The sequence below is a fragment of the Somniosus microcephalus genome, chromosome 20 (genome assembly GCF_052327205.1).
Source record: "Somniosus microcephalus isolate GS21.2 chromosome 20, FLI_Smic_1.0, whole genome shotgun sequence".
NCBI classification, from domain to species: Eukaryota; Metazoa; Chordata; class Chondrichthyes; order Squaliformes; family Somniosidae; genus Somniosus; species Somniosus microcephalus.
The window spans coordinates 41,586,108-41,658,196 of record NC_141006.1 but is presented as its reverse complement, the minus strand read 5'-3'; the positions used below and the strand labels follow the sequence as shown (position 1 = coordinate 41,658,196).

Here is a 72,089-nt window from a genome sequence, read left to right as displayed (position 1 = left end):
ACATCAAAGGCTCTGCCCAGATTGTTAGCCTTTCCTAACAGGGAAACGGTCTCATTAATGGACGCAAAGGTACATTGTTTGTGTTGGTTGCCCTTGATTAGCGGTGCGCTGTGGCCGCTGTATTTATGCCGCTGCAGCACAAAGCCACTCGAGTCCCTTTGAAGTACTAACACTGCCGATAGGTATCACACTGATGCTTCTCCCCAGCTTTTGAAAAAAAAAATCCGCCTTTCGTTTCTCGCTAATTAGGGCAGAGCCGAGCAAAGAATAATTTCCTTGCAATCATTTGGGCCGTGATTATCTTAATTAAGAGGATGAATGCAGCACTAAAAAAACATCTTTAGTTGCCGATCACTTTTTCCCCCCCTCGGCTGAGACTTAAAGATACAGGCGTAGACTTTCCGCTAGTTTGCGCTGTTTTTTCTTATCAGTGCAATCCGGCTGAAATCGGCCAAACTAGCGCAATAAATCGTGGAATTTTAAACGTAAATTACGTCAAAACGTAAGTCGAGTTTCCGGGATCTTTAACGCTGATTAAACATTGTGCTGGGAGCTGGCCCCCTCACAAAAACTGGCCAGCACACCCCCCCCCCAGATCGAAATAATGAGCATTGCAAGTTTCCACGGATTGCATCTGTTTATGGCCAGGGGGCGCTTCAAATTGAGATGGGTTTTTCGGCACACGGGCACGAATAGGCAACATTCCCTTTAAGCTGCGTGGCCGCGCAGCCGTCTCGAGGTCCCGCGCAGCCGGTGAATCGGCTTCACAATGCAAAAACACCGCGCATGAGTGGAGGTTTGAATGGGGCGCACAGCCCAAAATAAGATCAGGGGCAACACTGCTAGTCGGCATGCTTTAAAGTTTTTTTTCAATATTAAAAACATATTTAATTTATTAAGAAACTGACCAGTGTACACCCATGAAACTAGTAAATGGTTCAGTATAGTTTTTTAAAGTAATTTTTAGTGATTTAAAATCAGGTTACTCACAGGTGGAGGATGAGACAATCTTATTAAAAATACATACTTTTTTGTGCTAAACCCATTTTCAGCTGGATTAATAAAACAACACCAGGTTACCACTCTTTGATATATCAATTAATATTTTTGAATGCAAAAAAAAGAAATTACGTTCTAGTACGATAACCGATTGCGTTTTTCATTATGCAAATATGTTTGGCCGGGAACTTGAACCCTAACCACTTTGGAAAAATAGCGCAATTTCAAGAGGAATTTTCCGATTGCGCCCAAAGCGGAAACTCTACCCGACAGTGTCTCTGACACCGGTTATAATTGTCCTTAGAATTGAATGATATAAACGTTTACCTGAGCCTGGCCTATGCACAAATCAGATTGTTTTAGACAATAGATGTAGTGCGCCTGAAATTTCTATTGGTCGGAAGGAAGACTGGCTGTGGAGTAAGCTTTATGCCAGAATCAATTCAGAGATGCCATATTGGCCAAACTCCTGAGCTAGCATTCAAACATTTTTCTACAGCTCAGTATACCTAGTGCTCCTGTGTGTGTTCCATGGAATTTTAGAATTATATTAAATTTATAAAAATTGATTTCACATCTAATTCAGGAAGATCTCAGGCCTGATCCCCAATCTATGCTAATTAGCTGATCTCTTCTGTAAAGATGCTAAAATTGGACTCAGTCCCCCATGGGCGAGGGAATCAGCCAGGTCCCAACGCCTGGCTGATATTCAGTGATCCCTGCTGGGAGATGGGTGTGTGTGTAGATGTTGGGTGGGACAGGAATTGGCTTGGCTGTGATGCTCCACAAACAGCCCACTGCCACTCTCTGTCTAGGTTCTCACATGAAGAATGGCCATTGAATGAGGAATCACAGGGTGGTTGCTGTCCATTGAATTGGAACCCAGCAAGGGGTCAATATCTGGAGTGGAGACATTGAGAGCATCCTACCGGCTTCATTCTGCTCTAGAACTAGTTGACTGATTTTCCCACTTTCTTCTGTGTAACTAAATGATTGTTTTCTATCCACTTCTTTCATTTCCTCCCAAATCGCTGTTCGTTTCAAAACATTTATTTAACCAGCGACTCAATGAGCTGACACATTTGTTTTATGTTGAGGCCCCTGGCGAATGGTACCTTGAATTATTTGGAGGAAGGAGGCTCTTGGTTGGATGTTGGGATTATCTGCTTAATGATATGATATCTTTATAGCCTGGCAGGTTAGGCAATTGGGTTCTTGGTTTAATGCCAGATTTGAAGGGATTAATTCCATTCCTGTTCCTCTTCCCTAATTTTAAAGTATATTTTTCTCCCTTTTCTTGGTGCCCTATTCATCTAGATCATTTCAAAACCAAAAGCCTGTTCTCAGACCTCTTCCAAAGGCTACATGTGTAAGTATCTGTTAAGGAATCGCCTCGCCCCGTTGGGTCAGGTCACCTCCACCAGGCATCTGGCTGAGATCAGAAACTCACTGGGTGGGCAACATGTCTGTAAAGCTCAAATCTTATTGCTACCATTTTGCTTTAAATACAAACTGAAGTAGATTGGTCCCTGAGTCAGTTAATGAAGGTACTTGATTGTGAGGGTGAGAATGCAACCTCAATTCTCTCAGTTGGAGCTTAAACTCAAAGTCAAGAACATTGCTATTTAGCAGAGAGCGAGGGCTGGGCCAGTCTCAGTACTTGCCATAATTAGTATCAATGCCACAGCTTCATTATGTGTCAGTTGACCACTTTACCAGCGTGTGATATCCCTCATATCATTGGCACTCGTCAGAGCTGGGGCAGGGATATTGGAAAGTGTGGTGATCACAGAACCCAAACATAAAGTACGTGGATTCATTAGAATGTCATTTAAAATCTGCTGCATTCTAATGAACACAACAAGGTAAACTAAAATTTCCTGCAGGCAGTAATAAATAAGATAGGAAAATAAAGTGAAATTATACTAAATATATCCTAAGATAAATATTTTTCTCCCAGATAAAAATCAAAATATTTATTCATCTAAATCTTAAAGAGGGTTGTTGAGTTATTCGTGCACTATTTTCAACCTAGATTAAACAGATAGTATGGCGTCTGTGACAAAATATTTTTTCAAAAATCTGTCTTTAGCTTCAATAATTCCTCACTTCCTAATCTACCTATAAACGATGGCCACACAATGCAGGGTGGATGACTTTACGTTACAAGAGCATTATGCCCCCCAAAACAATAACTCGCTGGCAATATGATTTCTGAAGGAGGCCTGGGGCATTTCGTTCATAATTTTAATAACCTTCTTGGAATTAGATCGCTTGACATTCATCACATTTCTGTGTCATTTATCTTCTGGTCAGGTCATTACATTACCTCACACGCTCTCAGATCCTGTGACATAATATTTACATATTCTTTTGACAGCCATGCTGAGGATAGTGAATTTAAGGAAGGAGTGAAGTGGGCGATTGAGGATCAATGACTTATTTAATGGTACGGTGAGAAAAATAAGGGAGGAGAGTTGCCGGAACCTTGAAAGATCCAACAGCGTTTTAACCATTCTGATTGGCTTTGATGCTTTCAAAAATGTTGCAGCTTGTACTTTGAAAAGGCTTCAGAGCAGTCCCGCAGGCAGCCAGTTGGGCACTGATGTTATAATATTACAATAATCTAATAGTTATTTATCTCTTCCAAACATTTCGATGTATTTTTTTTTAACTCCCTCCTATTCTTTAGGTCTCCTTGTGCCCGGTCCCATTTCCCATTGGAGAAGACTGGCAGATGCTTGGCCTCATCTGCCCATGTTACTCTGAAACCTGCTGTTAGGAGCTCCTCATGGATGGTTCTGGGTTACATGCTTTTGGTTTGGCGAATCTTCTCCACGGCATGAGTGTGGAATCAGGGGCTCAAACCTGCATTTGATCCCATATTTAATAGTGTGTCTAATTTGATATTTTCTTTTGCTGTATAAATATAAGCCTAAAAATAAATATGTAATATTAAGGTACATTAAATCCTTATGACATTTTAGCAGAGAAATATTTTAACAACGTTATTTTATTTTAAACAGGTTAACAACCCATTAAAACAGTGAACAAAGTAATGTCATGTGAATGCATTAAACATTGGTATGCTAATATTGCACACAATCATTTCCAGGTTCTAATATCCTAGGTGATTTGTCAGTGTAGTGTGTTGGCTCACTAACTCACTGCAGCACCAATTGTTATGATGGTAGTTCTCCCCTATGAATGGTGAGTTACTGATCTCAGTCACATAATGTGTGGCACATCCCTGAAGCAGCCTGGAGCAGGAATATCAGGGAGTGATTCCTATCCAGGAGCTCAAGAATGGCACAGGTATGGCCAGGCCCTGTTTCCCCAGTGAATGACAGAATAAGTCAGAAGACTTTGGAAGGTGGGAAAAGTTGCTTCTACCATAGACTGTTCTACTGATGACATAACATCCATAAGATGAGATACAAGGTTTGTTTTTCTCCTTATATGGGCATAGCAGCATGTGCAGAACATTACCCGAGCATTACAGAAAACTGCATGATAAACAAGCAACTAGGATGCCACCAATGATAAGAAATCTAGAATAACCAATTATCTTGTTACATTTTTGGTGTTCATCAGGGTGAGGGATGCTGGTGCTGAGGAATTTAAACCTTCCCATTTCAGGTATCAAATATCAGCTCTTCTCGATCAGGTATAGATGTATTCAAGGGGAAAGCTAGATAAGCACATGAGGGAGAAAGGAATAGAAGGATATGCTGAGGGGGTTAGATGAAGAGGAGTGGGAGGAGGCTGGTGTGGAGCATAAACACCGGCATGGACCTGTTGGGCCGAATGGCCTGTTTCTGCGCTGTAAATACTTTGTAACTTTGTATAGCGGAGCCAGCTGCAGAGGTCAGCTGCCTCTACTCATCCACTGCCCAAACCTCAGAAGAGCAGGCCCTATTGCACCAGTATCAATTTCTCACAGCAGCCATCTGTGGCCTCTCTGAATGAGATTGGCAACTGGTACCGACCTCGGGCCGTTTTGTGCTGTAGGCCAATGCCCACTAGGAACCAACACCGGCATCTCCACATCATCACTAGGAACTGGATTGAGACTGAACAAATGTATTTCATATACAATCCCTATAGACAGTAGACAGAGGAACCTTCCACCCCATCAGGATTTGAACTCCGGTCCCTGAAGTGAAAGTGCTGTTTCTATTTCACTACCCAGTTCCCCATAAATAACCAATTGAAACAAATCCTAGTTTTCTGTTACTATGAAAATGCGTCAAATCTTCTAGAACATTACGATGTTACCGTGTGCCAGAGCACCTAATCCGAGGTAATTCTACTCCCTCTTTTATTATTATTTACTAATGTATTCTAAGTTCTTTGGCCCAGATATTCCATGGGGGTTTTACTGGCCTCCTACTGTATCTCTGGCAGTTTATCTCTTTATACACCCATGATATAATCACACATTGGGTGCATTATTGAATACTATACGTAGCCAACAGACATACCCAATGAACATACGGACACGTGAAAAGAAAGGACAGAAAAAAAACAGCTGGTCCATTGAGCCTGTCCTAAACTGTCATGGTGTAACTTCTACACCCTGGGCGAGTGTGAAGTCCAGACAATTTGAACTCCCGAGCCTCATTTTAATATGATTGATGGGCTGCCCACCCAATCGCGTTGGGAAACGGGCAGCTCACCCACTTTCAGAGCGCAATTTCCAATGGGCCACCCAAGACCCATTTAAAGTGATGATGCACCTCTTAAAGCGAGGTTTTATTCCCTGTTTTCAGATTTTGTTCCAACACTGTGGACCCTATTCTGGTAGGGCTAATGAGTCGGCAGGCTGCCACCAGGTTTCCTGATGCTTCCCTGGAGGTCTGTGTGGAGGAGGTCAAGGCAAGGAGGGAGCTACTGTTCCTCAGCATCCGCAGGAGCAGCTCCAGAACCACAACTGAGCAGGGCAGAGGTGGCTGACAGGTTCAGTGGCAGCAGCATCAACCCCAGGAACTGGCTTTAGTCTAGGAAGAGATTCAATGATCTCACCAGAGCAGCAAGGGTGAGTATAGCTTTTCATCTCTTTCAATAACACTCCCTTCACCTCTCTCCCACCATTCTCAGCAATTCTGTCGCCTCCATCACATCCTTTGACATATAATCACAAGGGCACTCTGCAGCACCTCTCATTCTCATTCCAAACACACACAACTCTTCCTTTGCTCTCTTCACACCACACATGAACTACATTCTCTTTTCACATCATAGCACTTGGACAACCATCAACTCCTCCCACTCCCTCCTCGCTTTACATTCCACACGCTTGGCGTTACATTTATCACCTCCCCATCGGCATTCCATCCTGCTTCTTCTCCAGCTCTCAGCACATGCACTATATTCACAAGCTCTACACATCTCCATGTACCTTTTTAACAGCCACTCATTAACTCTCATCCTCTCTTTCTGTAGGACAAAACAGCACATAATGCCAGGGAGAGGGCCAGGACCAGGGGGAGGTGCACTCAACATCATATCCCTCACCCAAGTGGAATACAAGCCCTGGGGATTAATGATCTGGGCAAAGCCATGAAGATGAGGTTGGCAGCTTATCTCAGCAGGGTGATTGCATATTACTTGTAATCCTTCATGCATCTTGAAAAATACTCAGCAAGCTTCAAGCTGCATTCTGCAGACTGTCACCGGCTAATGTCTAGCCTCTCAGTGCCATCCTAACGCTTGTCCACTTATTCTCTTTCCTCCAGGTCATTCTCAGCTCCTGGACCTCGCAGAAGACACCTCAGAGGAGGTCAATCCTTCTGAAGATGCACCATCACGCACTTCATCCCTCCTAAGCACCAGCATAGATACACTCCGTGTGGGTTAGATAGTGATGCTCTGCTTGCGAGGGAAGCCTGCCACTGTTGCAAATCCCCCAGCTCTTTCGTGTTGACAGTTGAGGTCAATGGGGAAGGTGATGTACTGGTTAGCCCTGGTAAACAGGGCAATGGTGACTTGCTTACTACAGCCGTGCACTGCAGACTGGGAGATGTGGCTGATGTCCCCTGTAGCAGACTGGAAGGAGCCAGTGGCAAAGACGTTAAGGGCTGTGATGACTTTGAGAGCCACTAGCGAAGCATGACCTTCTGATCCAGCCGGCAGCATGTTCTGTTGCAGGAGGATGCAGAGGTCTGCAACAGCCTGCTTGGAGAAGCACAGCCTCCTAATGCACTGTCCTTCAGATAGATCCAAGAAACTGACTCTTGGTCTGTACTCCCTGTGTGCTGTGAATGGCCTCCTATAAGCGGAGCCCCTCACCTGCTGTCTTCCAATAGGCTGCTGCTCATCTTCCTCCAATTGTTCCTTCATCGAAACAAAACTGGCAATAATAGCACTCGTGATAAGCAGATAAAACTCACGGAGGGTAAGTAAGGCAAAAAATATCAGAAAGAAGTGACCTGGAAGCTGGAAATTCTCCTGGCAATCCAAACTGCACAATGGAACACACAGATCCTATGATCCGCTTGGTGCCACTTTAAATACTGCTTCAGTGGCTCTGACAGACCAATCCCACTAGGTTTTACTGACCTAGGTTGGGCACTGGGCGGGACTTCCGCAATCTCATGTTAAAATGATGTTGGGGTCCTAGCTGCATCATAGGACCCCAATTTACATGTAGTCATAAGGCCCCCATTTGCTTCTGGCGGGTGCCTTGGACGACTCTGAAAACGGCACGGTTAAGATGGTGGCAGGTGGGAGAACTTCGGGAAAGCAACGGTAAATACTCGACCATGGATTTAACCATCGGCCTGTCCCATACCTGTCCGGCGTGGTGGGTTAAAGTTGGACCGATGGAAATCATTGCCAAGTCCCAATCTGAACACACTCTCAATACTGTTAATGGTTGGTCCCAGTTATGAGTTCAGTTGTATGTAACTTTTTCTGTTCCTTAACTATTCGATTTAGACCACAGCTTTGGGTAATAGCTATGAAGTGGCATGCAGGTATTAACATGAATACAAAATGTACCACATTACCAATGAATTTACAAGATGCTGGCACAAGATGGCTATAAAATATTTACGATAAGTAATACATTTTTAACTAAATGTCTCAGAGCTTGCAGTTATTGAAATTGTGTTGAAATTATGCATTGTGTGAAATCAGGTTTTCTATCACAGGCTGTAATGTAGAACAATCACCAAAGGACAAGGCTTGAATTTTCAAAAAATGGGAGAAATATTCACTTTTCATCATAACTTACTTGCCACTAACGAGAATTGTAGGAACATGTGGTTTTGAAATGTTCACATTCTAAAAATGCGATTCTGTTAGAAGAAAAACAGCAACCAAACCCAATCTTCTTCTTCTTAGGCAGTCCCTCGGAACCGAGGATGACTTGCTTCCACATTAAAAATGAGTTCTCAGGTGACTGATGAGTCCAATGAGACCTACAGTCTCTGTCACAGGTGGGGCAGACGGTGGTTGAAGGGGCGGGTGGGTGGGGTGCTTGGGTTGACGTGCGCTCCTTCTGCTATTTGCGCTTGGCTTCCGCTTGCTCCCGGCAAAGAGACTCGAGGTGTTTGGCGCCTTCCTAGATGCTTCTCCTCCATTTTGTGCGGTTTTGGGCCAGAGATTCCCAGGTGTCGGTGGGAATGTTGCACTTTTTCAAGGAGGCTTTGAGGGTGTCCTTGAAGCATTTCCTCTGCCCACCTGGGGCTCTCTTGCCATGTCGGAGCTCCAAGTAGAGTGCTTGTTTTGGGAGTCTTGTATCGGGCATGCGGATGATGTGACCCGTCCATCGGAGCTGATCGAGAGTGGTGAAAGCTTCGATGCTGGGGATGTTGGCCTGAGCGAGAACACTGATGTTGGTGCACCTATCCTGCCAATGGATTTGCAGGATCTTGTGGAGGCAGCGTAGGTGGTACCTCTCCAGTGCTTTGAGGTGCCTGCTGTACATGGTCCATGTCTCTGAGGCATACAGCAGGGCAGGTATCACTGCTGCTCTGTAGACCATGAGCTTAGTGCCGGGTTTGAGGTCCTGGTTACCTGCAGTGACCAACCCCAATGTACCTGCAGTGACAATCATTTGACATTTCTCATTGTTACTAAAGCCACTTATTCTGTGTCAATGTCGACTAATTGTGAGTGCAGGCGTGGGGTGCACAATATTTGTGCTTAATATCGGAACAACAATTGAGAATAGCCTGATTTGCCTACCAACCCCTTCATGTATTGCAGCAACTCGCCAAGGCTTCTTCGGCAGCACCTCCCAAACCTGCGACCTCTTCCACCTAGAAGGACAAGGGCAGCAGGTGCATGGGAACACCACCACCTCCAAGCTCCCCTCCAAGTCACACACCATCCTGACTTGGAAATATATCGCCGTTCCTTTATCGTCACTGGGTCAAAATCCTGGAGCTCCCTCCCTAACAGCAATGTGGGAGTACCTTCACCACACGGACTGCAGCGGTTCAAGAAGGTGGCTCAGCACCACCTTCTCGAGGGCAACTAGGGATGTGCAATAAATGCTGGCCTTGCCAGCGACGCCCACATCCCATAAGCTAATTAAAAAAATGTATTGGTAATCTCTGCAATGGAGCATTGCCGTCTGATTTTTGCCTGGGATGGGGATTGGCGGATGACCCCTAAATTTACCAAGGAGACAATAAGCATGACAATGCATCACCGAACGATGAACTGCTTTTCAACTACTTGGAGGACCTGGCAAAAGGTCAAGAAAAAAAAGGTATAACTTAAAGAAGAGTGCAAGGGCACAGCATGAATTCTACTGTAAAGTGGCAGCATAAGAACCTATATGGACATGAAGGAAAATACTAGCTGTTAAAGACATATTCAAAGACAGTGCACTAACGCAGAGCAATGTTATCAAGGATGTAGCAAGTAAGGTAGGAGTGAAAATATTAGTTATGCAAATTACATTATTTATGCGATGATGGAAAAGAGAATGTACTTTAGGGCGGATTTTCCACAAGTCTAATCACAATGTCTCAATCCGCTTTGCTCTTATGTTTAAAGGAAGAAAATTGACACATAACAAAACGACACAGTGTTCCATATGACTGGATGGAGTTTACTCTTCATAATCACGTTCATTGATTTGAGAGGGAGGGTCTGGACAGCGCTGGGACTGTGTAGAGGTGCGCACAGAAATGGTGGTATGTATCATTCAATAGACTAAGACTTCAAAATGTCAAAACTGTATTAAAAAAGAAATCCAGTTATTTCACAAGGTTCTTTTCTTATTTTGATAGCCTGGCCACTCCCTAAGGGCAGCAACTGGAGACTTACAGAAGGCTACCAATCTACAATTACCTGCTAAATGACCTCAGGGTTTACTTATTTAGTCCATTTCTCCACCTGGAACAGTTGTGCAGTTGTTACAGGGACAGATCAATTTAAACACAGCTTCATCTTAGCAGCAAAATGCCATAACGGTGCTCCAGACACCAGACTACATGTAAGCAGTGGGATGGGAGATTAAATAATATTAATCAGTTGACTTTTAGATTTACACAATGTGTCACATCAATATGTCCATACACAGTGTGCACAGGCATACAATAGCGCATGGAACAACTGCTGCTATGGGGTACAAACTCTAAGGTGGCCGGGATCCATCTCACTTGGCGAACAGTTACAGGCAACAATGAGGGAAGAATTCTGAAGCCTCATAGTGACCACTATTTTATGCTCACACAGATCATTGGGCATCCTGAAAAGATGCCCTCCAGGAGTGACATGCATGAAGCAGCACAGTCGCAGCTGGTTCACCCTCATTATTTAGCCCTGCACGAATGATAGGCATTGCCGCTGAAATAAATTAGTCCACAGCAAAGGAGACCCACAGCACTGAAGAGGACCAATCGTCATTAGATACAAATAGCTGGTCTTCTGTATTCCCTGTAGCTAGCCAGCTGGCTGTGTTGTCATCCATGAGCGCAGTTCCCTCAACTGAGGAAGTACTTAGTGATAATAAGTCATAGCCACAGACAACATGAAGAAGGGGTTAACACAGCAGCAAAAACACATGGAACACATACACCACAGGCACTGAAAAACTGAATAAAATGAATGTACCTTGCTGTCTGCCATCTTTTCACTGTGTAAATGATTTGGGGGCGATTTTAACCCTACTCGTTCAGCAGAAACCTGGCGGGTGGGCAATTAAAATCGCCCTGGCTCTTACCTGTCCGAAAGCCACCATGATCACAACATCTGCAATTTTAACCTGCTCTCCTGAGCAGGAAGAAAGGACAAGTACCCGGAGCCAACAGGGTCCTTCTTTACATATGCATGTTGCGGCCCGATGACATCATCGAGACCCGACTAATTTTAACTCAGGCCTGAGCGGGGAATCCGCCTGGAGTTAAAATCGGGGGCCAAAGGATCAGTTGTCTAAAAGCCAAAAAAGTCGCTGACTTCTGAAATGTCCCTGCTGGGTACCTGGACAGTTTCGGTGGCATGAAGGGTTGAGGGCACTACCACCAATTGTTGATGATTGACTATCCCTGTTGGTCTTCATGGACAAAATGACACACCTCAGTCACAGCCTCCCTGCTAATCTGAGACTTCTTTGCCATACCCGGGTAGCTGACTCTGTTGTGGCATCCCTGGGGGTAGTACCTGCTATGAGTCGTACACATCTGTGCTCCCAGGCCACCTGCGCCCCCTCCTTCATTTTTACGACGATATACCCAACAATGATCTGCTATGCACATGCTGTCAGCCAGAAAACTCCTCAGTACCATGCACTTCTTTCACTGCTGCGGTGATACTCTGAAATCTTTCCTTTTCTTAAATTCGCCATTGCCTGATGTGGAGTGAAATAACCACTTTTTGATTCGGCTGTGCACTCGTGCAATGCAGCTTGAGCTTTTTTCGTGATCCAGCAGTGAATGGATCATCTGGTGGAAATGAAGGGTGGTATCAGCCCTTAATGAAAATGTGCAGAGCATGGGAGTTTATTATAGCATCACTCATTTTGAACCTAACAAAACTACTTTTGGAAAATAGAAACTTCTACATTCTGATTAAGGCATCTTCCAAAACTCCTCCCTGAATAGTTCGCAAATTCACTTATATTCGTTTGGCTATTCCCTCCTTCAGGAGCTGCATCTTCTCCAAGCTCTTCCTCACCCACCTGCTCTGGCTCTCCATCATCCAGCTCCGACATTGGCTGTTCATCGGCACCCTTAACCACTTTAACCATGACTGAACAGACAAAAGTTAATTTTTTTGTCTCTTCTAGTTTCTGTTTATGAATTCAGTTTTTGGAGGGCTAAGTCCTCCAAGCAGTTTTGAAAGCAGACGACTGGTCCATTAGCATTATCTATTACTTTTTAATCATGGCCAGGCACACTTCATACTGACTTGCCATACTGACTTACATTGCTGCCATCTTAGCACAGACCAGTATCATCAAAGGGCCATTGCAGGCTACTGTAAATATATCTTTGAAATGTTCAATGAAACAAATTAACTTACAAGAAGGGAGGGCACTTAATTTTATTATACACAAATATATTTAAAATTGAGAATGAGTTTTTATTATTTTATTTGATCTGTTAGAGTTGTAACGTAGTCTTTTACATATTTTGGATCTATTTTGTGGCTCCCTATTTTTCATCTGTAGCTTGTTGACTGCCGCAATTTAAATTGCCACAACCATAATTCTGAAGATGAACATCAGCTGAATATACTTCTCCATTTGCTTATTTTGGAAACAGAAGAGGGGAGCCTAGGAGGTATAAGAAGGAGCTGCATTTACACCTCATCCAACCACCATGTTGACAGTCAACGGGGTAACTAATTTGACATATTTTAGAAGTTATGCCTTTGCCACTAATGTTTCAGTATGGAGGCAGTCATATAAATGTGCCATCTCCTCAAACCAGATCTTCAGACTAGTTCCAGGACAGGGACAAGTCTACTGGTGGCTGAGTGTTCAGATAAGGGGGTCAAATTTGCAAGCTGTCAAGCTTTCCAACAAGATAAAGCCTAACCACCTCCCCTTGACATTCAATGGCATTACCATCATCGAATCCCCCACCATCAACATTCTGGGGGCCACCATTGACCAGAAACTTAACTGGACCAACCACATAAATACTGTGGCTACATTAGCAGGGCAGAGGCTAGGTATTCTGCAGCAAGTGTCTCACCTCCTGATTCCCCAAAGTATTTTCACCATCTACAAGGCACAAGTAAGGAGTGTGATGGAATACTCTCCACTTGCCTGGATGAGTGCAGCGCCAACAACACTCAAGAAGCTCAACACCATCCAGGACAAAGCAGCCCGCTTGATTGGCGTCCCATCCACCACCTTAAACATTCACTCCCTCCACCACCGGCTCACTGTGCCTGAAGTGTGTGCCATCTACAAGATGCAGCAACTCGCCAAGGCTTCTTCAACAGCACTTCCCAAACTTGCGACCTCTGCTACCTAGAAGGACAAGGGCAGCAGGCACATGGGAACACCACCTCCAAGTTCCCCTTCCAAGTCACACACCATCCTGACTTGAAAATATATCGCCGTTCCTTCATCGTCGCTGGGTCAAAATCCTGGAACTCCCTCCCTAACAGCACTGTGGGAGTACCATCACCAAACAGACTGCAACGGTTCAAGAAGGCGGCTCACCACCACCTTCTCAAGGGCAATTAGGATGGGCAATAAATGATGGCCTTGCCAGTGACGCCCACATCCCCGTGAATGAATAAATTTTAAAAAGCTGGCAATGGTCAGTTTGTGATTTGTAATTCTCTAAAATCTGTTTCCCTTTTGGTAAAACTTGTTTGACATGAAGACAGATTTGGAGGTTACAAAATCTTCATCTCACTATGGTTTGGGTCGTGTTGACTACTAACATCTGAATAATGATGAACCCTTGAGAAGCTGTTAATTTTTCAGGATGGTCACCTTGATGTCACTCTGTGTGACGATTCTGTGTTATTTACTGAACCCTGTGTCCCACTGCTGCCTTAAGCAGTTGGTAAAGCTTCCTTCACCCCTCCCTCACTCCTGTTTTACCCCCACAGCACCATCCTGCCTTAATGTTATGACCACTGAAGCCTTTCATTACTATTCAGACGACATAGCCCAGGCCCAACTGATGTGGTGTGTCTGAAGACCCTAGGAAGAGCATGGTGCTTCAATAATATCATAGGAACATAGCAACATTAGGAACAGGAGTAGGCCATTCCGGATGCTCCGCCGTTCAGTGAGATCATGGCTGATCTGCACCTCAGCTTCATTTTCCCGCCTTTGCTCCATATCCCTTGATACCCTTGCCTAACAGAAATCTATTTATCTCAGTCTTGAAGCTCCAAATGTCTTAGTATCCACAGCATTTTTGGGGAGAGAGTTTCAAATTGCTACTACCCTTTGTGTGAAAATGTGCTTCCTGATTTCGTTCCTGAATAGCCTAGCTCTAATTTTAAGATTGTGGCCCCTTGTTCTCGATTCCCCCTCTGAGCAACCGCCATGAGTCTCTGTAGATCGCAGACTGCAGGGCAGTCCTGAGCAGAGCTGTGCGAAAGGCTGACAGCTCAACTGAGAGATGCTGGAGTCAGGCAAGTTGGGGATCAGCTCTAATTCCTTAGTTAGAAAAGACACTTGCTGCTTACAGGGCATCTCTGTGGACTGCTGATAAAGCAAAGACCGTCCTAACAAAGTGCAGCAGCCTCAGGCCACAGGAACACTGGGTATTTCTATATCTTTCTGCATAATCTATACAAAAAGAAACTTTCTCGTAAAACATTAGGTCAATTTGGTATTGGCTTCTATATCTGAAAACGATATTATGGGAAATTATGGTTATAAGTAATGAAAAAAATAATAAAAAATCCTGTAGTGGGAACGTTTTTATAATAATGTATTAGGGTTTTATGAGTAAGATGAAAAGGACTAATCTTGTTATAATTTGGTAGTCAACAGCAGAAATACTCAAAGGGGTTGAAGTAATAAGACTTAAAGGATTCATTTAATAAAGCTTTGGAATTTAGTGTCATCAACTGAACCTTTAAGTATTGAGGTTCAATATTACTGTGAGTAAAAAACAGTTTGTACTTCAGGTGAAATTGGATTTTTGTCAAAATTGTCAATGCTTTATTTATAACTAGCTTTGAAAAATACTCTGAGGCCCTGTAGCCAAGAGAAGGAAACCTGAAGGCTCCATGCACTTTGTGCCATCCTCTACTCACTGCAAGCAGCCTTATTCCTAAATCTTGATTGTCAGCTCAGCTAATACTAATGTCAAATATTTCCAACAGATTTTCATATAACCATGTGATTAAGCCTCATTATAACAAAGTCTGATTTTCCAAACCTCCCTTTATAGCAAACTATTTTTGATGATCCTGTCTGAACCTCCGGTACAGTAAGTCCAAGAGTACAATGTGAAATCCTTATAAGTAATGTAAAAGAATTCTGCACTTTATCAGCCAAACATGCGGATAATGACAGGGTTTAATGCAGATTTTCTTTGCTTGAAATCACTTCTTTTACCAGAGTATGCCGCACAAGATGAATGCCAGGCCAGTGTGATGCTAGCAAGACTTCTTATGCTGTAGAGAGGTGACACACCCACAACTTTCATGGATCTTTAGATAATAGCCTTGGCTTTGTGAGACAGGCAAAAATGGGGTTGGTTTGTTATCTCTGTAATCCCCTCCAGCCCCACGACCCCCCGAGATATCAGCGCTCTTCCAATTCTGGCCTCTTGAGCATCCCCGATTTTCATCACTCCACCATTGGTGGCCGGGCCTTCAGCTGCCAAGACTCTAAGCTCTGGAATTCCCTCCCTAAACCTCTCCGCCTCTCTACCACTCTTTCCTCCTTTAAGACGCTCCTTAAAACCTACCTCTTTGACCAAGCTTTTGGTCATCTGCCGTAATACCTCCTTATGTGGCTCGGTGTCAAATTTTATTTGATAACGCTCCTGTGAAGCACCTTGGGACATTTTACTATATTAAAGGTGCTATATAAGTACACATTGTTGCTGATGTTGTTTTGCTGACCAGATGCTCGGACACACTTGTGCTGGAAGCTCAGAGGGCTGTCCATACCAAATTTTGGATGTAAAGCCCGGCCTGTGCTTTGAATAAGCTGCATGCACAGGGAAAGCTTGCCCTGAGAGCCTGGCCTGTTGGCTGTGGGGGTGGGGGTGCAAAATCTGACAAGGGAGCAGTTCTGAAAAGGGTAGTGTAGTGTATGTACCTTTAAGGGGAGAACTACTTTTTACAGCTCCTGTATACTGTAGTACCGGCAGTGACCACACCTGTATATAAACCCTGAGTAGGGATCTGTACTGTTAGTTTTAGAGTAACCCTCATCCAGTAAACACCTGTTGATTGTTCCTCTGCAGTCTCTGTCTATTTCTTGAAGGACACCATACATCAAGATTCACGGATTTAACATTGGCGACGAGGCGATTCGAACCTACCTGCAACTCTGCAGAGGAAGGCCAATTCCAGAGGTACGGGCGTCGACCATCTGGCGGAGACTCCAGCGAGGCGGGCTGGCAACAGGTACGGCGCAGACCCTTCCCACACAGCGGCGGCTAGAGCCGACCGACGGCACAGGAAAAGGACGAGCAGCGTCGACGGGAGCAGAGAGAGAGTGTAAAGCGCACAGGGTGCAGCCGGGGTTCAGGACCGAGCGGCGTCAACGGGAGAGGCGCGCAGGAAAACGTGCAGAGCGCGGCCGGTGTTCAAGGGCTGAGCAGCGTCCGCGGGAGAAGAAAGGAAAGCGCGGGAGACGCAATTTGAGCCGCAGCGGAGAAGGGAGAGCGCGGGAGACGCCAATTTTTGAGCCGCAGCGGAGAAGAAGGGAGAGCACGGGAGACACCATTTTTAGCCAGTCTAACCACACCCAGGGATGCCGAAGAGTGGCAGTGTCACAGCGTTCGACAATGAAGTCGAAGATTGGGCGACATATGTAGAACGCATAGAAGTGTACTGCAAGGCGAATGAAGTGCCAGATGCCAGGAAAGCACTGGTATTGTTGAATTCCATGGGTGCAAAAACATATGGCTTACTGCGAAACCTAGTAACCCCAGAGAAGCCAGTGGAAAAGGATTTTGAAAGCATAGTGGCAATCCTACAGGACCACTTAAACCCCACACCGTTGCTGATAGCAGAAAGATTTAAGTTTCACAAAAGGAGCCAGCATAAAGACGAAAGTAATGCTGAGTATTTAACGGAACTGCGCAAGCTATCGAAACACTGCCAGTTTAGAACGGGACTAGCAGATACTTTAAGGGACAACTTTGTGTGTGGGCTTCAAAGTGAAGGAACCCAGAAATGGCTTCTATCAGAAAAGGATCTTACACTGGACAAGGCTTTCAGCATGGCAGTATCACACAAAGCAGCCACACGGGGCGCTGCAGAGATACAACGGAGACCGCAAGAATATGGCACAAATGAAATGTCATATGGAGTAGTGAAGTGTTATCGCTGCGGCAGAACAACACACGACCATAAAGATTGTTGGTTCAAGGACCAAGTGTGCAGACAGTGTGGAAAAGTAGGACACATAGCAAGAGTCTGCAGGTTGGGAAAGGAAACCAGCAGCAAGAAATCTCCACAGGAGAAGTACAAAAAGGTACATAAGGTGACGGAGAGTAGTTCAGATGAACAGAAAAGTGATACAGACTCTGGAAGCAAGGAGCTGGGTTGTCTGAAACTACATAATGTAATCAAAATGGAGGATCACCAAACTATCTGGGTCACGCTCAAGATAGACAGAGCCCAAGTGAAAATGGAATTGGACACAGGATCAGCCCTAACAGTCATAAACCAAAGGGACTACAAGCGGCTTTTCTCACATATACCCTTGAGAGATACAGAGATTGTCTTGAAGACGTACACGGGGCAAAAAGTCTACCCCAAAGGAAAAATAAGGGTGAACGTTATATATAACGGCAAGGAAACACCAAAAATGGACCTATATGTATTGCCAGATGGAGGACCACCACGACTAGGACGTGAATGGATCCGGAAGATACAGCTAGATTGGCATTCCATACAAGCACTGACTGTAGATGCCAAAAAGGATGACGACGTCACACCTGGACGACTGTCAAAAATGCTAACTGACGCACAAGAAGTGTTCCAGGAGGGACTCGGAACACTAAAAGGCATAACAGCGATGATCAAAATAGAGGAAAATGCAAGCCAAAGTTTTTTAAGGCCAGACCGGTACCTTATGCGATCCACCCAGCCGTCGAAGCAGAGCTGGAAGGTTTGGAACGTTCTGGAGTACTGTCCAAAGTGGACTGGAGCGAGTGGGCTACACCCATCGTTCCTGTAATGAAGAGGTCGTTGAGTAATACGCCTGGGGAACCAAAGAAGGTTCGCATCTGTGGGGACTTTAAGGTGACAGTGAACCCAGTCCTTCACACGGTACAATATCCGCTTCCGCGGATTGAAGATATTTTCGCCTCGCTATCTGGAGGAAAGCGCTTCGCTAAGATTGATCTGGCCCAGGCGTATCTGCAAATGGAGGTAGAAGAAGCCTCGAAACAGTACCTCACGATCAACACTCATAAAGGTCTCTATCAATACAACCGGCTGGTGTTCGGGGTAGCATCAGCTCCGGCTATTTGGCAAAGGGCAATGGATCAAGTCCTGCAAGGGATTCCAGGGACCCAGTGTTATTTGGACGACATCCTGGTCATGGGCGAAAATGACAGTGATCACCTCGCCAACCTGGAGCAGGTGCTCACTAGATTGAAGGAATATGGGCTCCGAGCTAATCGTCACAAATGCGAGTTTTTCCAGAAGCAGATCTCGTATTGTGGCCACGTTATTGATGAAGAGGGGTTACATAACTCCCCTGAAAAGATTGCGGCAGTAGTCATGGCTCCAGCACTGGAAAATGTGTCACAACTGAGGTCGTTCCTCGGGCTGGTGAACTACTACCATAAGTTCTTGCCGAATTTGTCTGCAGTACTACACCCACTGAACACCCTACTGCAAATGGGGGTACCATGGAAGTGGAATGACGAATGTAAACGAGCTTTCCAGAAGTGCAAAGAATTGATCACATCAAAAGAGGTGTTGGCTCATTTCAACCCAGCACTACCAATTAGGTTGGCGTGTGATGCATCACCCTATGGCATTGGAGTGGTGCTGTCGCACAAATTCCCGGATGGCTCGGAGAGGCCAGTAGCCTTTGCGTTTCGGTCACTAACCTCAGCCGAGCGTAACTACGCCCAGATTGACAGGGAGGCCCTCAGCCTAATGTGGGGAGTGAAAAAGTTCAACCACTATCTGCACGGGCAGAAGTTTACCTTGCTGACTGACCACCAACCACTTGTCTCCATCTTTAATCATAAGAAGGGCGTTCCGGTGATGACTGCGCAACGGCTACAAAGATGGTCCCTTTTTCTAGGGGCGAACCAATATGAAATAGAGTATAAGGGCACAAAACAGCATGGAAACGCTGATGGGCTATCACGCCTGCCAGTGCCTACGGCGGAGGAAGCACCAGCAGTGGACCCTGTCGAAATATTTTATTCGACTATAATTGAACGCTTGGCAGTAACTAACGTGGATATGGAGAAGGAGACCCGAAATGACCCGACACTGTCTCGGGTATATGACTTGACGGTGAAGGGATGGCCAACACATGGCGACTCACTGTTGCCAGCATTTTCATCCAGAAGAGAACAGCTGTCAGTATGCCAGGGGACCTTGATGTGTGGATCCCGAGTGGTAATTCCACCCAAGTTAAGGGAGAGAGTGCTAAATGAGCTTCACGAAGGCCATCTGGGAGGGGTGAAAATGAAAAGCCTTGCTAGGGCTTATGTGTGGTGGCTGGGGATCGATCAGCAAATCGAGGACCTGACAAAGAGCTGCTCAGGATGCCAGAAGGTCCAAAATGCACCACCACACGCCCCTCTACACCCATGGGAGTGGCCCTCCTCTCCATGGCAACGGGTGCATATTGATTTTGCTGGTCCATTCATGGACTCAATGTTTTTAATAGCCGTGGATGCGCACTCGAAATGGCCTGAGGTGATCAAAATGTCCTCCACCACCACGGAGAAAACGATTGCAGTCTTACGGACCATATTTGCCAGGAACGGCTTGCCAGAGTAGATTTGCTCTGATAACGGACCACAGTTTATGTCCGAAGAGTTTCGGAAATTTATGAAAAGGAATGGGGTAAGGCATTACACATCCACCCCGTATCATTCAGCCACAAATGGATTGGCTGAGAGGTTCGTACAAACCTTTAAAAAGGCAGTAAGGGCCATGTGCGATGACGACATTCCACTGCAGCATAAGGTGGACAATTTCCTGTTAGCCTACAGTAATGCGACACATGCAGTCACCAACCAGACCCCGGCCATGATGTTCTTTAACCGAAGGTTGAGATCTCGTCTGGATTTGCTCAGACCAAATGTACGAAGAGATGTTGAGAATAAGCAATTCCAGCACATCAATGAGAAGCCGACAAGGAGCTTCAATGTAGGGCAACCAGTCTTGGCCCGCGACTACCGAACAGAGAAATGGCAACCAGGAACGATATGCACACAGCAGGGGCCACTAATGTACACAGTGGATGTTGGGGAGAACATTGTGAGATGCCATGTCGACCAGATCCTAGAGTCACAGGAACGAGTCAACCCCATGTCTCGCGCACCTGGTGATGAACCCGATACACAGGTAGCATCTACCCCAGAAACAGTAGCATCGGAAGCTGATGAACCAACCGACGACAGGGGGCCAGAATCGCCTCCGCACCAAGAGCAAGACACTCAGGAAAGGCGCTATCCAGAAAGGATCAGGAAGCCGCCCCAAAGACTGAATTTATAAATGGACTATTTTCAGTTAATGTTGCATGTTAAAAGTGTTAATTGTTAAATGAATGTTATGGTACTGTTAATCTAAAAGGGGAGGAATTGTAGTGTATGTACCTTTAAGGGGAGAACTACTTTTTACAGCTCCTGTATACTGTAGTACCGGCAGTGACCACACCTGTATATAAACCCTGAGTAGGGATCTGTACTGTTAGTTTTAGAGTAACCCTCATCCAGTAAACACCTGTTGATTGTTCCTCTGCAGTCTCTGTCTATTTCTTGAAGGACACCATACATCAAGATTCACGGATTTAACAGGTAGCAGTTCACCATTTTAAGGGAAGTTTTGGTGGTGACTCAAAAGTAGACTGTTCACAATGGCACAGCAGAGACATGTGGGCAACACTGTTCCCTTTGTTGGAGGACCCGCTACAGAGAGTCACTGAGGAGTTTGGGCCCATTTGGGGCTCAAGGCCACCCTCCAGCAAAAAGCACAGGTGCAAGCTGCGTGAAGAAAGGTTGCCGACTGAATTAATCCGGTCATCCAGCTCTATTGTACCTGGCTGCAAATGAGGAAGAAGTCTGCTGGTAAAAGATGCATGTGTGCTCCTGAAATGTAGTCGCTGTTGTTATGTAGGTAATGCACAGCAAGATCCCACAAACATACGTGAAAACAATGACCGGGTAATTTTTTTTTGGTATTGCTTGTTTGATGGTGTATGAGAACTCCACTGCTCTCCTTTGAATAGTGCCATGGAATCTTTTATGGCCACTTGAATAGGCAAGCAGTGCCTCTGTTTAACATTTCATCTGAAATATGGCATCTCTGACAATGCAGCACCCCCTCAGAATTGCACCAAAGTGCCAGCCTAGATTATGAGCTCGTCCTGCAGTGTGGCTTGAACTCATGACCTTCTGACTCACAGCTGGCAGTGCTACCACTGAACGAAGCTGGCACTTAATGCTCCGGTGATTTCCAGCTGCAGATCACTCTGCGCCTCTGGCTCATTATCCAGGAAGCAATCGTCATTGTACAGCATTCCACAGTGCCTGCTTTATTGGAAGGAGAAGAAAGGAAGGGTAGATGGCTCTTAGGAGAATACGGTTGTGCTCTGCACACAAGGCTACTGATTCACCTGAGAAACCACTAACAGCAGAGGAGCACATTGGCCTGGACACCTCAACACAGGTGAACATGCATTCAAAATGATCAATATCCCAACATTGGGCTTACAATGATCATCAATCCATTAAGATAGAGCACGAAACAAATTTTTGCTACATGTTATATCACAGTGCAATGCAAATCTATAATATGTTAAAATCTTTTGTCTGTGTGCACTTCCTGTCTATAAAACCATATTTCCTGCTGTCAGCTTTTCCCGTTAGAAATTCCCTTATCCAAATTTATAATGGGAACTGCCTATGTAAACTTGCCACGCTGCACTTACACCATCCCAGCAGTGGTGGTGCTGTAGTAGCCAGTTTTGCATCTCCCAGATTCTTAGCCTGTACTGCAGAGAAATTCCAATGCTCTAACAAACTCTATGGTGGTAACTTTCAACATCAGCGGGAGCATAAAACTGGCAGCATCGGATCAGTTACCCGTTATACATCCTGCCTGATTTTTCCTTTGGGACAGCCAATCCGATACTGCTAGTTTTGCATCTCTGCTAAAGTTAAAAATTACCCCCTACTTCTCTGCTGCTTATATTCCTGTAAGATTAGTTATTGAACTATAAATTATCAAATTAATTCAAAGCATTATATAAAATAAGGACAAAATGTATGACTTTAAAATCAGGACTGATCCAATTATTCCCCGCCCTCTAACCCCACTTCACCTGAACACCAAGCTTGGTCTTGACTCTCCCTGTGCAATGCTACAAAAGATTAAGTAGCACGCAATTAAACTATTTCTATATTTAAATGAACTGCTGAAACTGCAAATAAAAACTGTCTTTTGATCTGCAGTAGAAGGCCGCTGACCTCAATATTGCAGCACTAAGTGGATATAATTTTACAATAATGACAAAGCTAATAAGTAGCATATATTAGAAAAATAATGTGTTGCTTTTCCACTTCATTTACATTGTCACTTTCAAATAATGTTTAAAAACTTCAAGCATACGTATTTAACTATGTGTGTGCATGTGCATGTATAATATACACCATAGAGTGTGTAGTGTTACAAATAGTACAACCTTTGTCAATTGATCCAATATAACATCAGGTCTTACACTGTGAAATTACTTCAGACCCCTCCACACCAACCCAATGTATTGCCTGTATCAATATTGGTGGAGCTTTGTGTCCATAATTAAGGACAGGAAGTTCCCTGACTGTTCCTTCTGACCTGGATGTACTTGTACAATTGACACTTGCATATAGTCTACTTGAAATGGCATATCAACAAATAGCAATTGTTTTGAAGCTCTGAAGTCTTTTCTAGTTTTGTTAGCAACTAAACTTAATAACAAACACTGCACCACTGAACTTCACTTCATTGCAAATAAAATCCAGAAGTTAAATAATAGATTCAATGAATTACAAGATACCAACGCAGAGATTATTTGATGGATACTGGCTGAGAAATTAGTCTCGGGCGGTGGCGCAACACGGGTGGTAACGGATCGGCCGCCCGTTATACGCAGCGTCTGATATTCAGTTCCATTGACAGTGATAGAACTGAATATCAGACGCTGCATATAATGGGCAGCCAATCTGATACCGCCCGTGTTGCGCTATTGCCCAAGACGGATTTCTAGCCCACTCGCTCATATGGTTCATGATGCCATCTGAATGTTTCTGTTGAATTATTATATTGCAATTCACTGAGGCCTTGAAATGATATTGTTCATTCCAATGTGTTAAGATTTATATGTCAATAATCTACTTAGGTATTTCTGCTATATTGTGTATATCAGCCCTTCTATTACAGCAGGTATTTAATTTAAATGTATACGGAAGCATACATTTAAATATTCATGAGACAAGCAATTGTAGATGTGAATGAACTAACAGTATTTATCTAGTGTGTAGGTAATTATATTGGTGGCATGAAGAATTTAATAAAGTCCGTTTAGCACAGTGCCACTCTTTGAGGTTGACATTTGAGCTGAATACTACTTGATTCTTTATTGGATTAGGAATGAAAATCTATACCAAGAATCGAACAGAAGAGAAATGGTTAAATGAACAATAAGTCCATAAACCTGAAAAATGGCAAAATATGATTAGCAACAAGAAAAGAATGTGGGGACATATCTGTTGAGGAACACTGTAAAGCTGGCATGTAACATCTTTACTAATACAATCTTAAACCCGGTTTATAGTCGCAAGCAAAGAGTCAACTTCCAATTGTTTCTATTACTCAAAGTAACAGATTCTAATTGTCTCCAGACCAAACAACAACTTGCATTTATATAGCACCTTTAACGAAGTAAAACATCCCAAAGCACTTCATAGGAACATTATCAAACAAAATTGGACATCACATAAGGAGATATTAGGACAGATGACCAAAAGCTTGGTTAAAGAGGTAAGTTTTAAGCAGCATCTTAAAGGAGGAGAAAGTGGCGGAGAGGTTTAGGGAGCTGAAGGCACAGCCGCCAAGGGTGGAGTGATTAAAACCGGGGATGCGCAAGTGGCCAGAATTGGAGGGGCGCAGAGATCTCGAAGGCTTATAGGGCTGGACGAGGCAACAGAGATAGGGAGGGGTGAGGCCATGGCGGGATTTGAATTTTAAAATTAAGGTGTTGCCACCAGAAGTTGTTGCCTGAGACGTGGGAAAATTCTTCATGCTACCAATATAATTATCTACACACTAGAAAATGTGTAGCCTGGATGTTACAACCAAGCTCGTAATCTCCTGACCTGCTGAGTATTTCCAGCATTTTCTGTTTTTATTTTGTAATCTCCTCTGTTGAATTCTTGATGCTAACTGTTAGAATCCTACTATAGCTGACTCACCTTCACTCCTACCCATTTAGCCTTGCCTTACTACAGCAACTACTTTTGCTCCATCAATAAATGTGCAGATATTTTAAAATAGTGGTGGCTATCTTGTGTCGTTGCTCACGGTGAGTCAGAAATTACGTTATTGCAAAGAGGAGGGTCAATATTTGAGTGGGAAAGTGGGAACTCATCGCCAGTAAGAGAATTTGAAAAGAAATTCATAAGCGAGCTCCCCAGAGACTGTTACATAATCACTTTTTCATTGGCTTGTGGGAATAAATAAATAATAATTCCCTTACTCACCGCAGATAGATAAATTAGTTTGTTCCTTCACATATCACACTTACATAATGAAAAAATCTCTACCTGTAATGTGGGGGAAGCAATGCTTTATCTTTATTATTATCTCAGCAAGAGATTTTTTAAAAAATTAGCGCTGGCCCAAAAATATAAAACTTAAGAAAAGATTTAAATAGCTTGTATTCTTCCTTTTTACCAATTACCACTGCAACAATACTTGGTGATACCAAAATGTTCTGCTAAAATAAATGTTTCAATTTAGGACTTTTATTCAGAGCCTCCATCCGAACTTGAATAACAGTTCAGTCCTTCCAGAACTTGTTGCTGCTGTTATCATGGACAGTTGTTTTTGAGTTCTGAAAGTGAAGGTAAAACCACAATGAGAGAGAATGAAGCGTTTCGAGGATGGTGGGAAATAGGAAATATTTCTTTCCACTTCTAGTTCAAAGAAACCGACCCACAGTGTAAAAGGAGTGTTTTTTTTTGGAGCTGGTAAATTTGGAGGCTGAGACTCAGTCTTCAACCCAGGGTCTGAGCAGAATGACAGCTTGATGTTACAAGGATTAGGCCAAGAGGTAAACTCCATAAAAGACTGATAAGCTCACACACAAGATATACAGCCTGGGAAAGAAATTTAAAGTTCTGAGGAGACAGTAAGTAGAACTTTTAAACAGCGGTATTTGCTGAATTTATGGTTAGTGCTCCGATCCTGTCACAGGGACTGACCCTTGAATTGGGTCTTCTAAACTGGTAATCACGATGAAGATTAAGCTGCATTAAGTCAAATAAAATTAATTATTAGCTTTGTAGGAGTTATTTCCAAAAGTACAAAGAGAGAAGCCTTTATTTCTTTTTTCCCCCCCAGACAAACAGTAACCATGAAGGTTGTATTATCATCGTCTCTAATAATTTAATCACACTTTAATTAGAAGAGCATGATCTTTTTGCTAACTTTAAATGTCATTAAAAAAAGGCAGACATGCTCATTTATAACAGAGATCCGGTAGTAGAGTTACCAACTCTGATTGGATATATTCCTGGAAGTTTCATCACGTGATCTCTCGCCGTCAACCACCCCACCCGGCCAATCAGCCATTTTACCCATTTCCAATATTTTTGTAACTATTAAATGAAAGTGTTCAAAGAAAGTGAAAAAAAACTCCACACTTTTTAAAAATGTCCTTAAGATTTTACTCTTGGGTCACTCGTAGCAGTGTCCAGGAGATTAATCTTTAATTCCTGGAGACTCCAGGGTAATCCGATCTAGGGGAAGCCGATTTCATTGTTTTTATTGCCCTTAATTCTGGCAGTGTCAGCAGAGCCGAGACCTGCTCCTAGCACGAGGAATCCTTTGGTTCGCTGTCTTTTCTGAAGTCCCAAACCGGAGAGCGGGCAGGATGGGAAGAGGGGCAAGGGGGGTGGGGGGGAAGAGGGGCAAGGGGGGTGGGGGGGAAGAGGGGCAAGGGGGGTGGGGGGGAAGAGGGGCAAGGGGGGTGGGGGGGAAGAGGGGCAACGGGGGTGGGGGGGAATTGTGGTTTGAGTTCCAGTATTTGCTTTTCTGGTGACAGAAAATACATCGAAAACCTTAATGATCTCATCACAAGGCACAACTGGGGAGATTTTCCTCTTTGGTGCTCCTGGCACATGCCGGTATGTTACCCACCCCCAGCCCATGATTTTTATGGCCAATAAAACTAATGGTCTGAAAATCATAGACCACGGGTGCGTAAATTGCTGATATGTGCCCTGGCAGGCGCTGGGAACATTGAAGTGGAAAATCTTCTCTAATAGAGGAAGGGAACAACTGGCTTTTATTTTTAAACCTTAGATTCCCAGTTGTAGATGTGAATGAACTAACAGTATTTACCTAGTGTGTAAGGTAATTACATTGGTGGCATGAAGAATTTAATAAAGTCCACTTAGCACAGCGCCATTCTTTGAGGTTGATACTTGAGCTGGATGTTACTTGATTTGCAGTGTTGCTTTTTCAGTTTGGAGTGCGGAACAGCAACATCTGTGTGCCCGCTCCCCACGTTTAAACTGCTAAAACTGGCTCTCTTAACCTGACAGCTGAATTGTCAACCCACAAATTTAAAGAAGTGCCAATGTAAAAACACCTTCAAAAAGCCAGATGTATAGCAACCCAAGGAATCCTGCAAACTGGTGAAATATTCCACTCTGGCACCAGTCAATCGTAGCAGACACCAGTGCTGCTCTGATGTTCCGCTGTACATTGAACATTACGAAGGAAAAAAACAAAAAGGTACACCTCCTTTATATAAAAAAATTTCAAAAATGCTAATTGGATTCCGACTATGGTACGAAACAAAAAAATAACAATCAAAATATACTGGATCCTTGCAGTCACTTCAGGCTATTTATATGCTAATAGTATTCCCTGAGCTTAACAAATTGCCTAAAGCCTGATACTGCCACTAATGATCAGTACTTTATAACTCTTTGAGATCAAATAGAAGTAATTGTTGAAGAAAACAATTCAGTTCCTTTCAGTTAAAATGCAATTATCTGTTATTAAGTGTCTGCTAAACCGCGGGACACGTTGTGCCATTGATGAATAACACTGACACTCAAATGCTGCATTGATTAGTACATCATTCCTTTGTGCAAAGACATTTTGTAAAATAAATGCCCTATACTTTATCTTAAATATTTACCAATTCTACTTTAAATAGGGGACGTGCCCTGGCCCGAGTGAATTAGAACTACCATCTTTATAAGTGAGGCTGATGGGATGACTAAGGCATGACAAAGTCATGAGTAGGTTATGGTCAGTTTTTCTCTAAACCCAAGAGGATCTGAGTAAACTACTCCATGACACCTCTTTGTCTTTGTGATTCCATATTAGTGGGACTACAAGTTTGTATTTCCATTGGTATTTCTTCAAATATTATTTTAAAAATTATAACATGTCAGTAGGTATAGTTATAGCTCAGCTTTACTATTATTTTTAAAACCAAATTTAGATTTTTAAAATATATTTTTGTTCCTTCAATTCACTTTTTAGTTAATGATAACATAACTGTCAAGTCTATATTGATTCCTCAAATTATCTACATGACTAAAATGATCCCCCCCCCAAAAATAAGCTTCACTACAAGTCAATATATAGAATAAATCTATCAATAAGTATCTCAAAAGGTCGCCACCTTCGCCGAGTCTAAAACTTGACAGGGGCAGAACAGTTGTGGGGCAGGGATTACGGCCCGAGTTCTGAAGGTTTCTTTGCTGCTGATGCCCGTGTCCTAACTCGCACCAAGTCCCATTCGCCCATCACCCCTGTGCTCGCTGACCTACACTGGCTCCCGGTTAAGCAGCGCCTCAATTTCAAAATTCTCATACTTGTTTTCAAATCCCTCCATGGCCTCGCCCCCTCCCTATCTCTGTAATCTCCTTCAGCCCCACAACCCCCCGAGATATCTGCGCTCCTCTAATTCTGCCCTCTTGAGCATCCCTGATTATAATCGCTCAACCTTTGGTGGCCGTGCCTTCTGTTGCCTGGGCCATAAGCTCTGGCATTCCCTCCCTAAACCTCTCCACCTCGCTTCTTCTCTTTCCTCCTTTAAGACGCTCCTTAAAACCTACCACTTTGACCAAGCTTTTGGTCACCTGCCCTAATTTATCCTTATGTGGCTCGGTATCAAATGTTTTGTCTTCTAATACTCCTGTGCAGCACCTTGGGACATTTTACAACGTTAAAGGCGCTTTATAAATACAAGTTGTTGTTGTTGATGAAAATTAATTGACGACCCTGATAACTGATGCACCACAAGCTACAGAAGCAGTGTGAGCTGTGGTTCAGTGGGTAGCACTCTCGCCTCTGAGTCAGAAGATGTGGGTTCAAGTCCCACTCCCGAGACGGTGAGCACAAAAATCTAGGCTGACTCTCCAGCACAGTGCTGAGGGAGGTGCTGTCTTTCAGATGAGATGTTAAACCGAGGCCCTGTCTGTTCTCTCAGGTGGATGTAAAAGATCCCCTGGCACTATTTCGAAGAAGAGCAGGGGCGTTATCCCCAGTGACCTCCCCAATATTTATCACTCAGTCAACTTAACAAAAACAGATTATCTGGTCATTATCACATTGCTGTTTGTGGGACCCCCAGCATCGAAGCTCTGACCACGCTCAATCAGCTCCGATGGACGGGTCACATTGTCCGCATGCCCGATACGAGACTCCCAAAACAAGCGCTCTATTCGGAGCTCTGGCACGGCAAGAGAGCCCCAGGTGGGCAGAGGAAACGCTTCAAGGACACCCTCAAAGCCTCCTTGAAAAAGTGCAACATCCCCACCGACACCTGGGAATCCCTGGCCCAAGACCGCACAAAGTGGAGGAGAAGCATCCGGGAAGGCGCCGAACACCTCGAGTCTCTTCGCCGGGAGCAAGCGGAAGCCAAGTGCAAGCAGCGCAAGGAGCGCACGTCAACCCAAGCAACCCGCCCCTTCAACCACCATCTGCCCCACCTGTGACAGAGACTGTAGGTCCCGCATTGGACTAATCAGCCACCTGCGAGCTCATTTTTAATGTGGAAGCAAGTCATCCTCAGTTACGAGGGACTGCCTAAGAAGGAGAATGTTTGTGGGAGCTTGCTGTGCGCAAATTGGCTCCCGGCGTTTCCTACCTTACAACAGTGACTCCACTTCAAAAGTACTTCATTGGCTGTAAAGCGCTTTGGGACGTCTGGTGATCGTGAAAGGTGCTATATAAGTCTTTCTTTTCAGAGTGCAAACAAAACACATTTCATAATTTTTGGTGTCTGATTTGCATTTAGAAATTTCCTGACAGCCCAGCCAAAAGCCCAAAAGCGACACGTTCCATCAGGTCCTATGAACATCCTCTCACCTCTTTTCAAATGTGACTAGCATTGGCTGCCATCTTGAAAAACCTATTTGTTAAGCAAAAATAAAATGATTAGGATGTGTGTGGCCCCAAATATATTATATTTGCCACAGAGTTAGTTTAGTGACAACGGAAACAACTTGCGTTTAAAATATTTCGCTCAGTGTGCCCTTGGATTCTTTAGCATCCTTTGAGCAAAGTGATTGCCACTAATGAATGCTGCTGCGTGCAGTTATACATTATGAACAGAGCTGATATGATGCACAGTTGGAACCCGAGGTGCTACCAGTGAGATCATGATTCTTCACTCTTCAAATTTTGTCTCATTCTGAATAAAATATGTAAGACGGACAATTTCAGATCAAATTAATAATATTGGGGGGGGGATGAATTTTTGATCAGAACAATCTACATTGAAGGAAAAAGATGTCGGCCAGATATTTCTCTTTATTGATGCACCAAATCAGGTATAAACAAAGTTCCTGGTTAAATTTGATGGTTTTGAAACTGGATGTCACAAAGCAACAAACTGAAGCAGCACAGTTTGATTATAATAGCACAGTAGCTGGCTATTAGCTGATTTATCCACTAATTATGGGACCCCTGACAAATGTCTGTAGTAGGTGACATTCAATTAATCCCTAGTTATTTGCAGCCTGAATAGCATAGTGGCTGCAGCATCATGTCTGAGCCCTTTGGAACAACCTATTTAAGCCCAATCACCTCCCTCTTAACTGAGAAGTAATATGCAGCACTTGATGCAGGCCTGAGCCCCCAGGGTGTCATTTATCAAGCAGAAATAGAAGGTCTGAATGAATGATAACCACCCATCTACAGAAGGAGAGCTTGGATGTTGTTGTGAATATGAAAATGTTGCTGCTTGAGCTAACTGCTTGATATGCTATTCATGAGCATATAACCTAAAGACAACAACATAAACATCGACTCTAAAATCCTCAGACCCATTTGCTAATTGGAGATGTTAGTTTTCAGTAAAACGGTTCTTTCCTGACAGAAGATGGCTTCGATTTTACCTCAGGGTGGGAATCGGGGGTGCGGAGGCTGAATTGGAAGAGGGGAGAGGGGGGAGGACGATCTGGTCAACCTCCCCTCCCCCCAGGTTTTAACTCCCGGGCCTTATTTGAATGCCCCGAACGTGACTCCTGTGGGTGACCCCGGCGGCGGTCTGAACCGCTGGGGATCCACGGAATCGGTCCTCGACCAGGTAAGTGAGAAAGTGGGGGGTGGTAGGGGAATTCGGTAATGTTTGCGATCAGAGGGAAGGGAAGACCGGGGCAGGGGAGGCCCAAGGTATTGTTATTGGGCCAAGAGCACCTCTCCTGCTACTCTGGACCTACACCGAACCTTTAAAAAAAAACCTCACCTGAGCCTCCTGTGACCAGGATGCATTCGCTGGCGGCTCCGAGACTGTGAGGGAGTTGATCGGCCCACAGTTAAAATGGAGTGCACATCCCGGCGGCATTCCCATTTAAACCAGGCTCCCGCTCCAAGGCTCACAGTATTAGGACACTACCAAGGTTGAAAAGGATAGGCAGGAAATGAGATAAATCGGATAGTGATTAGGTAACACCAAATTTGGGTATTAAAAGCCTATAGATTTTATAAGGAAAGGCAAGAACAAAGGAGTTAATGAGTTCTATCATTTACAGGAAAGAACAAGCTGGACAAGGTCTCCAGAGGATGCCAGAAAGTGAGATAGCACGACACAGCTTAGGAACTTTATCTTCAATTTTCTTTTAAGGGTTTTTTCACCAATAGAAAAAAAAGATTTGAATTGTTATTTTTGTGTTATAGGGTAGATTTATTGCATTGTACAGACCAAGAGTTATAGCTAGTGACTATAATGTTTTTGTTTAAAACATAAATAACTAGAGGTTGTAAAAGTTGAGAGATCGTTTAGTAACCTGGAATCAAGCAGCATTCAGCACACAGAGGGTTAAACCTTTTAACAACTGTTTTTTTTAGAGTACAGTTTCCTGAGACAATTATTGGTTATGGCCCATCGTAAAGTGTTTTGACTTTTTCCACCTTTACCTTTTAGTAACTATGGCAACTAAAGATTGGCTTAAGAAAGAATAAATTCTGTCAGAGTGGATAATGAAGAATCAAGTGATCAGCTTGAGAGAAAACAGCTTTTTTCCTTAACCCACCGCAACCCTTGCGTAAACCAGGTTGTGCCCATTTATTTTAAATGCTTTATCGTCTCTATTAAAATAGCAGAGAGAGAATAATGTCATTAGAACGCGTGACGCGTCTATCCGTTCATACTGGCAACATTAATTTAGTTATTTATTATTAACTATAGAAATTCCAGGGCGAATCCGTGTGCATTCTATGTTACTTAATCTGTACTCATAAAGTAAAGGACAGTCAAGAAGAATTTTTAAATAAAAGCTATTACATAGTAACTGATGAGAAATGCATTGAGAACAGCTGGGACAAGAATGGTTTCGGAACATTCTGATGCTTAAAACAGTGTGAGGAGAGAGAGAGAAGAAAGGAGGCAGACAACAGCACCTGATCCATAAAGGCCCATGCTGGAAGGAAAGGTTGATTTAATTAAAGCATTAATATAAGGCTAAGGAGGAGTAAGGCACTCAGAGGAGCTGACACACATTAAAGATACTGGAACTGCTGAGGTAGAGCAGTGGGACTGGGGCAGAAAGTTAGCACAGATAATGGGTACTGAAGAATTCATTAAGGAGCCCAACTGAAAAAAATACTTCAAACGCTGCCCCTGATTGTTTTGTGTGGCACAGTGCAAGTACACGTAGCATAGAATTATGGGCCAGATAAAGAGATGATATTCTGAGCACAGAATCAATCCCTTACCTAAACACGGCCAAATGAAGATGAAAATCTATAAACTTGATCATTTCTCCATTCCTTCATGGATAACGTTCCCTCCACTGAAACTCAATCCCAAGATATAAACCGAGAAGGTAAGAAAGTCAGTGCACCAGCTCGGTAACTAAACAGAATTTAACTCCCAAGAAAATAAAAGCCTGCTAATGATTTTATTAGACAAATGCTTGAGTGACATTCCACTGCCCACTATTTTAGCGGAGATGTTTATCTGTTAATATTGCCGATAGTAACTTTGAAGCTAATAAGTTCACAAAAATCTACAGAGGCTGGAATGAGAAAGAGGGCAAGGTCAGTTCTACAGTAGAAGTGCTTGAGGTCAGGTGTCACCAGCACTGAAATTCGGTGAAGTGCCCCATCAAACTGTGCCATAATAAAGTGTTCTATAATGTCTAGCATCTTTCTGTACCACAAACCCAATATCCTGTTTGAACCTACAACCATGGGACTCAGAGGCGAGAGTGCTACCAACTGAGCCATGGCTGACTAAGGTCCAAGGGATTGGTTGCTAAGGGCCAAGGAAATGAACTGGTTGCCAAAGGCCTGATGTTGTGCTTTAATGCAAGATCACCTTCTTTGTATCATATTGCAACACCCCCATTGTTCATTAAATGTAGCAAGTGGGTGTGTAATCTGGTGCTAGCAGCTCTTGAAAGGCTGCTGGTCACTTTACAGCTGTATTGTTATTAAAGGGTAGAAATGGCAGCAGCAAAACCAGAATAATGAATGAATGAAATCTAGGATGCAGGAGTGGCTGGAGGAAAGGGTGTTTTCTTTTTTTGGAATTGTAGGGCATCTTCTGAAGAGTACTATGAGAGTAACCTGATGGATGTAGGAGAAAAAGTGTATGTTGCCTCACCTTTGACCAGATACTGGGAGCAGTTGGGGGAAGAAATGTTCTGGTCTTGCAATGGTTGCTAAGGTAAATGTACTCACATTTTGTTTAATTTTACAATGTTGCCTTACGCGGCATCTTTACCACACCACACTCTGCGTTTGCCGCAGAGGGAGAATGCACAGCACTCTGGCAATTGTTCACCTACAGCCCAAATACATAGACATGCTCATATTTGAGCACTGCACTCTGTAATTGCTGTCATGTCTGTGCTCAAGAAATGAGGCAAGACCACATTATGAGATAAGGACCTCCTCGACATTCTTTTGTCAGGTGCCAAGAACTGCATTATCAACCCCATAACAGCAGTGGCTTACTGTAATGTCCTCTAGCCTCTACTTTATTTTACTGAAAAGGTGCAGCTTCTACTCAAGTGATCTGAAACCAAAGCCTGAGATCTCTATTGCATGGCTTCAAAGAATAAAGAGAGTTTAAGGTATAAATACCCAGTCAGAGCCCAAGTAATTCCATGTGATCTTGCAGTGAAGCTCCAGCATAGGGACCTTTTAATGAAAACGTACATTCTTGTAAGGCAGGGTTTATTTCCCCTGGTTTTATTAAGGTGCATTTAGTTTATCGCATTTTGTTTAGAATATTCTAGTTTACAGTTTAGTGGTATGTTGCATGAATGATAGTAGAGATTTAATGCTGGAACAGTGTGTTCCCTGGTTCAATGCTGTGCACAATAATTCTCTTTACCTCCTCCTCCTTCAGGAAGAAATTAACTGCTAATAAATAGTTTTCAGATCCAATGATCCAAATTTGCAAATTATGATAAAAGGTTGGTTTGCCCTTTTTAAGTTGGGTTGGGCCATCCGTTTTTGTGTTAATGGAGCCCTCCTTTTAGTGAGATACTTGTCGATGTCCTGATGACAGTGGGCTTGGCTGATGCCACCTTATCATTGTGGAAAAGGAGGTACAATCAGGGATTCAAGTCAATGGGATTTATTCCATTGGCTCAGACTAGTGGGGAAGAGATATACAGATCCCCCTCTTGCAATTGGAAAGACCCAGGAGTGGAGCAAAGGGGCGTGAAAACCCTTTCAACACTTTCTTAGCTGGAGAAACCTGCCAGTTGCTTGTCGTACACATAGAAGCAAGCAAACATGCCAACCAGCAAAACTCAGAAATGCTGATAAACAGCATCATACAAGTTGACAACTTAAAAACCAAAAGTACAACTGAAACACAGACTTGAATAAAGGCCTATGACCAAGACTGCTGATTCAAGGCACCCGAAACAATTATATTCTTTTTTATTTCGTTGACTTTGGTATTTATATCAGTGTTTGGAATATTCCACAATTCAGTTAGTTTGTCAATGAAAACTGAAGCCCAATGGTCTCACGTGTGACATGAGAAAAGAAATAGAAATGGAGTTTAGTAGGTGCACAAAAGTGCAATCTTTTTGGTGGAGGATTTAGAAATATTTGAAGGAGAAAGTGAGTTCTGGTGGTACAAAACGTACTTCCTAGGGGGACCAGTCCCTCAGGGAAATTTGAGTTTCTGACACATTTTTGGGGTATTTTCCAACATTTTGGCTCATTGTGCTTCCTCGCCCTCCTCCTTCTCTCCTCCTCTGCATCTCACCCTCCCTCTTCCCCCCTTCCATCTGCTTCCTTCCCTCCCCCCGACCTGGGTCCATTTATCCTCCCACCCTGTAACCTTGCTTGACCGGAAAACTGCACTTGCTCTTCTTGACTCCCTGGGGGTAATTTTAACTTTTGGCGATATCGGATTGGCCGCCCGCTTTACATTTCTCCCAATTTCCCTTTACAATGAAGTCAATGGAAAGGAAAATCAGACGTGGTGTATGATGGCTGGGTAATTCGATATTGTTCAGTTTACACCATTGGCCAAAGTTAAAATGACCTCCCACCTTGTGTGCAATCCCATAGGAGATAGGCAAGTGTATATAAAATATTTAAGCTTTAAATTAAAGTTAAATTAAAGGGGAGTCCTGGCCAATATTTATCCCTCAGCCAACATCACTAAAACAGATTATCTGGTCATTATCACATTGCTGTTCGTGGGAGCTTGCTGTGCGCAAATTGGCTGCCGTGTTTCCTACATTACAACAGTGACTCTGCTTTAAAAAAAAAGTACTTCATTGGCTGTAAAGTGCTTTGGGACGTCCAGTGGTCGTGAAAGGCGCTATATAAATGCAAGTCTTTTCTTTTTAAAAGTAGCTGTTATGAGTCAGAATTGACTTGATTTTTGCACCAACAGAAGGTAATTCTCCAACACGGCCAAACCATGAAGACTATGAAAAACTAAATACAGCAGCTTTTTGACTAATTGTGCTCCAAAGCAGATCAACACAAAATTCAAGAGCTAACCCTTGCAGTGGTTAGTAACTGCTATATTACAGAAAAACAGTTCATTTGCTTATTGTTTTAGGGACTTAAAAATTGCCAACCAAAACTGCAGATATCAATGCTTGTGACACTTTAAATAGCAAATTAGAATAGGCTACCTTTAGGTGTCTTTCTTCAGATCACACTAATGAAGAGGTGACACTGAAGACTTGTCAGGATGGGCTTTAAATGGGCAACAAACAGGTCAATGGGGTGGACCCTAAAGGGCTCAATAAGACACAAGAACATTTCACATTTTGCGCTGTAAATTGCATTAGTTCAGTTAACCTTCTTTTATGTGCCCCAGTTAAAGGGTGTTCAAAATTTAGTTTTACAAACAAAGCTTTTAGAAAATAGCTGGTTGCTCTTACCCACGGGGAATGCTCTTATTATGCATTACATCAAAACAGAACACAATTTCATTAAGAGGGCACCATTAGTGGTACAAAGTTGTTACAATTATAGTGGTGCTGTTTTGTAGGCAAATATCACAGTTAATTCTTGTTAAGAAAATATGACTGCATCACTTGCACATGACATCAACTGACATTGTTAAAAGGATTCAATAGGGTAGATACAGAAAAACTGTTTCCTCTGGTGGGGGAATCTAGAACAAGGGGGTATAAACTTAAAATTAGTGCCAGGCCATTCAGGAAGGAAATCAGGAAGCACTTTTTCCACACATAGGGTAATGGAAACCTGGAATTCGCTCCCCCAAAATGGTGCTGGGTCAATTGAAATTTTCAAGACTGAGATCGATAGATTTTTGTTAGTTAAGGGTATCAAGCGACATGAAGCAAAGGCGGGTAAATGGAGTTGAGGTACAGATAATCCATGATCCAATCACAGGCTCGAGGGGCTGCATGACCAACTCCTGTTCTTATGTTTCTATCACTTTCCCCTTAAACTGTTCATATTAAATAAATATATCAAATCTTCTTCCCCAATTTATCCTCTAAAGCACCATCTTTAACACGTCTCCTAATGTGTACATAGCTCAAAACTACGATGTATCCCTTATTGTATTTTCTATGATCTGCCATTGTATTTTTATCTTATCCCCTCTAATATTGCTTTCAGTTATCCTCAGCTTCAAGGCAAAGGTAGGGAGACAGTAATCTGTTGTGCATGTGCTTAAAGCACAGCAACAAAAATGGTGTGCACTTTTCTGTAAGAAACATCACCTTCGATGCTATTGTGCATTCAAGCAGTGATGCCATCAAATTGATGCATGCGATGATGCATTGCTTAGAGCAGCCAGACCTACAGGCCATAACCAAAATTACTTGTAATGGTTTTGATTGTGGTTTATGGACAGTTTGTTAGCAGACCTAAGTGGTTATATACTGAATTATTCGATACAGACTTGAGTGATTTTAGAGCCCAAACCCTTCCAGAGTTACAGTGGAAGTCAGGTATAGGGAGAACAATGGCCTTTTCACAGAACAAATAAACTGGCATGAAGGTGAAAGGGAAACAACCAGCGACACATGATGATCCGTTCAGGTGTTCTTCTGCAGTGAATGTGCCACGTGTTCTGTTATTCTTCTGCTGATTTCAGTCTGAATCATTGGAATAATAAAAGTGCACCCTATAGGCATAGAAAGGAATGAATGTGGGAGTTACTCTAACAGCAATGGACAGTCAGGACCTTTGCAGAGAGAGACACTGATGGATTGGGGGTGTATTACACAGGGAGTCATTGATGGTTTGGAGGTGTATTATACATTAGAGTATAAATGACTGATGAATTTTTGATGCAATAAAATCTATGAAGTGAGTCTGATGTCCTGGAGAATCCTAGGAATGAACTGTACCTTAAAACTGACTGCCAACTATTTGTTATTTATACTATGTGACATAAAGTTTGCTAATTTGAATAGAGATAAAAAGAACTTTTGATGTGATGCGAGGAGCACAAAAGATGTTCCGGATAGGGCAGAATGCAAGTTAGAAGATATTGAACGCCTGCCAGCCAATGTCTCGAGCCTGCTCAGGGGCCCTAGGAACCGACACTCGGCCCACAATGAATTGCGTCATATCTCTTCTGCACATGCACTGAGACATGGGGCGTGCCCAGAAGAGATAGTGTGCAATGTATTATGAGTGACTTCTTTATGCCTCATTGCCAAGGAGGAGCCATTTCACCTTCCCTCAGTTATGTGGCTGAGTCTGTACATTCTTGTTTGAACCTGGACTGAAGTACATTAGGAAGGCAAATACCAATTTGTTTATTATAAATAAAGATTGTTCCTTTTTTAACAAAAATCCACATCTGACTAGTCTTATTTGCTTTGCATCGTTCGAAGTTGACCCTGATTGTATTCCCTGTCTCACTGTGTTACTGCTGCAAAGAGGAGAATCCAGCTCCCCAGGTCTGTACTGCAGCAAATAGCAAAATGTTTCACAAATGTTGCTATGAAATTTGAATTACACATGAAGCACAATCTCACCAGATCAATGTGAAGCATTTGCAAGGACTACATAAAGATAAAATTGGATCTAAAGGGTTAATGATATACGTTGGTGAACTGGGATGAAATAAATTAGATTTTGTTTTACAACTGATGAGTGATTCTCAAGTATTGAAAGCTCAGGAACCACGCCTTCTTAATTGTTCAGCTTTGCTATTATTTGAATTAGGCTGAGTCCTAATTCTTGAATTAGGCTGAATCCTCTTTCACAGATCAGCCATGATCTCATTGAATGGCGGAACAGGCTCGAGGGGCTCAATGGCCTATTCCTATTCTTATTTCCAAACAGAAACATGGTTGTAAAATAAAATTGCATTTAAAATTTTGCTTAAATGTAGACATTTTACTGGTTGTGTATATAATATAATAACATAAAGAATATGACATTCACAATTCTGTGTATGTAACACAAAGACACCATGTAAAGTACCTCACGTAAGCAGTTTGTAGCCATTTATATTAACTGAGGTGGTTAGAGTATAGGGGGGAGAAATATTGGGGTGCCAATGTCGCCAGAGTGCGCCCCGAAAAAATTAGCACCCCTCCACCGTAAATTCAGTAGTAGCGCCCCAAGCAGGAGGTGGGGCGCTACTGGAAAGAGCTCCCGCTTGGGGCGCTACTACTGAATTTCACGGCGCTACATGCAACAAAGCCACACGTGGCGGCACGTAGCACCGCATCATTGCAGGCCTCCTCCCCTGATTAAAGGGGAGGGGCCTAGCGCAGCGTGCACCGGGGCCCTGCTGGACCACCGGGGAGCGGGGTGCCGTGAAAACAGCCCGGCACTCAAGAGGAGTGCTGGGCTGAGCGATCGCGGATGCATAAAAAAGGAAAAAGGGGCAGGTGCTGGCAGTCAGCCAAAATTAAAATGGCCGCCCGACACCTACCCTTTAAGTAGCGCCGCCGCCGCTGCAAAAAGGCCCCCTGATCCTGTCGGACATATCGTCCGGCGATAGGTCGGGGGCGCTAGGGAAGTTTGCAGCAGGGGTGCTGCGCACAGCAATGACGTCATCGCCAGCGGCACAGCGCCGTGCCCCGGGGTGCTACTGGTTAACGTCGCCGCTAACCTCCTGCTGAATTTTGTGGAAGGCATTAGCGGTGCCACGCTCGGGCGCTAGGGGATTTGCACTCCATTTGTGCCTCCCGGAGGTGCTAGCAAGAGGCACAAACCAACCCATGTTTTCCCCCTAGGGATCTATACTGACTGGGATAATTAGAGTATCGGGATCTATACTGATTGGGATGATTAGAGTATTGGGATCTATACTGACTGGGATGGTTATAGTATCGGGATCTATACTGACTGGGATGGTTAGAGTATCGGGATCTATACTGACTGGGATGGTTATAGTATCGGGATCTATACTGACTGGGATGGTTAGAGTATCGGGATCTATACTGACTGGGATGGTTAGAGTATCGGGATCTATACTGACTGGGATGGTTATAGTATCAGGATCTATACTGACTGGGATGGTTATAGTATCGGGATCTATACTGACTGGGATGGTTAGAGTATCGGGATCTATGCTGACTGGCATGGTTAGAGTATTGGGATCTATACTGACTGGGATGGTTATTGTATCGGGATCTATACTGACTGGGATGGTTATAGTATTGGGATCTATACTAACTGGGATGGTTATAGTATCGGGATCTATACTAACTGGGATGGTTAGAGTATCGGGATCTATACTGACTGGGATGGTTATAGTATCGGGATCTATACTGACTGGGATGATTATAGTATTGGGATCTATACTGACTGGGATGGTTATAGTATCGGGATCTATACTAACTGGGATGGTTAGAGTATCAGGATCTGTCTTGTTTTGCACACTTTGTACAAAAATAATAAATTGCTGGACAATGGAGTATTACAGTTTAAACTCTTTTATGAAGCATCAGGTCTGTGAACTTACTCATACAGCACAGTGGGGACAAGATGGAGTTAGGACCCCTAGCCTGGGTCTTCTAAACAATAGTAGTCCTTACAGATGCTTGCAGGCCAATGACAACTCAGTATGTGATCACATGTGAATATACTAGGTATTCCTTACAGATGCCTGCGGGCCAATGATAATTCAATATGCAAATGTTACATCCCCTTTCTTTTAAAAGAAAAATGTTATGCATTCCTTTTAAACCTTTCTTCTACATAATGTTCTCGGTAGCATAAACATATAAGTAAACTCAGCATTTAACTAGCACTGAAAACATCTCAAAGTTTCAATAACGATGTACAGTTTTTTTTTAGGGCAGCGATCTGCCTACACCCTTTGACAGTTTACAAGTCAAGGATAACTCTAGGCTTGACCTCTCGTCCTGACCTTGTGTAGTATGGAACTGAGCATGCTCCTGAATCGGTCAACAAATCAGGTTCAGGATTAGGTTCAGGTAAGTATGATGTGTTTTGTGTATTGCTCTGTTCATCACACTCTGTTGAACTGATCCTCATGTCGGAATGACGGTGTTGTTCCTTGGTGTTCAGGAGGTGCCTGCGATTGCGGCAGTACACCTTTCCTTCTGGGGTGCGGACGTGATACGAACGCTCAGTGTCAGCTGGCTGGCTGACGACTGCTGGCTTCCAGTAGTCTTGCTCCTGGATTCTGATGGATTCTCCACTGTGCAGCGGCGGCAGTAGACTAGCTGACCTGTCATAGTATCTCTTTTGGTGTTGCTGTCTCTGTACACGTTTTGCATGCACTTGCTTGCAGCTGACGACCTCTGGCTGCAGCTGCTGGTTGGTGCTTGTAAGGATTGAGCGAAGTCTGCAGCTCATCAACAGCTATGCTGGTGACTTGAAGTTGTCAACCGGAGTGTTGCGGTACTCAAGGAGACTGATGTAGGGGTCTCTTTTGTCCACTTTGGCTTTGTCCATGAGTGTTTTTGCAATCTGGACAGTTTTTTCAGCAAGGCCATTACTTTGAGGGTAATGTGGGCTTGATGTGACATGTGTGAAATCCCATGCCTTGGCAAACGACTCAAACTCTTTTGATTTGTATTGGGGGCCATTGTCTGAGACTAAAGTCTCTACCACGCCATTCCTGGCAAAGGCTGCCTTTAGCTTGTGGATCATAGCTGCAGATGTGGTGCTGTGAAGCTTGTCCAGTTCAAAAAATCTGCTGTAGTAGTCAACAGTCACTATGTAGTCCTCGTTGTTCCATGTGAACAGATCCATTGCCGCGACCTGCCAGGGCCTGTCTGGGATACGGTGAGGTATCATGGGTTCTTTGACATTTGATGGGCGGCATTATAGACAAATGGAACATTAACCGACAATGTCCTCAATGTGTTTGCACATTCCGGGCCAAAACATAATGGGGCAGTAATTCCTCCCCAAACGCGTGAGTACGGAAGGGGTACTCACGCGTCTGGCCGGAGGAAATGCCGGTTTTCAGCATGCACAGCGCATGCGCTGAAAACCAGCATTTCCTCTCCTCTAACCCAAGAGGTGAAGAGGCTAGCGCGTGCGCTGTAGGGGGCAGCGCGTGCGTCTTGGATTTCCTCTGTTTTGGGGGATTTATGCATGTCTAAAGGCCTCCGGTCTTTACGCTTGTAAAAAGCACACGTAATATTTATTTTTACAGGTAAGTGGTGTTTTAGTGTAATTTAGATTTTTTTTCCCCACAGGTTTATTATTTTAAAAAATCTACAATAAGGTAAGTTTAGTTTTAGACCCTTTTTATTAAAAATTTATTTTTTTCAAAAAAAAAATTATTGTTTAAATTTAAAAAAAAACTTATTTATACTTAATTTAATGATTGGGATGTTTTTTACATTTTTATTTAAAGTTTAAATAGTGTTTTGGGCCCCTGTAGTTTTCATGAGTTTGACAGTTCTTACTCTCAAACTCATGAATTAACCTTCCCCTCCCCTGATTGGTTGTACAGTGCTCACCTGATCCCAGCCGGCACATCGCACTAACTACGCCGCTGGATCAGGTAAGCACTGCGCGCTGACATCTGAACCGGGCCAGTGACAGGAAATGCAAGCAGGCCCGGGCTTCAGATGTCAGCGCGCAGGGTGAGTGCAGATCGGGGGCTTGCACGCGCGGCAAGCCCCCGACACCAAGTTCTGGGCCAATGTCACGTGCTCTTTGTTTGCATTTTTCCATGCCCATATGTCCAGCATGAATTTTTGTCAACATCTCTTCTCTGAGACTGGTAGGAATGATGATTTTCTCCCCTTTGAAGACGATTCCGTTGATTTGTGACAGTTCGTCTCTGTGGTTCCAGAATTCAGATATGCTCTGAGGGCATTTCTTCCTTTCCTCAGGCCATTCTTCATGTATGACTTTGCTCAGCAGTGTGAGTTGTGCATCTTTCTCTGTTTCTGCTCTGATCTCCTTCAGTTTTGAGTCACTCACAAGTAAGCTGTTGTACACCATGTGCACCTGCACATCCATGCCATCACTGAAGCTGCTGTCCTGGTAGCTAAGAGACTTTCTGGAGAGCGTGTCTGCGACAGGAATGTCTTTGCCTGGACGGTGAATGATTGTGAAGTCATACTTCTGTAGCTGAAGGATCATTCCCTGTAGCCTTGGTGGGGCTGCGGCTAGTGGTTTCCTCATGATTGACTCGAGGGGCTTGTGGTCGGATTCCACAATGACTTGTCGGCTATAGACGTACTGGTGGAAACGCTTACATCCAAACAGAATTGCATATAGCTCTTTCTCAATTTGAGCATAGTTGATTTCACTGTCTGTGAGAGATCTGGAAGCGTAGCCGATGGGCTTTCCTTCTTGCAGTAATACTGTGCCTAGTCCGTACTTTGACGCGTCCACTTGTAGTCTGAGCTCTTTGTTGGGGTCGAAGTAGGCAAGAACTGGTCCTGGTTCTCTAGTGATTAGGTCTTTCATTTTCTGAAATGCTGTGTCATGTTGTTTGTCCCACAGGAACTCATTGGATTGTTTGAGCAACTGACGCATGGGTGCGTTGATTTCAGAGAGGCTCGGGGCAAACTTGGCTAAGTAGTTAACCATGCCTAGTACTGTCTCTAGCTCTGCGTGGCTCTTCGGCGGCTCCATCTTCTTGATGGCGGAGATTTTCTCTGGAGCCGGGTTAATGCCATCAGTTGAGAGGCGATGCCCGAAATAACTGATCTCGGTGGATCCGATTATGCTTTTCTCGGGGTTGAGCCAGATACCTTTCTCCTGTGGTCTTTGTAGCATCGCACGGAGGTTGCTGTCATGTTCCTCTCTATTCCTGCCATAGATGAGGATGTCATCTACGATTGCGACTACTCCGTCGAGGCCTTCATAGGTTTCGTTGATCTTCCGCTGGAATTCATCCTGAGCTGAGATAAGACCAAATGGTAAACGCAGAAATCGGTAGCGTCCAAATGGTGTGTTGAACGTTGTTAGCTTAGATGACTCTTCCGTGAGCTTGATAGTCCAGTATCCTGATCGTGCGTCCATTACACGGAAGTAATGTGCTCCCACTAGCTTGGGTGTGATGTCATCTAGCGATGGTAGAGGGTAGTGAGGGCGTTTGATAGCCTTGTTCAAATCTCTGGGGTCGAGACAGACTCTGAGCTTGCCTGTACGTGGTTTCTCAACCACTACTAACGAGTTGACCCACTCTGTCGGTTCTGTTTTCTGGACGATGATTTCTGTATTCTTCATGCTCTGCAGCTCCTCCTTCAGGCAACTATGTAGAGCAAGGGGTATCCTTCTCAGTGGGCAAATCACAGGGGTTGCTGCTGGGTCAAGGTGAATAGTGCATTCACCTGGGAATAGTCCGATTCCTTTGAAAACGTCAGCAAACTCCTCCATGACTGTCTGCTTCTCAACTGGTGCTGTCAATGATAGCACTAGCTTGACGAGGTCCATGTCTAAACATGCCTTTAGACCTAGCACTGAAGGTGCTTGAGTGTCAACAATGTAAAAGTCCAACATCATCTCGCTTTTTTTGTACTTGCATTTCATCACGCATGTGCCTTTTACAATGAGCTGCTCACCCCCATAGCTGGTCAGTCTGCGTGAGGTGGGCTGTAGCTCACACTCATCCTTCAAGCTGTGATACTCACTCAGAGCAATTACATTAACCTGAGCTCCAGTGTCTAGTTTAAACTTAAGCTCTGTGCCCTGTTTTCCTATCTCAATACTGGCAAAGGCTTGCTCAGTCTCTGAAATCTGTTTTTTCTGTGACACAGAATCAATAAACAGTTCCTTTGCATTTGGCTCTCTATCTGGCATGTGGCTGTCACTCACTGTGTGTACTGTTTTTCAGAAAACAGTCCTGCAAACTTTAGCAAAGTGGTTCCGTTTACCACATTTAGCACATTGCCTTCCTTTGGCAGGGCAATGCTCTTTTTCCCCATGCATCTTGTTTCCACAATATCCACAGTTTTTGAAGCATTTTATGTCTGTGTCGCTCATTTTTAGAACTCTCTCTGTTCTTTCTGTTCTGAAACACGCTCTCTGGGCAGTGTTCTTTGGTGTGTGTCTATTAACTGCGTGCACTGTCTGTTCACTCGAGCTGCTCATGGCGCCAGTTATGGTTTTCCACTGTGCTTGGGCTATCTCGTGCGATCTAGCTATGTCCATAGCTTTGTCCAGCGTTAGCCCGGACCCAACATTCAAAAGTTTCTCTCTCACTTTAGCTGAATGTATTCCAAACACGATGTGGTCTCTGACCATCTCATCTTTATCTGAATATTCACAGTCTTTTACCAGTAGTTTTAACTCAGTCTCGAACTGTTCAAACAACTCACTAGCTCCTTGTACTTTCTCCTGAAACTTGTACCTAGTGAATATCGTATTTGTCTTGGGCATCACATATGATTCAAAACGGTCAAAATAACTTTTCAGTACCTTTGCTTCATCCGCGGTGAGAGACCATGGCCCAGTAATTCCGGTCCCAACGCGTGAGTACGGACGGGGTACTCACGCGTGGGCCCATTGGAAGTGCCGGATTTCAGCATGCACAGTGCATGCGTGGGAAACCGGCATTTCCTCCAAGGGGTTCAGAGGTCCAATGCGTGCGCGCAGGAGTCTGCGCGCACGCGTTGAACTTCCTTCTTTTTGACAGGTTTGCCCGTGTGTAAGGGCCTCAACGTTTTTAGAAATGTAAAAAGGAGACGTAAGGGCTTGATTCTTTAAGGTAAGTGGTCTATTATTTAAAATTATAACATTTTTTCCACAGCTTTATTGTTTTTAAGGACTTTACAGTAAGGTAAGTTTAATTTTAGACCCGATTTCTTAAAAAATTATTTTTTTCAAAAATTTGATTAATTGTTTAAAATAGTTTTTTAAAGTTATTTATAGTTCATTTAATTAGTGGGATTTAAAAAAAATGTTATTTAAAGTTTAAGTAGTGTTTTGGGCACCCGTAGTTTTCATGAGTTTGACAGTTCTTACTATCAAACTAATGAATGAAGTTTTCCCTCCCCTGATTGGCTGCCCAGTGCTCACCTGATCCCAGCCGGCACATCAAACTAAAACTACGCCACTGGATCAGGCAAGCACAGCGCGCCGACAGCTGAACCGGGCCAGTGACAGGAATTCCAAGCAGGCCCAGGCTTCAGCTGTCGGCGCGTCGGGTAAGTGCACATCGGGGGCTTGCATGCACGGCAAGCCCCCGAACCTAATTTCTGGGCCCATGTGTTAAAAATGTCTCTCCCTTTTTCTCCGATCCACAGGAGTAGGAAGCTGCATCTTTCTTCCTCCCCTTTGCTTTTCAACGGACCCGAGAACATTAACTGCACGTGTTGCTTGAACTTGCGCCATTCTCTATGTAAGTTCAAAGATCCCCAATTCATTCGAGGCAAGGGAGCTCCAATGATGTCCATTTCAAATCCCTGTTCTGACACCATGTCTTGTTTTGCACACTTTGTACAAAAATAATAAATTGCAGGACAACGGAGTATTACAGTTTAAACTCTTTTATGAAGCATCAGGTCTGTGAACTTACTCATACAGCACAGTGGGGACAAGATGGAGTTAGGACCCCTAGCCTGGGTCTTCTAAACAATAGTAGTCCTTACAGATGCCTGCAGGCCAATGACAACTCAGCATGTGATCACATGTGAATATAATAGGTATTCCTTACAGATGCCTGCAGGCCAATGATAATTCAATATGCAAATGTTACAGGATCTATACTGACTGGGATGGTTAGAGTATCAGGATCTATACTGACTGGGATGGTTAGAGTATCGGGATCTATACTGACTGGGATGATTATAGTATCGGGATCTATACCAACTGGGATGGTTAGAGTATCGGGATCTATACTGACTGGGATGGTTAGTGTATTGGGATCTATACTAACTGGGATGGTTAGAGTATCAGGATCTATACTGACTGGGATGGTTAGAGTATCGGGATCTATACTGACTGGGATGGTTAGAGTATTGGGATCTTTACTAACTGGGATGGTTAGCCTATCAGGATCTATACTAACTGGGATGGTTAGAGTATCGGGATCTATACTGACTGGGATGGTTATAGTATCGGGATCTATACTGACTGGGATGGTTATAGTATCGGGATCTATACTGACTGGGATGGTTAGATTATCTGGATCTATACTAACTGGGATGGTTAGAGTATCGGGATCTATACTGACTGGGATGGTTATAGTATCGGGATCTATCCTGACTGGGATGGTTAGAGTATCGGGATCTATACTGACTGGGATGGTTAGAGTATCTGGATCTATACTGACTGGGATGGTTATAGTATCGGGATCTATACTGACTGGGATGGGGATAGTTTAGTAATGACTTTAAATGAAATTGCGGAAGTAGAAAAGAGGACGCAGGCTCAAATTAGTAAAAGCTAATTTTAGGGCTAATTTCATGAAATTCTTTCTCAATGTATGGAATAGACTTCCAGATTGAGTAGTGGAGGCAAAAACTCTGGAAACTTTCAAGAAAACAATTGGATGCTTCAATGGGGGGAACATTCAGGTGTTCTGGATGTATGAATTAAGATGGGCTGAATGGCCTTCCTTCCTTACCCATAAATATCTCGTAATCTGTAATAATTTAAATAATTTGTGTACAGGGAATTATAGCCACTGAAACCGTTTGATGACAGGGATCTGCAGTAGTTGAGATGGTTATCACATAGGAATCTCTAATAACTGAAATAGTTAGAGAATAAAATCTATAATAGTAACTGTGAGATGGTTAGGGAATATATTTAATCCATCACTGAAATGGTTAGAGAATATGAATCTACAGTAATTGAGGTGTTTAGAGAACAGGAATCTATAGTAACTGAGATGGTTAGTGTATGATCTGTGTAACTACAGACCCAGATTTTTATTTTATGTTGATATATATAACTGCATTTTATAAACAATGCTCTATTAGGTGTGTGAACAGAGAGACCTGGGGGTATATGTGCACAAATCATTGAAGGTGGCAGGGCAGGTTGAGAAAGCGATTAAAAAAGTGTATGGGATGCTGGGCTTCATAAATTGAGGCATTGAGTACAAAATCAAGGAAGTTATGATGAACATTTATAAAACACTGGTTCGGCTTCAACTGGAGCATTGTGTCTAATTGTGGGCACTGCACTTTAGGAAGATATGTGAAGGCCTTAGCGAGGGTGTAGAAAAGATTTACAATTGAATGAAGCGGGTCTGATGACATAATTTGATGACGCGTCATCAGCTGGTTTCCTTAAAGGGACCATGCGCAAATTAATTTTGACAGTTGCGCTGTCGGTGTTCTACAGCATTGAGGTGCTGCAAACACTGACAAGCACTGCACAAAGGTGTGCGGCTGCACCCAGGCTCTCCCATGGCTCCCTCCATATGCTTATGGAGGGAGTCACAGCATGCAGGGAGGCCCACTTCCCTTCCCATGGGTGGAAGAGACCTCCACAGGACACCACGCAGCCTGATTGCACATTGTACAAGAGGGCACAAGCAGGGATGTCGTCAGGAGGACCAGGGCTGCAGCGGTGCAAACCTTTCCATGACTTCAGTAGATCATGAAACGTTACTGCAAAGCCAGTCTCAACCTCATCCTGCTGTGCCACCCATCACTTCCCCATCACTCTGCCTTCCCTACCCTACTCCTGCATATCCTTATTCACACCAACTTACCTTGCACCTCCACCCATCCCTCTGTCTACATTATCACTTCCCCATCTCACTAGCTGATCGTGGTGGGATTCTGAGGACCAAGGTGAGATTTTTTTCAAGGACACCGATGCTGATGGAATAGATGGCAGGTGAGGTTGAGATGACAGAAGCAATGTCAATGGTGAGAGAGGTTGTTCTAATGAGATGACATTGGATAGTGAGTTTGCTCCAAACACTTGCAAGCTGCATGAAGCTCAATCTGTCTTCCAAATGCAGTAAGCAACAGCTTCTAACCTTGCAAAGTGAACACCTATGAAATGGGAGCTTTTATAGACCATTTGCCGCTATGAAGTTTAGGAATCATCCCATGCTGACACAACACCCGACCTCCTTACCTGACGTGATCCCCGAGTAGCAGGGAAGCTGTTGGTGGACTCTAGAAATCTAATGGTAAGCTTAAAATACTATTTAATTGCCTCTTAACAACCCAGCAAATGATCTAAATTGCCTCCCATGCCGCTTGGTATCGGGTCTGTTCTGCGATGAGAGACCCGACATCTGGGAGACTAGTGTGGAGGCGGGTTGAGAGTGGGTTCCCTACCCGCTGTCAAAAAAAACATTTTTCCCAGCCGACCCGCCACTGAACGCATCCCCTGACCCCCCCAAAAAAATTCCGGCCTATGATTCTATGAGGTATTTCATGGAATATTTAAAGAATAAATCTGCATAAATTTTGCATCAGAAATTCTTAAAGAAAAGATTACTGCTCATGTATTTAATATAAGGCTTGTGAGCAGTGTTTTTACATTAGTTTGGTATGTTTTATGTTTTTTCAGCTGCAATCTCTCTGCAATAGTGTATATTACAATTTAGTGAAGATGTTCAAAATAAAAGCTTTTTATACAATGGAATTCAATCACTTTAGTTCATAGGATAATGACGTACAATCAGCACTGTGCACCTACTAAACCATTATACACTGGTCAATTAAAATTGTTTTTGAGACATGACTTCTCATGTTATAACCTTCAATAAACGATTAAAGATATGTTAGTAATTATTCTGCCATATTATGGATGCATTCATCTCAATTTGCTCTGTTCACTATTTTAATGGAGCATTAACCCATTTATTCTGAATGACTTGATGACTCCATAAACAGACTGAATTTGATACAAACACACTAAATGTTTGTACGATAATATCATACAGAATAATTTGTAGGCTATTATTTCTCAAAAGGTACAAAAAAAATCTACAATTAGGGTTTTAAACAAGGAAAGAAAACTTTTCTGATCCACATTACAAAAACCACAAATATAGAATCAAGTCATGCCATCCATTGTAATTGTGAATTCAACCTGGAGTCATAACTGTTAAAATATATTTTCTGCTATTCCCAGCTCATGTATATAGAAACTTCACTGAGCTCATAAAAGATATTCTTTAACAAAACAAACCTTTGTTTTCCTCCAGTATATTTCAGTGAAATTTTATTGTAACTATTGTTTTCTCTAAATAGGCAAAAAATATTCATCTCAACAGTCTAATATGGTGTAATTATATATAGAGGAATCTCTATGCAGGTTATTTGCAATGCTGTTTATTTGTGATGTCTGTGGCACTGCCAGTAATATACCACATACACCTCCAAAAGCAATGAGAACCACTCAATATATTCTTAATATTCCTTAATATTTTCATTTTGATGTAATTTGTGCCCTGCTTTTTAAATATCCGCTCTGTAATAATGTTTAATTTCAGAGGTCACTCAGCAGAGGAGTATATTAAAGCTTATAAAACTCATTTTCAGCCTGCAATATCAAGCTGTGATCAGGTTAGAAGGGCAGCATCTGTGAATATTTCATCTTTTATCATGCTGATAATAAGAAGATGACAGAATTGCATTATTACAATGAGATAATGCTCATTTTGCCTCAGCAGCTTGAAGCCAAGGTCTGTGTTACTCAATAAAGGATTCCAATAAGAAAGCAACTTTACGCAGAAGCCACTGTTTTATATTGGGCTCTGATGAATAAAAGATCTTCCGCTCGCAGACTGCAAGTTGCAGCTCACTGGTGGTGATAAAAAAAAAGCAAAGAATAAATAAAACAAATGTGAGTGTGACCGACCGGCAAAATAGCTGAAAAAATGGAAAGGTCATTTAAATAATCACCAAAGATTACACTTGAATAATTAAGCCACGGTGGAAACTAAAGTGCGAGTTTAATAAGGTTGTAGCATCGCCGGTTTTTGCTTACACATGAAAAATAATATGTTGGTACCCCAGACTAAGTTATCGGAGGATAATAGAAATCTAGCAGTGATTTATAAATCTTCAGTTCAATCAAGAGGTCTTGATAACATCATAGGATATACGGCACAGAAACAGGCCATTCGGCCCAGCCAGTCTATGCTGGCGTTTGTGCTCCACTCGAGCCTCCTCCCGTCTTTCCTCATCTAAATCTATCAGCATAACCCTCTATTCCCTTCTCCCTCATATGCTTGTCTAGCCTCCCCTTAAATGCATCTATACTATTCGCTTCAACCACTCCCTGTGGTAGCGAGTTCCATATTCTCATCACTCTTTGGGTAAAGAAGTTTCTTCTGAATTCCCTATTGGATTTCTTGGTGACTATCTTATATTGATGGCCTCTAGTTATGCTCTTCCCCACAAGTGGAAACATTCTCGCTGTGTCCACTCTATCAACATTTTTCATAATTTTAAAGACCTCTATTAGGTCACCCCTCAGCCTTCTTTTTTCAAGAGAAAAGAGACCCAGCCTGTTCATCCTTTCCTGATATATATACCCTCGCATTTCTGGTATCATTCTTGTAAATCTTCTGTGCTCCCTCTCCAGTGCCTCTATATCTTTTTTATAATATGGCGACCAGAACTGTACGCAGTACTCTAAGTGTGGTCTAACCATAGTTTGATACAGGTTTAGCATAATTTCCCTACTTTTCAATTCTATCCCTCTAGAAATAAACCCGAGTGCTTGGTTTGCTTTTTTTAATGGCCTTGCTAACCTGTGTCGCAACTTTTAGTGATTTGTGTATTTGTACTCTGAGATCCCTTTGTTCCTCTACCCCACCTAGACTCGCACCCTCCAAGTGATAAGTGACCTCCCTTTTCTTCTTAACAAATGTAATACCTCAGGTTAATCGGTGTTGAACTTCATTTGCCAATTATATGCCTATTCTGCAAGTTTATTAATGTCCTCCTGTAATTTGTTGCCGTCTCCTCAGTATTGACTATCCCCCCAATTTGGTGTCATCCGCAAATTTAGAAATTGTGCTTTTGATTCCAAAGTCTAAATCGTTAATGTAAATTGTGAACAGCAGTGGTCCCAGCACTGATCCTTGAGGAACACCACTACCCACCTTCTGCCACTGTGAATAGCTACCTTTACTCCTACTCTCTGCTCACTATCCTGAAGCCAGCCAGCAATCCATTCTGCTACTTGTCCCCTGACTCCGCATTCTCTGACCATGTTCATCGGTCTATTATGGGGTACTTTATCGAAGGCCGTTTGAAAATCCAGATAAGTTATATCTACTGCATTACCATTGTCTACTCTCTGTTACCTCTTCAAGAATTTAATAAGGTTGGTCAAGCAAAACTTTCCCATTTGAAATCCATGCTGACTATTCATTATTATATTTTTGGTTTCTAGATGTTCTTCTATTTTCTCTTTTAGTAGGGATTCCATTATTTTTCCTACCACTGATGTTAAGCTGACTGGTCTATAATTCCCTGGAAATGTTCTATCCCCCTTCTTAAATATTGGGATTACATTAGCTATCCACCAGTCCTCTGGCACTATGCCTTTTTCTAATGAATTACTAATTATGCATAGCAATGCCTCTGCTATCTCTTCCCTAGATTCTTTTAAAATGTGGGGATGCAATCCATCCAAGGGTTTTATCCTCTGAGTTTGGTTAGTTTATTTAATATATCCACTTTTTTTTATTTTAAATGCACTCATCTCATTACTAATCTCATCATCCAATGTCATGTCCACCTGTCCTATCTCCCTGGTAAATACTGAAGTGAAATAATGTTTTAATATTTCTGCCATCTCTCTGTCGTTAACTGTGGTATTATCCTGTCTATTCCTTAATGGCCCTAATCCCACCCCAACCTTCCTTTTTTTATTGATGTGCCTGAAAAATATTTTACTATTTTGTTTTATGTTCCTTGATAATTTAATTTCATAGTTCCTCTTTGCCTCCCTAATTGTTTCTTTGACTTCTCTCCTAATCTTTTTGTATTCTCGCTTATCATGCACTCCTCTGCTACCTATGTACTTAATGTATGCCTCTTTCCTTACCCTCAATTGCTCACTTATGGCTTTATTCATCCATGGAATCTCATTATTGTTTAGTTTGTTCTTCCTTTCAGCGGAATATATTTTCCTGCACTCTGTTGAACACTGTTGGGTGAAAATAAATTCACATCTAATCTGTGGTAAAGTAAAAGGTGCAGTTTATTGAAAACAGAGCTCTGGGAGAAGCGTCTCAGACCCCGCGGTCTGTGCGAGCACCTTCTCCCCGATCAACAAAATTCACAAGCTTATATACAGTACAAGACTGGAGCACATCGATAGCCTTGATTACATTACTTATTCCTTGGCCAGTCTGGCTTTGTGGCAACAGCCGCCCCCCTCCCCAATTATATTCCTTCAAAAACAACCTAATTATAACTTTACATCTTAGCTAAGCCCCTTCTTTTAGTTCTGTCTTTTATCTAAGTTTGTCCAGTTATCTGGACAGCAGGGTCCTTTCTTACTTCATTGTGGCTTCGGCTGATCAGTGACTCGTGATTGGACATGGTTAACCTTGTTATTGCAGCTTCTCATATCTCCACATGCTTAATCACTTTTGTAGTTCAGTCCATTGTGTTTTTAAACTAGTCTCGACTGAAACTAGGTTGTCCTGCTGTGTCGCTCGACTGCAACATTCAACTGGTTCAAATCCCAATCCTTCAATCCCTCCTATTGGTCCCGGTACAAATTTAGATTTTGCCCTGGGATACCAACTTCCAATGCCGTTTCTTGCCATCCACCGGGTAGTCACCCTGTATTGAGGGTTGGGCTCAATTGTCCTGAGCTCGTCCTTTGTTGCTCATCATGTGACTCTTTACATGTGAGACTCGTTGTCCTCGTCGTCTTCTCCTGTTGCTTGCAGTTCGTCTGTCGTTGATAGCCAGGGTTTTATCGCATCTCCAGATGCTACTGGAATGCCAGCGAGGGCCAATTTACAACATACTTTCAAAATCGTTGTCATAACACAACATATTGTCATCACTACAACAACAATTATAAATCCATGTATCAAATACGATCCCCATGATCCTCCGAAGAGCCAGTCCAACCAACCTTCCCCTGAGGTTTGGTGTAATTTCTTTACCTCCTTTTGTATATGTGATGCGCTATCAATTACTCATAAAAGACTGAGAGTTAAGAGAGTAACTAAAGGCTTTTATTAGCAAAGAACAGAGCATGCCTCTCGTGGTTGACTGGGTTCCAAGAAGGCAGGGGGCTGCAGGTCAATCACCTTTATACCTGGGCCTGTGTGGGTGGAGCCAGCCGAGACATGTTGAGGCATGCATAGGTACAACAGTGTGTAACAACAACAACAACAACAGTGGTTTACCACATTCACCCCTTGTTTAAAATTGAGTCCGGCGGGGTGAAGTGTACTAAAGGTTCGTGTAAGTAAGTCTATCAGGTGGCTTTGTATGCCGTCCTGATCGTCGTGGTGGCGGCGGTGATGGTGCAGCATCCAACGTTGAGTCTGGCGTCTCATTGAGTGGTTGGGTGGTCAATGACGGGTCCTGGGGCTGCGGCATGCCGTCTAGCGGGGTTGGGTTGTGGGTAGTGGTGGATGGCAATGGTAGTGTTTCAGGGGCACCCAAAGGTGCGAGATCTCGTGTGGGGGGTGTGTCCTCCCGCCCGTCCGGGTACGCTACGTAAGCGTACTGGGGGTAGGCGTGGGTAGTGGTGGATGGCGAGGGGGGTGTTTCGGGAGCACCCGAAGGTGCGAGGTCTCGTATGGAGACTGTGTCCTCCCGCCCGTCCGGGTACACCACGTAAGCATACTGAGGGTTGGCATGGAGGAGGCTCACCCTCTCGACCAGGGGGTCCGTCTTATGGGACCTCACGTGCTTCCGCAGTAGGACGGGTCCTGGAGAAGTCAGCCATGTCGGTAACGAGATCCCCGATGTGGACTTCCTGGGGAAGGAGAACATTCTCTCGTGAGGGGTAGCATTGGTGGCTGTACAGAGCAGTGACCGAATGGAATGGAGCGCCGCAGGGAGGACTTCCTGCCAGCGAGAGGTCGGAAGGCCCTTAGATTTCAAGTTTAAAAGGACTGCCTTCCAGACCGTCGCATTCTCCCTTTCCACCTGGCCATTCCCCCGGGGGTTGTAGCTGGTGGTCCTGCTTGTAGTGATACCTCTCGAGAGCAGGTACTGCCGGAGTTCGTCGCTCATAAAGGATGAGCCCCTGTCGCTATGAATATAGCTAGGGAAACCGAACAAGGCGAAGAGGTCATTCAGACATTTAATGACCGTGGTACTGGTCATGTCTGAGCAAGGGATGGCAAACGGGAAACGGGAGTACTCATCAATTATGTTGAGGAAGTACACATTGCGGTCGGAGGAGGGGAGGGGCCCTTTAAAATCGACGCTCAGCCGTTCAAAGGGGCGCGTGGCTTTGATCAGGCTTGCTCTGTCTGGCCTATAAAAATGCGGTTTGCACTCGGCACAGATTTGGCAGTTCCTGGTCATGGTCCTGACCTCCTCGATGGAGTAGGGCAGGTTACGGGATTTGATGAAGTGAAAAAACCTGGTGACCCCCGGGTGGCAGAGGTCATTGTGGAGGGTCTTCAGTCTATCGACCTGCGCGTTGGCGCATGTACCACGTGATAGGGCATCTGGGGGCTCATTGAGTTTCCCGGGCCGGTACAAGATATCGTAATTGTAGGTGGAGAGTTCGATTCTCCACCTCAAGATCTTGTCGTTCTTGATTTTGCCCCTCTGCTTATTATTAAACATAAAAGCTACTGAACGCTGGTCAGTGAGCAGGGTAAATCGTTTTCCGGCCAGGTAATGCCTCCAATGTCGCACAGCTTCCACAATGGCCTGGGCCTCCTTTTCGACAGAGGAGTGTCGAATCTCGGGGCCCTGGAGGGTCCTTGAGAAAAAAGCCACGGGTCTCCCCGCCTGGTTAAGGGTTGCAGCTAGGGCAAAGTCGGATGCGTCGCTCTCCACTTGGAAAGGGATGGACTCATCCACTGCGTGCATTGTGGCCTTCGCAATATCTCCTTTTATGAGAGTGAAGGCTGCACAGGCCTCTGCTGTCAGGGGGAAGGAGGTGGACTTGATGAGGGGTCTGGCTTTGTCCGCATAGTTGGGCACCCACTGAGCATAGTACGAGAAAAACCCTAGGCATCTCTTCAGTGCTTTTTGGCAGTGGGGGAGGGGGAGCTCCATAAGGGGGCGCATCCTGTCGGGGTCGGGGCCGATGACTCCGTTCTCCACTACACAGCCAAGAATGGCAAGGCGCTTGGTACGAAACATACATTTGTCCTTGTTGTATGTTAGGTTCAGCCGCTGGGCCGTACGGAGGAATTTCTCTAGATTAACATCATGGTTCTGCTGGTCGCGGCCGCAGATGGTGACGTTGTCTAGATAGGGGAAAGTGGCCTGGAGCGCGTTCTGGTCGACCATCCGGTCCATCTCCCGTTGGAAGACTGAAACCCCGTTGATGACGCCGAAGGGAACTCTGAGGAAGTGGTAGAGACGACCGTCAGCTTCAAAAGCTGTGTACTGGTGGTCCTCAGCCCTGATGGGGAGCTGGTGGTATGCCGACTTCAGATCAATCGTCGAGAACACCCGGTATTGTGCTATCTGATTGACCATGTCAGATATGCGGGGGAGTGGGTATGCATCTAGCTGGGTGTAGCGATTGATCGTCTGGCTGTAGTCAATAACTAGGCGCTGTTTTTCGCCAGTCTTCACTACCACCACTTGTGCTCGCCATGGGCTGGTGCTACTTTCAATAATCCCTTCCTTCAGGAGTCTTGCTACCTCGGATTTAATGAAGCTCCTATCCCCGGCACTGTAACGCCTGCTTTTGGTAGCGATGGGCTTACAGTCGCGGGTGAGGTTAGCGAACAAGGAGTGGGGGGGACTTTAAGGGTGGAGAGGCTGCAAATGGTGCGCGGCGGGCGGTTTAAAAGCTGCTGGCTGCAGACTGTGAGTGGGGGGAGGGGTCCGTCGTACGCTAATGTGACACTCTTAAGGTTGCACTGAAAATCCAACCCCAGTAGAACGGCAGCGCAAAGATGGGGCAGGACCAGGAGTTTAAAATTTTTGTGTTCTGTGCCCCTTACTGAAAGGGTCACTACACAGTAGCCACCGACGTCCGCTGACTGGGCTTTGGAAGCCAAAGAGATCCGATGTCGCGTCGGCAGGACCGGGAGAGAGTAACTGCGCACCGTGTCGGGGTGGATAAAGCTTTCCGTGCTCCCGCTGTCAAAAAGGCAGGTAGTGGCGCGGCCGTTTACCTTAATGTCCATCATGGACCTGGACAGTTGATGAGGGAGAGATTGGTCCAGCGTCACGGAGGCCAGCGTATGGTCGAGTGAGTCGATGTGGTCGTCAGATGAGGCGGTGGTTGAGTCCGGGTCCCCCGTGGTTGAAGTTGGAGACGTCCGAGATGGCGGACAAAATGGCGGCGCCCATGGTCCCGATCCCCACGCGGCTGGGGGAGCCCAAGATGGCAGACAAGATGGCTGCCCCCACGGTTCGCACGCGGCGCTGCTGGCGTTAGCGGTTTTACCTTTGCAGGCGCTGACATAGTGTCCTTTCTTCCCGCAGCCGGAGCAGGTAGCGTTTCTCGCCGGGCAGCGTGCTCTGGGGTGTTTTGCCTGGCCACAAAAATAACATTTCTGTGCCTTGGACATCGCAGCAGCAGTTGAAGGTGGCGGTCCCATGACCCAAGGTTGTGGCGTCCACGTTGCGGAGTGGTTAGGGGAGAAGGCGTCCATATTCCTGTGGGCCGCGTCGAGCGAGAGCGCGAGGGACACTGCCTTTCTCAGGTCCATTTCTCCCTTTTCCAACAGTCTCTGCCGGGAGTAGTCGGACCTTAGACCCGCAACGAAAGCATCTCGGATCAGTCCCTCCGTGTGTGCTGCGGCTGATGCTTCTTTGCACTCGCAGTCTCGGCCGAGTAGCCGTAGTGCCCGTAGGAAGGCCTCCACCGATTCCCCGGGCTGCTGTCTGCGGGATCTTAAGAGGTGCCGGGCATAGACCGTATTTACCGGGCGTGCGTATTGCCCTTTTAGTAGACCGATAGCCGCCGCGTAGGTCGTCGCGTCCTGGATTATTGTATAAACTTGGTGGCTCACCTTTGAGGCCAGGATTTCCAACTTGTTTTCGTCCAGGGTCACAGTTGAGGCTTGCAGGTAGGCCTCGAAGCAACGCAGCCAATGCGCGAATTTGGTACCCGAACCCGCTTCTTGGGGGTCTAGGTCCAGGCATGTTGGTCTGAGGGCTCGCAGCAGCTCCTGTTGCTCAGCGTTTGGTGCAGCAGCCTGCTGTTCAGCGTTTGGTGCAGCAGCCTGCTGTTCAGCAAATGTCGACATTTTGTTTTTGCTAATAAAATTGATGCGCTATCAATTACTCATAAAAGACTGAGAGTTAAGAGAGTAACTAAAGGCTTTTACTAGCAAAGAACAGAGCATGCCTCTCGTGGTTGACTGGGTTCCAAGAAGGCAGGGGGCTGCAGGTCAATCACCTTTATACCTGGGCCTGTGTGGGTGGAGCCAGCCGAGACATGTTGAGGCATGCATAGGTACAACAGTGTGTAACAACAACAACAACAACAACAACAACAACAGTGGTTTACCACATTATGCTCGGCCAAATTGGTTATATTCTCTGAGCTATCTGGTATGTAGGTGCAGCACTCAGCGCCTATCATTGCGCATGTGCCACCTTCTTTAGCTAGGAGATAATCAAGGGCCATCCTATTCTGGAGAGCTATTGTTCTCATAGCCACCATTTCTGCACTTATTTCAGACAGGGCTTCAGCTGTGTCATTAGCTACTTTCTCTAATACCGATGCTACGAGTCGAATTTCCTTTATTGCCCTAGCCGTCCCATACCCGGGGAATAAAATAGCGAAGAACCGCTCTGTTTCTGTAATTGCCCTTTTGGAGCGATAATGGTGATGATCTGCTAGGGAGGGCAAGTGATGGATGTATGGCACCACATATCCCAAATAGCAGGACCCAGTCCAATTTCGTGGAAGCCATGGGTATGCCTTATGTCCGCAAATAAAATAGGTCCCGTTATAGGCAGTTAGGTTCATATTCGTTGTGAATGTGGAAAAGCCAGACTCGCCGTTACTCCCTGTGATTCCGTTCCATTTCCCCCCACTAGTGAGGTTAGTTAAACCAGTTGTGTTAAACCACCAAACTTCTAAGGGTGAACCTTGTTCGAGGGTTGTCCAATTATGTTTACAACGACTGTTTCCTGCTTCCAGATTCCCCTCTTCCCCTCTGCTTACATTCCTTATCCAACATATCGCCCCAACGGGTCTTCCTACCCCAGTTGTGTTTGTGAGGATAAAGTACGGTGGCTTTTCGCTTATATTATACACGGGTTTGTACCATCCTTCAAACATGTTTAATGGATATCCTGCACTCCTGAACTGTACTCTTTGTTCCTCCCGTTTTCTGCTCTGGGTGTCCTTACCATTAGTACTACTGCTCGTATTGTTTCTACTAACTAACCATTCTGCCATTTGAATTATGTTCAATGGTATTGGTCTAAGAGGGATTCCCTCGTTGGAGTGGATTGGGATATGGCTACATACCCAACACGCACTTTCTCCCTTGTCCCTTACATACACATAACTCATATACAAAAACGTATTAACATGTAACTCTCGCTTTTCCCGTGCTGGGTGGCATGTCACTCCGGTCAACGCCACACATATTCCACAAACAATACTATAGTCAAATACATTTTAAAGACGTATTGGGCCAGAAATTCGCGGCCAAAGGCGTGAGTGCGCTTGGGGTACTCACGCATCTGGCCGTTGGAAATGCCGGCGTTCAGCATGAACAGCGCATGCGGGGAACGCCGGCATTTCCAGACCTCGAGCGCGTGCGACTGCACAGGCAGCGCTTGCGCAGTGAACTTCGTAGATTTCATTCATGAAATCCGTGAGGGTAAGTCCTCAGAAGTTACACTTGAAAAAAGCAAGTGTAAAGTGGTTCATTGGCTGCGGAGGAAGAAACATTTTATCGTGGAGCTTCTGAAATGCAATATTTTTGTTTGGGAAAGGGAGGGAAGTTATTTTAAGAAATTTTAAGTAAGTTTTAAAGTTAAAATTTTTTTTTTTTTTTAAAAGGGTTTTCAGAATGGTAGGTAGAAGGAGCAATTGTGGCTGTGTGAATGGAATGTGAGAATGAGTTATGTATGTATGTCCACATATATTCCTTTACGTATATGTATGTATGTTTTATATTCCTTTACTAATGTGTATGAATGTATGTTTTTAATTATGATTTTCCAATAAGTTACTTTCTCTGAAAGTCATAATTAAATAATACATTCATACACATAAGTAAAGGAATATATACATAACACGCAAAGGAATATATACAGACATACATACTTTCAGAAGCTCCACAATAAGAAATATCTTCCTCCGCAGCCTCTGGAGCAACTGCACCCATGCTTTTTTCATGTGTAAGTTGTAAGGACTTGACCTCACTGAAAGCAGTAATGAAAGCGGCGAATTATACTGCGCACGCGCTGCCTGTGCAGTCGCACGCGTTCTGCCTCTGAACCCCTTCGTTCAGAGGACAGGAAATGCCGGTTTTCCACAAAAGCACTGTGCATGCTGAAAACCGGCATTTCATCCGGCCAGATGCGTAAGTACCCCGACCGTACTCGCGCAGTTGGAAGGGAATTACTGGGCCAACATTTTACATGTCAATAAAATGAAAATTTTAACAATTGCACGACTTGCCCCCTTGCATCTGCGACTGAGGGTCCAAGGAGGTGCATTGCGCAAGAGGTCATCATCGTACGTATCCTCACACTGTTCCCTTTGGGGAACTGTATGAAGTGGTGGAAGGATTTATGGCCATGATTAACGCTCATTCCGTGACCGTAACCATCTTTGAACCAGCCATTAGGGTGGTTAGTCCTATGGCGGGAGGGTTTTACGGGCTCCCACAACCCATCTGAGGGGGGGGGGCCACCAACACCCACGGACGCAAGTATCCCGCTGGATGTCCACCCAGAATTTAAAGTTGGAGCTCCGACTCCACTTGCCGGGACTGTCTGGAGTGGGGTTCAAAACCCTACTCCTTCTGGCCCAGCGGCGGGGATGCTTACTGCTACGCAAAAGGCCCACTCCGCACAAAAGGTGACACCCATACGTTTCCTGCGCCTTTTCCCTCCCCGTGACTGGAGCCCTATGCTGCCATTTCACGTTGCTAATCGGATTGGGCCTTTGTCATAGCGGTAGGATCCCCGCCGCTGGGCCAGATCAGGGTAGGGTTTCGAACCCCGCTCCAGACAGTCCCGGCAAGTGGAGTCGGAGCTCCGGCTCTAAATTCTGGGTTGACATCCAGTGGGATATTTGCGTCCGTGGGTGTGGGTGGCCCCCCCTCCTTCTATAGCTTGTGGGAGCCCGTAAAACCCTCCCGCCATAGGACTAACCGCCCTAATGGCCGGTTCAAAGATGGTTACGGTCACGGAATGAGCGTTAATCACGGCCATAAATCATTCCACCACTTCATACAGTTCCCCAAAGGGAACAGTGTGAAGACACGTATGACGACGACATTGCTAAATAAATAAATGGAATTAAAAAAATTCTTTTAGGGCTTTTAAAAGTCTTTAAATTGCTTTAATTCTCTTTAAAACTACTTCAGATTACTCAAAATAATGTAAACTTTTAAAAAAGTTTATAAAAGTTACCAAAATCTTCAAAAAACTTCCAAAAACCTATTTAAACTGCTGCTTTGCATGGAGTAATGCTTAGCAGCTTGACAGAAACATTGGGGGCGTGTCCAGTGAAACTGAGACCTCAAGGGGCGTGTCTCACTTACACTGCACGCTCCTGGCTTCGCGCTGGCTGCACTCCTGGGCGGCGTGACGTCATACGCTGCCCGGGATTCTTCTTTTTCATTCACCAAGTCCAGGCGTCCCTGGAGCTGATCGTCAGTAGCGCGGGGTAAGTGTAAATACGGGGCTTGCACGCGCTGCAAGCCCCGTTCTGGAATTTCTGGGCCATTAACAATTTTCCAAAGGGTTTTTGAGATTGATTGCAGGTGTCACCTGTTAGATATACAAATATGTATTTTAGTCCTTGTAGACCTTCAGTTGAGTCCAGTGTTTCCACCGCCCCATCCCCTTTATATCTATATACATGCGCACGTATCCCCACTAATAAGGACTTGATGCGGTTCTGACCATTTTGGGGCAAAGCCTGGTTTTTCTGGTAAAATTTTAACCATTACCTTAGTTCCCGCTGGAGGGATATGTGGAAGTGCAGTCAATTCCAAATCTTTATCTCTTTCCTCCTGTCTATCCCTAGTTTGCTGTCTCATTTCCTTTAACTGGTTACTTAGTTCCAAGACGTACCTACGGACTCTATCTCTCAGAGGGCCTATATCCTCTCCTCCTGTTATTATTCCATGGGGGAGTTGCATCGCTCTCCCCGTCATTAATTCGTAAGGGGACAAACCCGTCGTTCGGTTTGGGCTCGCCCTTAACTTCATTAACACGGTTGGTAATACATTTACCCATTGCTGTTGCTTTTCCCCTAACGCCTTGGCTAAGGCTGTTTTCAAAGTCCGGTTCATTCGTTCCACCATTCCCGAACTCTGGGGATGGTAGGGAATATGGAATTTTTGCTTTATTCCCATCCATTCGCATATCTTTTTCATTACTATCCCTGTAAAATGTGTCCCCTGATCTGAATCGATTTGGATTGGTACTCCCCATCGGGGAATTATTTCTTCTGCCATTATTCTTGCCACTGTGGTGGCTGTGCAGTCCCTAGTAGGGAAGGCCTCGACCCATCGAGTAAACTGGTCTATAATTACCAAGCAATATCTCTTCCCCCTGGAACTTGGCAATGGTCCGGTGAAATCTATTTGTATCTTTTCCCAAGGGCCTCTAGGTCTCGGCTGGTGGGCCATTCGTATTTTTACTGGCCGTCCTGGGTTATGCTGGACGCATGTCAGACACTTTTGACAATACTTTGCTACATCCCTTCCTACACCTGGCCACCACCATTCTTGTCCTACCAGATGGGTCATCGCCCCTCTGCCCGCATGATCTATGCCATGGTGTAACTCCAAGAGTGTTTGTCGAATACAAGCGGGGGCTATTACCTTCCCGTTCTTTCGCCAAACCCCCTGATCATCTGCTCTACCTCCTACCCGATACCATTCCTGCCTTTCTCCCGGCGCGGTATCCTGGTGCAACCTTCCGATGTCTATCTGGTCTACCTGTGTACTTGCTACCGGTAGTTCCTGTTCTAATGCCTGCTGCGCTGCCAAATCCGCGGCCCGATTGCCCTCTTGTTGGCGGGTTTCTACCTTCTGATGGGCTTTAATTTTTACTACTGCTGCCTGCTTTGGTGCTTTTGCAGCTTCCAAGAGGGCCCCTATTCGCTGTTGATGTCTGATAAGATCTCCTCCTGCAGTGACAAATCCCCTTCTTCCCCAAGCTATCATATAATCGTGCACCACTCCAAACGCATATCTACTATCTGTGTAAATATTTACTGTTTTTCCTTCTGCCAGGGTCAGGGCCTCAGTGAGTGCTACTAATTCTGCCACTTGGGCTGATAATGCCCCGTCCAATCTGCCGGACAATACTGTTTCTAATTTTTCATTTACGACTGCCCACCCAGTTCGGGGAGACCCGTCAACATATTTTCTGGAGCCGTCCACGTACAGGGTAAGCTGTGGGTCTTCCAGAGGATTTTCCTCCAAAGGGTCTCCGTCTACTTCCTCATCTACTTCTGCACATACGTGGGGTTCCCCTGATCCCAGGATCCCTTCCGCGGGATTCTCCCCCGTATCCCTAACAATTACCACTGATTCGTCCTTAGGTATTAGGACCGTCTCCCAACGTGCCCTTCGCATGTTAGATACTGACCGTAGCTTATTATTATTTAACATTTCTACTATCGTGTGTCTGGTATGGAGGATAATGTCCCCGGTCATTACTGTGGGCTCGCTAACCTTTACCGCCCACGCTGTGCAATCCAGTGCTGCTACACATCGTGATAATCCAGCGGCTACGGATGACTGTTTAGTGGAGTAATATGCTACCGGCCGTCGCCTGTCCTCATGTTGTTGGGTTATCACGGCGGCGTAGAACCCCCCTTCGTTTTCACAATGAATGTGGAATGGTTTCCTCATGTCGGGCAGACCGAGGCCAGGGGCCACTATCAGCACTTGTTTTAAACTCCCATATGCCTGCTCCTGTTCTGGTCCCCACTCTACTGGGGTATTACCGGGACTCCCCCCTTTCACCAATTTCTGGATGGGTTCCGCTATAGCTGCAAAGTTCGCTATAAAATTCCTACTATAATTAAAGAGACCTAAAACCTTCCTGACTCCTCGTACTGAGACCGGTCGGGGCATCTCTTGTATGGCCTTCCGTCGGTCACCTGGCATGGCTCTGGTCCCCTGTGACAATTGTTGTCCCAGGTAAATAACTGTGCTCTGCCCGATTTGAGCTTTCTTAGGGTTTATCTTGAACCCTCCTATTTCCAGGGCTTGTAGGACTTCAGTTAACGCAGCTGCATGTCCATGCTCATCTTCCGAGGCGATTAACAGGTCATCCACGTATTGCAATACAGTGCTGCGGTACGGGTTGAGGTTCACTGTTTCTAACAGTGAACTCATTACCCGGTGGAATACCGCCGGGCTGTTATGGAACCCCTGAGGCAGCCTAGTCCATGTATACTGTCTTTCCCCGACCGTAAAGGCAAACTTATTCTGGGATTCCTGGTCTAAAGGTAAAGACCAGAATCCATTAGCTATGTCCAAAACTGTAAAAATCTTGTGCTCTGAGTTCAAGGCATTTAAGATTGTGGATGGGCTGGCCACTATTGGGTGCAATTTGGGCGTTACCTTGTTTAATTCCGTATAATCAATAGTCAGTCGGAATGATTTATCCGGTTTGGTGACTGGCCATACGGGCGAGTTGATCGTGCTTTTGGTAATCCTAATTATGCCCCTTTCTTCCAGATCACGCACTATTTCTTGTACCACTTCCCGTGCTTCTGGTTTAATAGGGTATTGCTTATGGGGCTTGTGTTCCAGACCTGGAACCGTGATTGGCTCCGTTTTTACCCGTCCGGTGTCCTGTTTTGTCTTAGCCCAAACCCCTTTCATAATTTTGCATATGGTCCCGTATGGTTTTCGTTCTAGTTCCCAATCCCTGCTCAAAGATGCTGCACTCCCTACCCTAGCCAAATTGGTGCATGGTTTATCTATACTGACCTTGGACCCATCTCCTTTGGACCAAACAATTTTATTTTGCGCGGAGTCCACCAATATATTAAATTCTTTTATCAAGTCTATTCCTAATATGGTACCTTCATTATTTGGACACACATAAAATTGGGCGGGAGGAGTTTTCCTGTTATCTCTAAAACTTGTACTTCACTTTTATAAGCCTTAATTTTTATACCCCCTAATCCTACTATATATATATACTCCTTGGTTGTCGGAAGGGGCAAATCAGTCAAGGATACTGATGCTCCTGTGTCAACTAACATTTCACACGGTTGGCCCCCTTTCTTTGCTTTATTGATTGGATTTTTCCCCAGTTTATAGTAGGGGCCCCAAGTGCCGTTTCTACTGCGATCTTAAAGGGCCCGTATGCTGCCCGCTGTGCCGCCAGTGCGGCACTCGCAGGTACTGCATCCGCCCATGCTCCATCTTGCATGCCTGCAGTGGGGTTTACATTTCTCCATTTGTCGGCTGGGCATTTCGCCCTAACTAACTGGTGGATGTCTCGAGGGTGTAAATCATGGATTTCCCACATTTCCTCTAAATTCCTCCAGAACTCTGAGTTTTGACTATGGGGTTTAAGGGTTCCTAAATCTTTAAGAATGGCTTGTTTTTCAAGAGGTGAGAAAGCCCGATATCGATTTTGAGCTGGCACTGGGTGTCGTATTACGGGTGCCATCGGCACTACCGGAATATCACTTTCGTCACCAGGTGGAGCCGAGGCATACGGCGAGGGGTTTTCTTTATCCCATTCGTCTCTTTTTCCCTTGTCTGTCAATTCCATCCTTTCTACTAAAGTTTCTAATTCTGCTATTCTCATTTCTTGTTCTTCTATCTTACTGGTTTGTGTCTTAACCCTTTTTGTTAACATTACTAACTGATGTAGTAAAATTACTCCTGCTTTCTTAGTTTTCTTTTGTTTCTGCTTTTCCCACCACTCCCATTGTGTTATTGGTTTTTCTCGTGGATCCCACCCATCTTTCTTCATTTTATCGATCAAACCCTTTTGGTCGTCAGCATAGAGCCGACTCATCGATCCTGGCGGACCCCAGTCTGGGCCTCCGCCTTCCGCCATAATGTATTAATTCTTGTTACTAGTTTACCGTGTCCCGGTCCCCCCTAATAACTCATTCTCAGAGGTCTACCTATCGTCCACCACTAGTGATGGCAGTCCTGACTTGTAACTATCTCACTGTCAGAGGTGATTATTTCACTTGCAGCCGTTAATACATTAATACAATACGTCACGTAATGCAATACAACAGATCCCGCAACGCAACACAGCACAGACACTTTTAGTCTGTCTTGGATTCCCAACTAACTCTGGCCTTCACGTGGGGCCCAGTTGCCCTCTTAATTCCGGCTCAGTATGGGTCCTCGAGACATTTACATTCCGAAATAACACATCAGGTTTCAATCAACTTAACCACTATTTAAACTGCATCTCTCACCCGTCACGGATACCAGATTCTTTTGATACTGCGTCGCCGTCACACCGCCCTTCCGAGTGATCCAATTTCAGGATGGTCAAAGATCTGACTACTCGCCCCGCTCACTGGTGCAGGTGGTCTTCCAGCTCCGCAGTACCCTGCTCGCAGTGCCAATTTGTTGGGTGAAAATAAATTCACATCTAATCTGTGGTAAAGTAAAAGGTGCAGTTTATTGAAAACAGAGCTCTGGGAGAAGCGTCTCAGACCCCGCGGTCTGTGCGAGCACCTTCTCCCCGATCAACAAAATTCACAAGCTTATATACAGTACAAGACTGGAGCACATCGATAGCCTTGATTACATTACTTATTCCTTGGCCAGTCTGGCTTCGTGGCAACAGCCGCCCCCCTCCCCAATTATATTCCTTCAAAAACAACCTAATTATAACTTTACATCGTTAGCTAAGCCCCTTCTTTTAGTTCTGTCTTTTATCTAAGTTTGTCCAGTTATCTGGACAGCAGGGTCCTTTCTTACTTCATTGTGGCTTCGGCCGATCAGTGACTCGTGATTGGACATGGCTAACCTTGTTATTGCAGCTTCTCATATCTCCACATGCTTAATCACTTTTGTAGTTCAGTCCATTGTGTTTTTAAACTAGTCTCGACTGAAACTAGGTTGTCCTGCTGTGTTGCTCGACTGCAACATTCAACTGGTTCAAATCCCAATCCTTCAAACACCATTTTAAATGTTTCCCATTGCTGTTCTACATTGTTGTTTGCTAATATTGTAGCCCATTTCCCCCCGCAAGTTCCATTTTCAGCCCCTCAAAATCAACTTTTCTCCAATCTATTAACCTGGTTTTCATCATACTTATGTCCTTCTCAATTATCATCTTAAAGCGTATTATATTATGGTCACTATTGCCTAGATGTTCCCCTACTTTTACTTCTCTTATCTGCTCTGGTTCATTCCCCATTACTAGATCCAATAGCGAATCCTCCCTTGTTGGGCTTTTTACATATTGGGTTAGAAAAGAGTCCTGTACACATTGTAGGAACTCCATTCCCTTATCCCCTTTACCTACCTCTTCTGTCCAATTAATATCGGGGCAGTTGAAATCCCCATGATTATTATTCTATGTTTTTTAACCATAAGATGGTGCCATCAAGCAGATAATGAATATTTGCACAACACCAGGATTGATTTACAGTCCTAAAATAATTGCCAGATATTAACTATTATATATGGCATGTGCTGAACAATTACTTTTAAATAATGATAATTTCTTATTGTTATACAGTGGGCGCACTGAATGTGTAGGTGTGACACGGGTTGGGGTGAGAGGGTGATGCGGTTGATTGCGATAACCTGAAGATATATGACATCACATTATTGATGCTGTATCTCCCATGGCATTGTTCATGAATAGCACTGGGGAATGTTATGTATTATGTGTTCTCCTCCCACCTGCGGTGGTGCTGTCACAGCAGATAAATGGTTGGGTTTGTTCTCTTGGTTGGGTTTTTTGTTCTCCTTGTTCTGTACTCTCCAGAACCTTCTTTTTGAATAAAGTAACCTCATGTTTGAATCTCTGGGTATTGGGTCCTAATTGTGTCTAGGTAGAAAGGTATAGACACAACAAAGTGGCAACGAGGATCGGATGAATCTGCGTTGTGGGAACTTTCTTGTTTTCGACTACAAAACACTCGGAACAGAGATGGGTGCAGTGAGTAAACAGAAATTAAAATTTGAAACGTGAGATGGCTACTATATTCGGAAACATCGGTGATTTTGATGAAAATGTGGAGCAATGGAGCACTTATACGGAACGTTTTGACTATTTTGTTTTGGCAAATGCGGTGGCAAACGATAAGGTCGTGCCTACGTTTTTGAGTATACTGGGAGCAAAGACATTCAATTTACTGCGAAGCCTTGTACACCCAGTTAAGCCAGGAACTAAAACATATAAACAACTAGTGGAAATTCTTGGAGCACATTTTTCACCGAAACCTCTGGTTATTGCTGAGAGATTTAGATTTCACAAACGGAATCAAAAGGAGGGGGAAACAGTGACTATGTTTGTTGCTGCTTTAAAAAGGTTGTCAGAACACTGCGAGTTCAAGGAGGTGCTGAATGACACCATTAGAGACAGACTTGTGTGTGGTCTGCAAAGTGCAGCCGCACAGAAGTGCCTCCTTACTGAGGACCACCTTACTCTTGAAAAGGCCATTGAAGTTAGTGTCTCCATGGAGATGGCAGAAAAGGAGGCTCACCAGTTTAGTTCAACAGGGAGAGTTCACAAGGTGTCGTCTGAGCCTAAAGGTACGCGGAACGGCACATGTTACCGTTGTGGGAAAGCGGGCCATCACGCTAATGACTGCTGGTGTACGGAGCTGGAATGCTGAAATTGTGGCAAAAAGGGTCACATTGAACGTGCCTGTAGAGGTAAAAAAAGAACAGACAGAGCTGGGAAGCATGAAAGCAAAATGTCTGTATTTGGACAAGAGAAGAAAAAGAGTGTTCATTCAGTGCTGTATGATGGAACAAGCAAAACAGAGGGGAGCGACATCTCTGAGGAGGAAGAGGTGCACATACTGACGGTTGCAGGTGGTCCAAATGGCTACTGGGTGTCACCACTGGTGGAGGGACAATCAGTGCGGATGGAGGTGGACACAGGCGCGGCTGTGTCCCTTGTTTCAGATACTGTCTACAACAAAATGCTAAAGCATCTTACCCTTCAGCCAACAAACATTGTGTTAAACTGTGCGAACCTGTGGCCATGAGAGGCGCCATTGAGGTGACAGTTCAATTGAACGGACAGACTGCGAAATTGCCACTATATGTGGTAAAGGGAAATTACCCATCTCTACTGGGACGTGCGTGGCTAGAGAAAATCATGCTGGACTGGCCTGCAGTCCGCATGATGTCAAAAGGGGAGTCAGGTCTGACTGCAGTTTTAAACAAACATGCAGAACTCTTCAATGGTGAACTTGGGAGCATGAAAAAGATCAGCGTGAGACTAAACATTAAACCTGACAGCAAGCCGAAGTTTTACAATGCCTGACCTGTACCCTATGCAATTAGGCCAAAAGTTGAGGCTAACTTGGAGGCCTTAGTCGAGAATGGAGCCCTGGAGCCTGTGAGCATGAGCAAATGGGCCACACCCATTGTTCCTGTCCTGAAAAAGGATGGATCCATTCGAATCTGCGGGGATTTTAAAGTGACTATTAACCTGGTGCTGTCTGCGGAACAGTACCCTCTTCCCCTCATTGATGATCTTTTTACGGGCCTGGCCGGAGGGCAAAAGTTCAGCAAAATAGACTTATGCCAGGCTTACCTACAAATGCATGTCGATGACAAATCAAAGGCGTTGCTGACAATTGTGACACACAAGGGGCTATACAGGTACTGCCGCCTTCCATTTGGAATTACATCGGCTCCTGCTCTATTCCAAAGGGCAATGGATCAGATTTTGAGTGGACTGCCAGGAGCCCAGTGCTACCTGGACGGCATTCTTTTCACTGGGACAAATGAGGAGGATCATCTTCTGAACTTGGATGCGACACTACAGCAACTGAAAGAGTACGGACTCAGAGTTCGTAAGGACAAATGTGAATTCTTTCAGTCTTCAGTTGAGTACCTGGGGCATGTGATTGACGCTACTGGCCTGCATAAAGCGCCGTCAAAGGTCAAGGCGATCGTGGAGGCCCCAGCACCCCAGAATGTGAGCCAGTTACGTTCATTCCTGGGGCTACTTAACTACTATGGGAAGTTTATTCCAGACTTAGCAACATTGCTGAAGCCGCTACATCAGTTGCTATGTCAAGGCAAAACATGGAAATGGACTGAACTGTGCAACGAAGCTTTCGTCCAAGCAAAGAAAGCATTGCTGAAGTCGGAGGTCCTGACACACTTCGACCCAAAGCTACCCGTGCAGCTAGCATGTGATGCATCACCATATGGTGTGGGAGCAGTCATATCCCACATCATGCCTTCCGGTGAAGAGAAACCTATCGCCTTCGCATCATGCACCTTGAACAAGGCCGAGAGTAACTATGCAAAGATTGAGCGCGAGGCCTTGGGAATTGTTTTTGGAATTCGAAAATTTCATCAGTATCTGTTTGGGAGAAGGTTCACACTCCTGACGGACCACCGTCCATTGACTTCAATTTTCGGGCCCCACACCGGAATTCCGTCTCTTGCTGTAAGCAGGATGCAAAGGTGGGCTTTACTGTTGTCAGGACACACATATGACATAAAATATCGCAAATCAGACTTGCACGGCAATGCAGACGGTCTCTCGAGGCTGCCCTTGCCTGTTACTTCCCCAGAGCCTCGTCAGATAGACATCTTCTACTTTAGACAAGTGGAGGGAGCACCTGTCACGGCAGTTCAGGTGCGAAGGTACACCCGCAACGATCCAGTCCTGTCTGAGGTAATGGGCGATGTCATTCGAGGGAGAGCTATAGGAGATTCTCCTAGTTTGAAACCTTACGTTTCAAAAAGAAATGAGCTCTCCGTCCAGGCAGGTTGTCTTCTCTGGGGGTGCCGTGTCGTCATTCCGCCACCTCTGAGGGAACCTGTACTGCAACAACTTCATACAGGCCACAGTGGGATGGTTCGGATGAAGGAAATGGCAAGAAGCTACTTCTGGTGGCCAGGTCTCGATGGGAATATTGAGGAGAAAGCCAAAACATGTTCCCCATGTCAAAGGGTCCGGAATGTTCCACAGCTGGCAACCGTACACCCCTGGGATTGGCCTGCAGAAGTGTGGCAGCGAGTACATGTGGACTTCGCCGGTCCTTTTGAAGGGAAGATGTTTATGGTGGTTGTGGACGCTCATAGCAAGTGGCCGGAGGTCGCTGTGATGAGGTCTACCACAGCAGAGAAAACAATTGAGAAACTTGGTGAGATGTTCAGCCATTATGGCTCACCGGAACAACTCGTAAGTGACAACGGTCCACAATTTGTATCACAGGAGTTTGCAACCTTCCTGCAAGTGAATGGTGTCCAACACATCAGGTCTGCGCCCTATCTTCCCTCTACTAATGGCCTGGCAGAAAGGTTCGTGCAAACTTTGAAGCACGCCTTGAAGGCATCGCAAGGTCAGGGCTCAATCCACCAACGTCTGAACAGCTTCCTGTTGTCCTACAGGAATTAGCCGCATGCCACAACCAAAACTTCCCCCGCTTCGCTCATGATGAAGAGGCAGTTGTGGACAAGTTTTGACTTACTCAAACCTCCAAGGGCAGAGCAGGTTGTCCAACGTCAACAACAAGCTCAAGTTGAAAGGAGAGAGAAAAGAGCCAAGGAGAGACGGTTTCATCCTGGAGAGCACATCCTAGCTCGAAACTACAACACTGGACCGAAATGGGTTCCTGCTACGGTGATCGCGCAGACGGGCCCTGTGTCTTACATGGTTGAGACTGCTGAGGACGTCGTCTGGAAAAGACACACTGATCAACTGTTGCTAGGAGCAGAGACAGCCACAGAGGCTCCAACGGCTGGTTGGCCTGAACTG

At 44.6% G+C, this 72,089-nt stretch overlaps 1 protein-coding gene across 1 annotated transcript; it reads right to left on the bottom strand.

Annotated features, from left to right (window-relative positions):
* Window positions 1-53,040: 53,040 nt before the first annotated feature.
* Window positions 53,041-59,180, bottom strand: LOC147103147 (endogenous retrovirus group PABLB member 1 Env polyprotein-like). The gene is made up of 2 exons (XM_085962486.1): window positions 58,494-59,180; window positions 53,041-53,994 (listed from the first exon to the last, which is right to left on the bottom strand). Exons 1-2 carry the CDS (start codon window positions 58,948-58,950, stop codon window positions 53,711-53,713), a joined length of 741 nt encoding a protein of 246 aa, XP_085818612.1. The 5' UTR covers window positions 58,951-59,180; the 3' UTR covers window positions 53,041-53,710.
* Window positions 59,181-72,089: the final 12,909 nt, after the last annotated feature.

What these genes read in the sequence shown, in the direction of transcription:
- LOC147103147 (XM_085962486.1), bottom strand. Translation starts at nt 58,950, where the DNA reads ATGAACCTAACTGCCTATAACGGGACCTATTTTATTTGCGGACATAAG. An exon ending in TATAACCAATTTGGCCGAGC is followed by an intron (nt 53,995 to 58,493) that starts ATAATGTGGTAA and finishes ATAGCGCATCAC; the next exon opens with ATATACAAAAGGAGGTAAAG.